The following is a 72089-nucleotide window of genomic DNA, read 5'->3' on the forward strand; positions in this document are numbered from 1 at the left end:
ATTGAACAGCTAGGAGCTAAAAAATTGTCCACCTTCCCTTATATTTACCTCCAGAGACTGGAGAAATCCAGTCCTGAGATCCATGCTGGAGCTGTACAGATTTCAAGCTGAATTCTAGAGAGAAATAGAGCTGAGAGTACTGGAGATGAAATTGGTGTAAAGTTTATCATACTACCCTAGACATAAACTGGTATAGGTTAGTCCATTTTCCCTGCTTTACATTAGTTTACTTAAATGAACATGTTTTGTAACTTGCTGTTTGAAGATCATAAAATCTCTCATGCCAGCTTTTTATTTAATACTGTGATATTTCCTCTTACTCATTTTCACAAGTAATCACATCACTTTTAATTTATTTTTGGGGGTATGAGACATTAAACTGAGGCCCCATCTGACTGAGTTGGTGGTAGCTCGGGTGGAAGGAAAGGATCCCAGAGCAGTTATAAAAAAATAGCAGGGGTCCTTTATTGACATATATTAGCATCCCTTCCTCTTCAACTTCCCTCTTTTTTAATACCCAAAAAAGTGTAGAAATTCCACATAAACAATGGGTAGAATTAGACTTAAACTTCCTTCATTAAAGCTTAAATAAAGAACTATCCTTTTAACTGTGTCTGAACTTAATCCTCGTATTAGACTGAAAATCAGTTGCAAATTTTACTTTTCTTTCCCCTAAAGAAATCATATAAATATTCACTAAATAAACTAATTTTCCTAACATCACTCAATTTACTAAGCTAACTTTTTCTAAAAGACATCCTAATTATTTTCTAAAAAGTACCTATCTTCTTCAATTGATCTAGTAACTCCTGAAATTATTTTAAGATCGCTTCTTGTCTCCCCATCTTTTCTTTTAACATTTCTCTTTTCTTTGTACGTCTATGATACTATTCTGAATTAATGTCATTATAATATTCTAGTTTCTCCTGATATTCCCCATATCATCATTTTTTCCCAAATATGGAGAACATTCTTGTTTCTTTCCTTGTAAAAATATTTCTGTTTATACAACCCCCTCCAGTTTTTGCTAATTTAAATTATACAAATCATGTTCTTTTCTGAAATAGTCTTTATAATTAAATTTAATTAATCTAACATTCTTTTATGTCATTTTTCATACTCCTGAGTTTTGGCTTTTTTCTGTCTTTCTAGACATAATCTCTGTTTATAAATATATTGCCTTTTGCTTCATCTTAAAACCTACCCTCCATTCTGACCATGACTCAAACAAATTCAACCATAATTGTCTAGTTTTCTTTTCTAAAAGAATAGTATTAATATATTTTCATTTTATGCATCTAATTATTTTCCTAACCTTACTAACTAGTTTTTTCTATTTCACTCCATTCTGCTGCATTACTGAAAAAAAATAATGATTATTCCTAAACCAATTTCTTTTGCTAATTCTGACAAAATAATACATTCCCATCCTCTTCTATTTGTCCAGTGTTCTTGACTCCATAATTTTAGCTTTCCACATTTTATTAGCTCATGTATTCTTTTAATGTCTTAAATTACAATTAAAATACTCCCACTAATTGAATCTTCATGTTAACAGTTACATATTTTTTATTTTATCAAAAAGTTGTTCCCTTCTTTAATATTAGTATAAATATCAATTGCTATCAGTCTATGTACTTCATTGTTCCATCAAATATCTATTACCACTTGTCTACTTTTTCTAACAGGCTTTTCAACATAGGCAAGAGGTGAAACTACTCGAGCGTTTGTAGCCTACAGAAAGAAAGATGAATCGGATAACTGCCAATGCTTTTCCACATAGGAAATCATTGTCAGTGTGATTTCTAATTGTACACAAGCTATAATTGACTTTTTAGGGAGATTTCTCTCTTTTTCAAACTGGTGGAAGTGTGGAGTTGGAATGTATAATTTCAGGTGATGTGAGGGGGGTTGTCCCTCACACTGGTATATGGGGGGCTTGCCCCCTACAAGAAATAAGAAAAAAGAAGTCTTTTGCACTTTTGTTTTTCAGGCATTTTTTATTCATTTGTAACATAAATTTTCAGCAGGTAAATCTTTCATAGTAGAAACTGTTCATATAATATAAACATCCAAAACCTTAATTTTAGTATAAAAATTAAACAATTCATACCTCAGGTTAAATATCACCTTGTTTCTCCATAACTTTCCCATTTGGAATCAATCTACTTCTGCAATAAACTCGGCATTCTGTAAACATATTATGTTAGTATCTAAACTAGCAGACCATTGCAAAACATCAGCCTTCTAAGTGTACTTACAAATTATGCTTTTAACTTTAGAGGATAATTTTTAAACTTTTATTGCTTGCCGTTACTGTCTGTCCTATAGACATTTTCCTACTAAAATTGTTCCCTCTTTCCTTTCATCAGACTACTCACCTTCCAATATCCTAAACATATTTTCCATTTCAACACCATCCTTTTGAATACACACCTGATTATGTGTATCGCATTTACCACTTTGACCTAGTGATTATTTTTCTTGTACACCACCTTATTTCCATCTTCCTTCCTTTTCACTTCCAGCCACTCTATTATTATAAAATAATACATCATAGTACATTTACAATAAAACAAGAAGTGGCCTAATTTCGAACAGATTCTACATTCTGACTTATATCTACTCATGATATGGCCCTTTTACCCAGAGTTGATTATATCTCATTTTGCCACAGTTATTAATCAAATGTGTTGTCTCCCCCACCAAAAAAATGCTTTTTTCTGCCCTATATAATTTATAGTACCCCTTACCTTGGTAAATGTAAAAATGCTATAATTGTGCATTTTTAGAACAGCCTCAGTTTCCTAACCCCCATTCCATAAATTTCTGTGATATTATTTTTTTTTTATAGATTCTACACTTTCACAAACTTTTAATAAACATTCTGTAATATCACATGCATCTGTTGCTGGCTTTACATATGTGCATCAGTATTTTTGAATGCAGGCTTCACACTGTAATTACAGTTTACCAAATGCATTTCTGTTGCCAACTTAGTACATGCACTATGTATGCTTTTAGGAAGAAGTCTTTTATCAATTTCATACCATATGCCAAAAACATTCAGTGATATTTGTCACTGCAGTTCTTTTGAGCCTAGTTTAACAATTATTTTGCTAACTTCTGTCTTAGAGTCCAGCTTCTGTTTGTGACTCTTTGCTTCATGAGAGGTAAATAAACCTATGACGCTGTTCAGCAGCACTTAACGAGCAAAAATGTAAAGCTTAGCTTAATGATCATGGTTCAAACAGCAAACTCCATAGCTGGTAACCATACCACTTTATGTATTTTATTTTATTTTGTTTACTGGGGTAGTTCACTGATCAAGAATGAATATTTGCAAGCACAGCCCAGGTGACCCATAGAGGATACAAAGTAGAAAAAAGTACAAAAATAAAATGGCAGACATTTAGAATGAAGTCTAACACTACAAAAATGTTTTACAATATAATGAGATGTGCAAAGGAAAGCACAATAGCAAGATATCCAAATAACTAAAAAGCAACCAGAATAGTACTAAACTGGATTAGCTATAGTATGATGAGTGTTTAAGCAATCATATGTCATTAAACCAGCAGTCATCTGGGACTTTAATGAACAGTACTTCTTTGGGAGTTTTGTCCCCCTGCCCACCCCCCTTTTCAGTACACACTCGGCATTAATTCTTGTTAGACTGGGGGTAATCTGCAACTATTTTAATCCATTCTTATTGTGTTTACTATTAGCATAAACTATATCTTGCTTACAGTCTCCCCAGATGTAATATTACTTGGAATTATTAATTCAGCAAAAACCAACATTTACTATAATTCAACATTTTACCTTAGTATTTCAAACCTTTGTAGACTATTTCCCTTAATGCTAAAACAAAAGCTCCCACTTTCAATACATAACTAAATTCCACAACAACACAGAGGCGGCAGCTGTAATATAAAATAATCAGTGCACCCTCTTGGCAGAAGTGTGCAATTAGAACTCATCTGCTTGAAGGTTGCTGGAACAGAGCTCAGTTATGAACTTTTTTTATTGGTTAATTTGTTTAAATCACTTTGCTCTTGTTTGCTACGTAAGCACAGTGTTTACACGGGTTTGTGCTTGTTTGCGCATTGTGCACTACTGAGCAGCTATAGGCACCATTGGCAGTTATAGACACAAGCACTTCTGCCTGCAAATTTTCCCTTAATACTCTGCTGGTGGTCCATTGGTGAGTTCTCATGATTGTCCCTCATTGTCAGGTGATACATTCAGTGAAGCTCCTGAGGTACAAACACCGATCCTACCATTAGCCCTTCATATTTTTTGTCCATTTCTCCTGTCTTCTACTTTATCTGGTCCTTCCTGTCTTCTTCTGTTTGACAGGTGATACATTCAGCGAAGCTCATGAGGTACAAACACAGATCCTACCATTAGCCCTTCATATTTTTTGTCCCCTTCTCCTGTCTTCTACTTTATCTAGTCCTTCCTGTCTTCTCCTGTTTTCTGACCACATCAACTTACCTAGCATTATGGACAGACAATTTCCCACAGTTTCTCCACCCAGCCTGATTGACATGGGCATCCTGAGGCATTGTAGCAATTGCCTCATGTACACTGGCAACCCACTTCTTCTAGTCCACACAAATTCATTATGTGTGAGATGCATCTATATCAAGAATCTAGAATCCAGGCTGTCTCACTCACCAGTCATTCATCTGATACTAAGCAGATTGTCAGCATGCAGACCTCACCTCCTGCATCTAACAAATCAACAATACATAAACCTACATACTGTATGTGGAGGTCATTAGCAGAAGCTTACCTAAACATCAGAAACCTCCCAAAAACAAACACAAGCACGACTCACATAATACATCCTCTGCAGAATAATATATCACACACCAGTGTCTCACCAATCAAGCCCATAAGGCATAACACAAAAACAAACATCTTAGTCACAGGCGACTCGATTGTGAGAGACACAGATGTCCACTCACAAGGTTGGATAAGGAAAAAGCCATGGTCAGCTGTCTGTCAGGTGCCAGGATCTGCCACATCAAAGATGCACTCAAGTCTCTCAACAACAGGCACTGTTATGACTCTATCATAGTCCATGTTGGTGTGAATGACTTGAGATGTACCTCAATGGACTATATGAAGAGAGACATAACTGAGCTCTCAGATTATGTGTCTCAGGCAGGTATGTCCCTTGCCTAAAGCAGCATTTTTATCTTTGTCTAGGATGATACCTCGATACAAACAAAAAATGATTGACTTTGACAATTGCCTTAGTTTCTGGTGCCATTCAAAGGGGATCCAGTATGTTTCAGCCTGGATGACATGGTTGATAGACCTTGATGCTTTGCCAGAGATGATCTTCATCTATCATCCCTGGGATTTCGCTTACTGGCTAAGGCTCTTGCCATCCTCATAGTGCTTATTTTAGGCAATGTCACAAGAACAAAATTCCTGATTAAAAATACCCTCTAAAACCAACCTCAAGGTTATGCTGATAAATGCTAAGAGTCTAAACCAGAAACTGCACTCATTGGAAGCAGTCCTTATCTTGGAAAATGCTGATATGTGTGCAGTCACTGAGAACTGGTTTAAAGCTGCTGCACCCTAGCTATACTAGGATACATTTCTTTCCACATGTTCAAACCACAAACTGAAGGCATGAGAACTAAAGGAAGAGGTGTATCAATATTCATTAAAGATAAATACATGTCTCTCTCTTCTCTTTCCATTGTTTCTGTTAGGGATCACCATAGTGTATCATCTGTTTCCATTTCTTCCTGTCCTCTGCATCTTGCTCGGTCACACCAACCACCTGCATGTCCTCTCTCACCACGTCCATAAACCTTATCTTAGGCCTTCCTCTTTTCCTCTTACCTAGCAGCTCCATCCTTAGCATCCTTTTTCCCAATATACCAGGCATCCCTGCTCAGCACAAGTCCAAACCAATGCAGTCTCGCCTCTCTGACTGTCTCCAAACTGTCCAACCTGAGCTGACTCTCTAATATACTGATTCCTAATCCTGTCCATCCTTGTCACACCCAGTGCAAATCATAACATCTTTAACTCTGCCATTTCCAGCTCTGACTCATGCCTTTTTGTCAATGCCACCGTCTCAAACCCATACAACATAGCTGATCTCACTACTGTCTTGCAGACCTTCCCTTTCACTCTTACTGGTACTTGTCTGTCACAAATCACTCCTGACACTCTTCTCCACCCATTCCACCTTGCCTGTACTCTCTTCTTCACCTCTCTTCCACACTCACAATTACTCTGAACTGTTAATCTCAAGTACTTAAACTCATCCACCTTCACCAACTTTACTCCCTGCATCCTCACCATTCCTCTATCCTCCCTCTCATTCACACACATATATTCTGTCTTAGTCCTGCTGACCTTCATTCCTCTCCTCTCATATCTCCACCTCTCTAGGGTCTCCTCAACCTGGTCCCTACTCTCACTACAGATCAGAATGTCATCTGCAAACATCATAGTCCATGGGGCCTCCTGTCTGATCTCGTCTGTCAACCTGTTCATCATCATTGCAAATAAGTAAGGGCTCAGAGCTGATCCTTGATGTAATCCCACCTCCACCTTAAACGCATCTGTCACTCAGACTGCAGACTTCACCATTATCACACTACCCTCGTACATATCCTGTACCACTCTTACATATTTCTCTGCCACTCCTGACTTCCTCATACAGTACCATGACTCCTCTCTAGGCACCCTATCATATGCTTTCTCCAAGTCCACACAGACACAATGCAACTCCTTCTGGCTTTCTCTATATTTCTCCATCAACACTCTCGGAGCAAACATCGCATCTGTAGTGCTCTTTCCCAGCATGAAACCATACTGCTGAACACTAATCATCACCTCCCTTCTTAACCTAGCCTCTACTACTCTTTCCCATAACGTCAAGCTGTGACTGATCAGTTTTATCCCTGTGTAGTTACTACAGCTCTGCACTTCACCCTTATTCTTAAAAATCAGTACCAAACCACTTTTTCTCCACTCCTCAGACATCCTCTGAATTTCCAAGATTTCATTAAACAATCTGGTTAAAAACTCCACTGCCATTTCTCCTAAGCACCTCCATGCATCCACTGGTATGTCATCTGAACCAACAGCCTTTCCATTCTTCATCCTCTTCATAGCTGTCCTTACTTCCTCCTTGCTAATCTGTGTCACTTCCTGATTCACTATCCTCACATCATCCAACCTTCTCTTTCTCTCATTCTCTTCATTCATTAGCACCTCAAAGTACTATTTCCATCTGCTCAACACAATCTCCTTGCTTGTGAGTACATTTCCCTCACTATCCTTTATCACCCTTAACTGCTGCACATCATTCCCAGCTCGGTCCCTCTGTCTAGCCAATTGGTACAGGTCCTTTTCTCCCTCTTTAGTGTCCAACCTTTCATACAACTCTCCATATGCCTTATCCTTAGCCTTCGCCACCTCTCTCTTTGCCATGCTCCTTGTCTCCTTATACACCTGTCTACTTTCTTCATCTCTCTGACAATCCCACTTCTTCTTCACCAGCCTCTTCCTCTGTATAGTCTCCTGTCCATATGTCACATCAAGCACCTTTCTAGCTGTCTCCCTTACCATCTCTGCTGTAGTTACCTAGCGATTCTGTAACTCTTCACTGCCCCCAGTGCCTGTTTTAACTCTTCCCTGAACTCCACCTCACAATCACCCTTTTTCAGCTTCCACCATTTGATCCTTGGCACTGCTCTCACACTTATCCTCCTCTTCTTGATCATCAACGTCATCCTACAGATCACCATTCTATGCTGCCTAACTACACTTTCCCCTGTCACCACTTTACAGTCTCCAATCTCCTTCAGACTGCCCCTCCTGCATAGGATATAATCCACCTGTGTGCATCTTTCTCCACTCTTGTACATCACCCTATGCTCCTCCCTCTTCTTAAAATATGTATTCACCACAGCCATGTCCATCCTTTTCACAAAATCCACTACCATTTGACCTTCTGCATTCCTCTCCTTAACACCATATCTGCCCACCATTTCCTCATCCCCTCTGTTCCTTTCACCAACATGCCCATTGAAGTCTGCTCCAATCACCAGTCTCTCACCCTTGTGTACACTCACTACCACTTCATCCTACTCACTCCAAAATTTTTCTTTCTCATCCATCACACACCCAACTTGCGGAGCATATGCACTAACAACAGTCATCATTACACCATCAATTTCCAGCTTCATAAACATCACTCTATCCGACACTCTTTTCACCTCCAAAACACTCTTGGCATACTTTTCTTTCAGGAGAACCCCTACCCCATTTCTCCTCCCATTCACACCATGATAGAACAGTTTGAACTTGCCTCCTATACACCTGGCCTTACTCCCCTTCCATCTGGTCTCTTGCACACACAATATATCAACCGTCCTTCTCTCCATCATATCAGCTAGCTCTCTCCCTATACCAGTCATACTGCCAACATTCAAAGTTCCTACCCTCACTACTAGACTCCCAACCTTCCTTTTCTCTTTCTGCTTTCAGGCATGCCTGCCCTCTATTCTTCTCCTTTGGCCAACAGTAGCCCAATTTCCTCCAGCACCCTGTTGGCTAACAGTATTGGTGGCGGTCATTGCTAACTCAGGGCTCAACCGATCTAATATGGAAATCTGTATTGTTGTCCATATATGTTATTTGGCAGAGGTTTTACACTGGATGCCCTTCCTGACATGACCCTCCCCATTTATCCAGGCTTGGGACTAGCACAAAGAAATTCACTGGCTTGTGAATCCCCAGTGGCCGGGTTAAAGATAAATACATCTCTATATTGGTTAAACAGCATGATTCCCTTGAACTACTTCAGGTGCAATTGACTGTAGGTAAGACTCTGCTTCAGGTCATTGCCAGCTATAGGACCCCCCTCCATGAATCAGGACATCCACTCGCCTACTTGGATCTACTTGAGTCAATCAAGATACAACCAAACACCCTGGTTTTGGGTGACTTTAATTACCCATCCATTGACTGGGTAAATTATATGTGTTCTAACTCACTTGCCCAAAAGTTCCTGGACTTCGTTAACTCCAATGCCCTAGACTAGTTGGCTAACCCAAAAAGGGCTCAAACATCTTGGATCTTGTGCTAATCAACACTGGGACTGCTGTACCACCCCCAGTGTGTGGCTCTCCCTGGTAAGATCTGACCACAAATCAGTCTGTCTAGAAGTAACTGTTTCACAAGATCTCCCCCTTAACTACAAATAGACTAAAAAACTTCTCAAAGACCAATTACAATCTCTTACATGACAGCATAAATAGCTTCATAGTCCCTCCCCCCACTGATGGAACAGACACCTATGCTGAGTTATACAACAATGCTTTATACGAGCACCTGTACAACTGTAGTGACTCTGCCGTACTTGATAGAACCAAAGCAAGATCTTCAAGTAAAAACAAACCTGCCTGGTGGACAACTATCATTAACAGGCTATACAATAGGAGAAAGAAATTATTGTCTAAGAGTAGGAAGAAATGGTCTCAAAACTGGAAACACTCCCTCCACAACTTACACAAGCAAATAAGACTGCTAGTGAAGTCCTCCAAAGCTAACTACAAATCCAGATTAGCTTCCCTCAGTAAGGATAACCATAAGGTGTTCTTTAATTACATCTGTAACCTCAAAGGTAAGACACAGATTTGCGCTGAACTCATAGTTAATGGTACTACATATATAGAACCTGTGGATATAGCAAAACTGCTTTCTGACAGGTTCAGTGAAAACTTGACTCCCTGTCCTTGTCACATATACTCCTAAGCATCCCTAACACCTGTCTACCACCTAGTATCTCCAAGCAGCAGGTCTTAAATGCCCTCACCAAGGCCAAAAACACAGCCTCTATGAGATCAGACAACATCCCAGGCTATGTTATACATGAGTTAAAACAGGAATTAGCATCACCATTGGCCATGCTTTTCAATCACATTCTAAGCACTGGCTTCATCCCAGCAGAATGGAAAACTGCTACCATCATCCCTTTGCACAAAGCGGGTGTATCCAAGGACCCCGGGAACTATCAGTTTGACCACCCTTATCTGTAAGGCCATGGAATGAATCATCATGGACCTTATTAATAAAGACATAGGATATCTCCAAATGCTTGACTCCCCCCCCAGCTTGGCTTTGTCAAGGGGAGATTATGCCTATTAAACTTGGTGGACTTCTTTGAGACAGTCATCAAAGCCATAGATGAGGGCAAATCTGTGTATACAGCCTACCTAGACTTAGCCAAGGTCTTTGACACAATCTCCCGGTCAGTCATCTTTGATAAACTCACCCAGCTGATTATCAACCCATGTATTGTCATGTGGGTTGCAAACTGGCTCACTGATAGAACTCATATGGTCAAAACAGGGGACTCCACCTCCTCCAGTAGATGTGTAACCAGTAGTGTTCCACAGCGATTGGTTTTGGGACCCCTACTGTTCGGAATCTACTTCTCTGAAGTACAAGCTACAACTAAACAATTGTGGCTGACAAAGTTTGCTGAAGACTGCAAACTGGTAGTGATCATTGAAACCCCTAGCGATGTCAACATTCTGCAAGAAGATCCTATGCAGACTAATGACTGGTGCCAAAGTCAGGGTCTTAAACTTAATGCAAAAAATGCATGATCATTCTCTTTGGTAAGGGTGATGTTCCTGCAGACTACCACATCAATAGCAATACCCTAAGCACACAGTCAGTGGTGAGAGATGTGGGCACACAGGTCGACAGCAACCTTAACTTCGATCACTATGTCTCCACAATGGTAAGAAGGGCATTTTATATTGCTCATCTCATAAACAAGGACATTCCCTCCAGAAAAAAAAGAGGTTATAACCACCATGTACTCATGTACTCTTCCCTCATCAGGTCAATAATAGAGCACAATGCTCCTTTTGCTATGTTCCTTTCCAAACACCTGTAGCAATTGGAAAAAACACAAAGGATCCTTACAAAGAAAATTCAGGGTCTTCAACATCTGTCTTATGCGGACAGACTCAAATTATTGTCACTTTACTCTGTGTCATACAGGCTGCTCAAAGGTGAGCTGTGCCTTGCATATAGAGCAATCTCTGACCCAGCTTAAATGGAAATGCTGTACATTTGCAAGTTAAATGGCCCACAGGTCACTTGCTCAAAGGACCTTAACCTGGTATGTGACATTAGCAGAACTTACTGGAGAGACAGATTTGTTTCACAGAGGTTGCCCTACCTTTGGAACAAGCTTCCTATTCATGATAAACAAAGTCCCTCATTGGCCCTACTTTAGCATAATTTGGATGATCGGATGGGTAACTGGAAATTCACCTTGGGGATTCCACCTGTGTCCTTCTTGGACAGGGGTAATAGGTGCTAATTTTAGTGTCTGCTTGAACCAGATACCCTTGGCAACATGGGTTGAACTTGGCTAGGCTTGTAAGGGCCCTGGGGCAATTAGCCTAGTAACCTCCTATGATCCTATGATCAGCCTTATGTATTTAGGCAGATTGTTACATCTTACACAGTCCTGTAGCTTCTCAGTAATCCTTTTAGATCTATTCTTCCGAGCAAATCAAAGTTCAACATTTCAACATATGCAGTGACCTGAGCTTAGACATAAACATATAAAACTTTGCCCTGGCAGGTGGCAATCACAGGGTACACAAGCTTGGAGCACACACACTGCAGCGGCAGTGGTCTTTGTACTCTAAGTTAGGTTTGTTGTCGACAGTAGTGCACCATTTTTCATTTTAATAAAATACACATCTTTGCAGTTTACAGAATGTGCCCATAATGCCTGTTAGCCCATGTATAAACTAACAGGGAAAAAAATCAGGTTTGTACTTTGCCAGTTATCTTAGCATGTACAGCAGCAGTTTTTGAAGGCATGAAGCATTCAAACATTTTAACAAAAACTGTTAAGCCAAGATTGCAAACAATGGCTCCACAAAAACACACATGAAGAACAGCAATGCTGTAAGCCCCCTGCACACAAATAATTTTGCATCTCTAAGTATACTAACTGTGAGATAGCTCAACTTTGGTGATAAGAAGAAACATCTTTACTCACCACAGTTGCAATATCTTGTTACTTCAATTGTCTATTCTTCAACTAAAATGGGAGTCAAAGTAATCAGCTGTCCCCATTTTGACTGGTACAGCCACACATAAGTATCCCAAGCATTTTATACCTTGCTTGAGTAAAAATAAAATCTGACTAGTGGGATTTACAACTGAGAGATACAATAAGACAGTTTAAAGTGTTCATTGGATAGATACAAGGAAGAGTAATCCATTCAATATTTTATACATTCATTCTCGGATTATCTGCTTAATTCCATACAGGCTACAGAGGAGTTGGGGCCTATCGAAGCAGTCACTGGGCACAAGGCAATGGAAATAATCATTATCAAGAAATCAGTCCATTACAGACCTGTAGATAATTTGGAGGATCACCAGTTCATCAGATGTATGTTTTCAGGAAATGGTAGGAAATCAGCATTAAGTTCCTTAGTTTGGTTTTCACTTTGGGTGCCATTTGTGCACAGACTGCATATCTCCCTTGTGTCTTTTGTGGGCTTCTGCTGAGTTCCCTTGTTTCGTCTGACATCTCAAAGATACAAAAAAGTTGAAGAAAAAAATGTTTTCCTTCCTTCCTTCCTTCTATTTTCAATCTCATTCTTTTCCACCACCATGTATTTCATTGTTAGATTTAATACATACTCTAATATGGATTAAATGCATCTGGTCTGCAGATAATTAACAGGCAGAATATTCTGATCTTATGCAGGACAGAGTACACTGTCTTGTGCTAAGCTGCTTGCACAATTACAGAGGAAACAGCATGAAAACTGTACAGAGTAAATCTACCCATGTGAAGGCTGTCAGTAGCTTAGCTGTACATACATGAATTGCTTGAATTAATCTCATTAGAGATTCAGCAGAATAATTGGTGGCAAAGAATGACAAGTGATTACGTTGTCTCAGAATCTAAGCATGCTTCTAGAGATCTAGTGGTCTCACAACTACAATGCTTCAATATGTGTGTGTGTGTGTGTGTGTGTGTGTGTGTGTGTGTGTGTGTGTGTGTGTGTGTGTATATATATATATATATATATATATATATATATATATATATATATATATATATATATATTTATATAAAGAGTTCTCCTTTATAATCGCGAAATACTGAAATCTTGAATTTCAGTATCCTGAGATCATAAAGGCAAAACTTAAAAATAGTGAAAGTGCATAAGCACGAATCCGAATATCTCGAATCTGCACTTATGTATTTACTCTACGTTACCTGAAGTATTTGGCTAGGATGGTGTCTGGAATTTAAGGTGAGTGAGTGTATGTGAGTGTTTTTCTATGTCGTACATGTGGGTTGGGGTAGGGAGGTGGAAGTTTGAGTGTGAGTGTTGGATGTTTTGGTGTTTGTGTGATATGTGTGTGTGTGTGTGTGTGTGTGTGTGTGTGTGTGTGTGTGTGTGTGTGTGTGTGTGTGTGTGTGTGTGTGTGCAGGGGACTGTAGAATGTCTGGGTGTGAGTTTTTTTTTTCAGTTTGTGCGATCTCGGAATTTAAAAGCAGAAAAACGGCTTTTGGTCTCACAATTTGAGGAGTTTGTTGCGATCTTGGAGTTTGTATATATAAGTAGGGGGAGTGAGGGGGGCACAACCCCCCACATAGCCCCCCCTGCTTACATATAGTGTAGGGTTGTATAGTTTGTGTGCTGTGGGTATAATGGTGCATGTGCATTGTGTGGTGTATGTATGTTCATGATTGTGTGATTCGTGATTTTGGGTTTCGGGATTGTGAGTTGTTCGCCTTTATAGTTTCGAGATACTGAAATTCGAGATTTCAGTATTTCGAGATTATAAAGCGGAACTCTATATATATATATATATATATATATATATATATATATATATATATATTTGTCAGTATATAAACACTGATATGTTATATACATATTCTTGAAAAAATCCCTTTCTTATGGACTTTGCTTGCATGGAAATAGTACTACCAGATCTGAGGCAGTGCATCTCACCGGGGTAAGAAAAGCTCCAGTTGCACATTCTACTGAGAAAAATCACTCTGGGTGCTTAAATTTACTTGTTCCAGCTTTGCGGAATTCTTTTGTTGTATTAAAGTAAGAGCTTGTTTTAATGCTAAAAGACGTTAGATATATAGAGCATTAAGCTTGTGGAATTTCATTGGGTTTCCAGTAATGGAAAGTTGTAATGCGAAAAGAAGTGTTAAGCAATACTAACTGTTGGTGTTTCAGACAAAGGTAACAGTACGAAGTGCCCATCTAATTGATGCAACTACACTATAATGAACTAAAATAATATAAGGCCATAATTTTACCCTTATGTATTTACTCAGCCGCAGGAACAGGTCAGGTTAAGACATTTTTAGAATATAATTTCCAAAAAATCTTCCTCATTGCAACCTTATGGCAGCTTATTTGACCTTAAAGAAACAACATTTATTATGCTTTAATAAGCACTGCATTTGTATAGATGGTTAAACATCCTTTGCTAGATGAAGAAAATATATTCAGATGTTAAGTATATGTTTAATTTTGTCTTCAGAACACACTGAACTGGAATATATTTTTAAGCACTGACATTGTTTAACAATGAATTTTATGCAAAATTTCAAGGGGAAATGAAGCCACACCAAAAGACTTGACCACATTCAATGGTAGCTCATTTTATAGGAAAGCAGTACCCCATAGAAATACAACATTCTTTCTGAAGAAATCTTTTTCATATGTTTTTGGTAGGCTTACAACTTTCGACTGCTTATCCTCTAAGAAAGAAATCATTTTCTGCTATAGAGGAGCTTCAGGTAGACACATCACAGCAAAGACTGTTATTCTAGACCACGTCTCCTTTGACTATTTTAATAGTGATCACTGAGGGTAAACATTCCACATCCCCTCAGTTTATTAACTGGTGATCATGGATGTAGGCCATTGGACTGAAGACCACTACTCAACATAAAAAGCTACTTCAACAAATATCATTACTGCCATGGGGGAATTGTCATTTCCCCAGCTTGCAGTCACTTCAGATTTATTTGAATGTTTCTACTGAGATAGCTTGGAGGGAGCCTCCAGGTACAAAATTTATTTTTCCAATTTTCTTTCTTTTTTTTTGCTGAGTCTTGTTTCAGGCATTTTTGATGTTATGCAACATTCAGTGTGGTAGTTTTCCTCTGCACATCCCACAATGGATTTGAATTTCAAAACATTCACTCATACTTGTGTTTCTGTTCTATGCCATTCTCCTGTTTGCAGCATCAAACAATTCCTGAGCTTTATAAAATACTGCCTAACACAGATAGTGTAACCACCCCTTAGTGAGAGTTTTCACTGATAATTACTTTCTTGTAAATGATAGTCCTGCAACAGCATGTAATAACTGTATGTGGTTTCATTTGGTATATTTAGCCCTGTCCATGAACCCTTGACCAACACAATAACCACACAATGTTTGTCATGTGGCCAGAATTTTATTAACCATAAAAAAATATTTTTGGTCTATTTTATTAGGTGCTATAGTATTGATATAAGTTTATTTATGATGTTGAATTAAATTAACAACATAACAAAACTCAAGTGGATAGTCTTAAAGACTGCTCAGGACAAACAGCCATTATCCAAATAGCAGCATTAGCATACTGTTCAGTGTACCAAATCACACATACCCAGCAGAAGTAGCAGTGTAGCTCACCTCTCACTCTCACAATTGCTACATGAAGGAAGGGGAGAAAAGAGAAAGTTCTGTTCTTAAGAAGGAGAAGCTACTTTTTTCCACACAACTCTCAAATAAAACTGCAGAAAATTCCCACCATAAATCAGGAGAGAGGATAGTTAAGCTTCCAACACCAGTGCCAAATAGGTTAAAGCCTTTTACATCCTCACTTAAATTCTGCCCCCCCTTTCCTACTGAAGTTCCTTCAGCTTTACATCACTACTGACCTGTCACTTCCTATTTTTGTAACAATTTTTCCCAACCTCCACACCCTTCTTTTCCTTTCTTGCCATCACCTATCACCCATAAAACACCCCTTTTTAGGCCAGCATTCAAGTATAAATACGTCTGCCTGAGTAAACCGTATTTATCCATAAATGCCTGCCCAACATAATGACCACACCATGTTTTTCATGTGACCAGAATTCTATTAACCATGCAAACAATTAATTTATATCAACATCATAAATGAACTTAGAGCAGTACTATAAACAGTTAGTAAAACATACCAAAGATAAACATAGCAACATCTAAATAACCATTATACAAATAGCACCATTAACATACCACTCACTGCACCGAATTTAGACATACCCACCAAGAACAGCATAAGTGATTCTCACCACTCCCACAATCACAACAGGAAGAAAAAGGGATAAAAGTATGACTTCTTCTTAAGAAGAACTCTCTTCTTCTGCCAACCTCCTACAAAAAACTACAGAAACTAACAACCCCCCCATAAATCAGGGAGGGATGAATGGTGAGTAAGCTCCTAACACCAGCACCAAAGAAGCATCTTACACCCTCACTAAAATACCAATACCTCTTTTTCCTTTCCTACATCACTTCCTTCAGCTTTACATTGCTACCAATCTATCATCTTCCTGTTAATCCTCCTCCCCACACTTCTTCACCTTTTTCTTCCATCACCTAATAGTAGCAATAAATATATTTCCTCCCAGGCAGACACTCAATGACAAACACATTTGTCCATGAAACAATGCCTAGCACAATAACCACACCATGTTTAATATGGGACCAGAATTTAATTAATCATGACAACAATCCACTTAATTCAAAATCATAAACTTATTTCAGTTCTATAAACAGTAAAATACATGAAAGATATACCACATAACATAACTCACATGGCAAGCATTAAAGACTGCTTACCATAAACAGTCATTGTCCAAATTGCAGTGTTAACACATTGCTTAGTGTACCCTTGCCAAACATACCTGCCAGGAGCACCATAAGTCATCACTTACTCCCACAGTCACTACAGTCAACAAAGATGGAAAAGAGGAATGTTCATCCTTAAGAATGGGAAGCCCCTTCTTCTGCCCACTAGGCTTAAATGGCAGCATGTTCCCCTTTACTTCCCAGATAGCAAATTTCAAATCTGTCCCTATTTGTCCCCCCATCATTTTAGGCTTTGTCCAGATTTTTAAATCTGGACAAAGCCTAAAATGATGGGGGGGACAAAAAGGGACAGATTTTAAATATTGCTCTTACAAACTTAGAAAGTTGATAGAATAATAGGTTTTGCATTATCATTAATTCTCTGAAGGATGTGGAGTCTTAAACTCAAATGTTTGTCATTATTTAATGACTTCAATCCTCAACTATTTGCCAGAAAAGTACAAATTTTAGGTGGAACACACCAAAAATATGAGGCAAAAATCTGGACATTCTACGAAAATCTGTACAGTTGAGTGGTGTGAGTCACATACACACACACACAGTCACTTCCTCATTCATACTTGCATTCATTCACACACACACACACACACACACACACACACACACACACACACACACACACACACACACACACACACACACACAGCCACTTCTTCATTCATTCCTGCATTCACTCACACATTGCTCTCACTTTCCCAATCTCACACATACACACACACAGCCACATCTTTATTCATTCCTGCATTCACTCACACTCGCCGCGAACTAATAAGCTTAACTGCAGAATAAACAGTGAATTGTTTGCGGTTTATTTTGCAGCTAAGATTATTAGTTCATGGTGCCCCAATGCGGAAGCCGTGCTTCTCCTGGGCGCTGCAGTGCACACTTTGGGAATCCTGAAATATGCACTTTATGTGCACCGTGGGGGGGGGGTGTGCCTTGGGAAAACCCAGATTCAGCAAGGAAACCGAGAATCAAAACAGTTTGGGGACCACTGATGTAATTCCTTATCAGTGTCAGTGTTCAGTTTTCTGCATATAACTGTGTATTGCCACATTTTATACCAACCATCATGAGCAGATAAGTGTTGCTGCACACATTGTTTAGATGGAACACTGTCCACACCACCTCTAATTTTCTGCATCATGGTCATCTGCATGGATGGACAGAAGGTATTTATCATCTGATATTAACTTAATAAGATTCAGAGGATTCCCCCTCCTTATCCGTAGTAGTTCAGGATATTGCATTCTGCCTGGCCTTGCTTCTTCCATGTCCTACCATATGATTGGCTCTTTTCTTGCACTGTGCCAGTGCTCATTTCTGCTTCCAACTGCATTGATCTTAACTACGACTTAATGCCAGGCCTTATTCTTCTTGGCTTATCTGGGAGCCCCTTTACCAAAAAGAAGTTTCCCATATGTCCTAAATGCTGCCATGAGGACACAGTTTCCCTTGTGACTGAAGTTACCCTTTCTGTGCTTTGATCCCTCATTCTCCATGAGTACTATATGTAAAAAAAGGGGGGCTACAATCAGACAGTGTGACAGTAATGTTTGGATGCAATCACCTATTAAAGTACAAACCACTGGCCAGTTATTCCTGCTACCCCTGTAACTGTTATTTAGCACAAAAATATAGGAATAACTAATAGAAATCTCAGTATATCCATGCTCAGTGCAATCTATCCAATTACATTAGTCAAAAAAAAAACTTGTTCTATGCTCTGCTGTATGTATTTGTTTCCTCCATGTCACCATCAGAACATCACAGATTCATCACAAATGCCTGTTTATGTCACCTGCATAATAATAATATCTCTCTATAGTAAATGAATGCATTTAATCACATGTATTTAAAATCTATACATAAATCTTTTGTAATGTTCATTTTCTGTAATCACTACTTAGTTCCACAGCTCATGTCATGAAATGCAACTTCAAAATGACAAAGAAATTTACTACTTAGGCAATGGTATCAGCACATGTACAATATACATCAACATGTATTGCAAGTGAACTTTACAGCAATATTAAAATAATTTGTGAAGTGCATCTTATAAAAATATAATTTTTAAATTTTCCCTACTTTAGTATGTCTGTGGTTTCCTAAAACATTTGCTGTCTATCTGCGCTACATGTGAATTAATATGGTGATACTTACCTTGTTGGTTAAAATTCAGGGCCATTTATACATGTTAAATGCAAATTAGGCTAATTTATATGCATCTCTATGAATCATAGTAGTAGGCAAATTTGTTCCAAGGTATATTGACGAAATTTGAAATTTCACCAATTGTGGATGCGATTCCATCCTTAAATAAACTTATTTCAGAATGACATGGACATGATGTGGATGTTTTTGAAATCTACAGCACTCTGCAGCTATCCCAAGCTTTCCACAGGAACATGCACACAGTCCTAGACTAGCCAAAATAAGAATGTAATTAAAAAACAAAGTGAGGTAATCTGAATGGCAGGTTTACAACAAGCTAAAGCTTAATCCCTATAATCCAATACTGAGTCATACACAAGCAACTTAAATAAATAATTGTCATAAAAGTACAAAACTACATACATACAGACATTTATCCCCTTCATAAAAACAACATTTATACTGTACTACATGATGCATACTAATGCTGGGGCACAAGACAAATGTATTTTATTAATAAGCATCATCAGTGCAGCTTATTAACCATATATTTACATTCTTATGATACATGGAAAGGAAAGATAAGTTTTTTTTTTTTTTAGAAAAATGAGTATGTGACAATGCAGTTTTGGTAATACCAAACTTGCCAATTGCATCAATGCCTGTTATAATGAGCATGCTAGGTGTGGTTAAAGTGATGTCCCATCCTACAGTTCTTGGTTCTAGCCCTGCTTAACACATCCCTCTCCCTACATCCCTCATTCTTGTTCTAGCTTTTCAGACAATAGCAATGTGATGTCACACCCCAGAGGGCATGCTTCTAACCATGCTTAATATATCCCTCACCCTACTTCTCTCATTCTTGTTCTAGTTCTTTAGAAGATGACAATACCTGTGAAGGCACAAAAGCACACTCCTAGCTGGTTTGATAAAGAGACCTCAATCTTGCTTTATATTTTGCATGATTTATACTTCAAAAAGACTGAGGCATGCATGAGACATAGCACATGGAAAAAGATCAATATCTGGCAGGAGTTGGGTGACCACCTGTCAACTCTGACAGGTATAACCTGCTCCAGTCAGCAGTGCCATCACAAGTGTGAAGACTTGCAGAGGCATAGGGCTGACCAGCTGGCTTAGTGGGTAAACCAGGTTCATACTTTTCAATCTCTTAGTCCAAGAAATCTGGACAAAGCCTGCCATAATGTGGGTACAAATGCCCAAAAATAGTGACAGATTTTAAGTATTGCTCTTACAATCTTAGAAAGTTGCTAGAATAACGGTGTATGTATTAAACTGGCTTTTTCTAAAGGATATGAAGTCTGAAACTTAAATATACAACATTTTTTACTAATGTCATTGCTCATATCATCCCAGTGATTTGCCAGAAAATTAAACATTTTTGGAGGAACAGACTGAAATTTAAAGGCAAAAATTTGGACATTCTATGAAAGTCTGTGCAGTTGACAGGTTTGACCAGGTTGTTGTGAAAAGGGTAGAGTTTTATAGTAAGTAAAATATTTTGATTTTTAACTGACTCATATACAAAAAAGGGTTAACAACATACCTCTCAACCTCTTAGCACAAGAAATCTGGACAAAGCCAACAAAATGGAGGGGGGGGCAAACGCCTTAAAAAAGGCCACATTTTAAATATTGCTTTTATAAATGTAGCAAGTTGCTAGAATAAAAGCTGTTGTGTTAGCATGCATTTTTGTAAGGATATAATATCTTAAACTCAGATGTCTGTCATTATTCCATCCTCAATGATTTGCTAAAAAACTACAAATTTTATGAGGCAAAAATCTGGACATTCTGCAAAAATATGAACAGTTGAGAGGTATAGTTAACAAGTTTGCATAAATACAATTATTTAAAAAGACAGATCTATGTACCTGAAAATATTACTTGTCCTGCTATCATGAAATACTTGGGAAAGCATGAGCATCTTTGTAATCACACATGCTTCTTGTGAATTAAGAAGAATATTACTCGTGTGAACAGATTGTGAGAATAAACAGAAATGTTAGATATTAATCTATATATTCAACTGTGTAAATCACGTACTAGTTTACATGTAGTAGTAATGATGACAGGATTTATAAAGTTATGAAATAAGAATTGTAATCACACATCTATAATTTATTGCCATTGCAGGAAAACAGTTATACCAATTACAGTATATGAAACCAGTCCTATGTAGGCCACACAAATATGACTAAAACAGTCACTTAACACAGTTGTTTGTTCAGAAATATTTCCACCTGCATGTACAAGGCTGAAGTCAGAGACACCACACCATAGTTAGAAAGGAGGTTGAGGGAGGGGGTAGCTGTGCCAAGTGAATGACTAACACAAAACTTTCTGAAAACATGCTGCTTTACTTCAATATTAGCTAAACTCTGATACATTTCTGCAGAAAATGAATGATGCATTTCTGTTATACCAGAACACAGTGTTACATGCTTTTTAAAAACAACAATCAAGACACATTTCATATTTAATATTTTACTCTTGAATGAAAGGGGATATTAGTATAGTATTATACTAATTCATACATGTATGTATATACAAGTAAAAATAAAAAAGAGCTTTTTTAGACATGAATAAAGACATATTTATATGAATGTGTAGAAAATAGGAATGGATCATCCCTACTGCATGCATAATTCGCAAAACAGGTCAGAAACGAATTTCAGATGTTAAAAATTGCTCAAATAAATTCTTTCACAAAATATGAAATGAAGCATACAGAATACTCTAAACAATATTTAAATAAACCAAAATGTCTGATATTGATAAAAATATTCAAATTACTATTGAAAATATTTGAAATGAAGTCCAAATTGCATAAAACGAATAAAATAAAAGGGAATTACTGGATTTTCACTAAGCACATATTTTTCGTATTATTAAAGATATCCAAGTTATCAGAAGTATATGGAGTGTTCACGTTTGTGCAGTATTACAGTAAAGTTATTTTTGCAAGATACAGCCATTTCAGAGCATATTTCTCAAAGTACAGTATTTCGAAGAGTTATTGTGCATTTGAATGTTATTACAAGCTTTCACAGCACAGCTCGTTTGTACATAATTACAAGGGCCATATTTTCAGTGCGCTTGTGCATACTTTGTTGGCATGGCACAGATTTCAAAAACCCAGTGCACTTCTGTTTGATAATAATATTGCAGAGAAAAAGAGAGTGTTTGAGTACGACATTTTCATACAGACTGCATTTTCTGATAAAGATGACCGTACAAAGGCATTCACTCTACTTAATTTAGCTGGGTCAGAAGCCATTGAAAGGGAACTTTCATTTGTGTATGCACCTGCTATCTTTTCAGGAAAGGGGGAAACCATCATATTGTTGTGACGGCAGAGTCAAGGGAGGACCTTGAGTGCTTAAAATATAAATTTAGAGAAATGTGTAACCCCCAGACACATTACAGTGGAAAGGCACCTATTTTACACAAGGGATCAAAAGCCTGGCGAATCTTTTGCAGCATATATAACTGATTTGAGAAACAAGGCTAAAACATGCAGATTTGGTGATTTAAGGGATGAGTTGATAAAAGAGAGACACATGTATGTGGTATTAAGGATGATGCTCTGAGAAAGATTTTGCTTTGTGGCAGTGATTTAACTTTGAATAAGGCCATAGAGATTTTTTTCCGATATATGAGCTCAAAGAAAAGCACACAAATATGCTTCAATTGGCAAATGCACGCTCCAGTAACTTCTAGAGCTCATGTTGATAGTATGCAGCACATGGTTAAAAAAAACAGTCCCAAGCACATAGCAGCAACTGTATCCCCTGCAACACTAACTGGTAAACCCCAGAGCTTTCCAGCAAGTTCCAGAGTTCGCACAGTCTCAGTGAAGCATAAGAGTGAGTCAGCAAACTCAAAGCATGGGCCTCAACCTAGTTTCATAGCCAACTGTAGTAATTGTGGTGGAAATCATGAATCTAAAAAGGAAAAATGTTTAGCTTTTGGTCAGCAATGCCACACATCCAATAAGTGGAATAATTTCAAGAGGTTTTGTACATCAAAAGGCACACATTATTTTATTAAAAGGGAACATTTCAAAAACACATTGATCAATTAGAAAGCTGTGATCCTACGTCACATACTTTTTATGTTGATGGTGTGTCAGTCCTTAATGAAGCAGTCAATGCAGTAGATTTATGGCCAAAAAATAAAGTATTTTGTACTGTTTGGACAAATGGAAAACCCACAGAGCTCAACGTTGGCACGGGTACCAAGTGCAATGTTATGTTACCAGAAACATTTTCTAGAGTATGTAATGGTGAGAGGCTTGATTTGGCAAAGTGTGCAAAGCGTGTTGCTTATGGTGATGAAGAAATTCAAACTGAAGGCTCAGTAGTGCTTTCATGTTATTCTGCTGGGAGAAATTACAACTTGTTATTGTATGTGGTCAAGAGGCATGTCCAGTCATTATTAGGTCTCAGAGATCATTTGAAAATGGGTTTGCTTTCATTTATTAAGGAAGTCCATCATATTAACTTGAAAGAACACTACTCTAATTGTACCCAACATATTTTTTCTACCTATGCTGATCTTTTCAAAGACAAACTAGGCAAGCTTCCGATTGTGTACTCCATGAAGGTAGACCCAGATATCAGTCCAATTATAAGGCCTGCCTGGAAAGTTCCAATAGTTATGCAGAACAGATTCAAAGCCAAGCTAGATAAAATGGTGCAACAAGGTTTGATTTGTCCAGTAGATGAACCGACAGTGGGTATCTTCCATAGTAGTAGGCCATTAGCAAAGCTCAGATGACATCAGACTATGTATTGATCCATGAGATTTGAACAAAGCACTAAAAATACCTCATCATCCAATGCACACAATCAAAGAAGTTGCTGCTCTTATGCCAAGTTCCACTACTTTCTGAAGAGTTCATTTTGGCAAATTTTGCTTGACAAGAAATCCTCACTGCTAACTACTTTCAGTACTCCATTTGGAAGGTACAGATTTTTGAGAATGTCATTTGTGATAAATTCTGCAAGTGAAGTTTTTTAACGTGCAATGGAGCAAATTTTTTTCTAGGTATCCTTGTGTTATTATAGTACATGACATACTAGTAGGAGGTAATGGTGAAGCTGAGCATGACAGCAACATAAGAAAAGTTCTGGAAACAGCACGTCAAGTGAATTTTAAGCTCAATTCACAGAAATGCAAATTCAGGCTTTAAGAAGTCATTTATGTTGGTCATTTATTTACCGGTTCAGGGCTATGACCAGACCCTTCCAAGCAAACAGCCATTCTTGAGATGCCAGCCCCAGACAATGTTTAAACCCTGCAATGTTTTCTTGTCATGTTAACTATGTAGGCAAGTTCATTCCAGACTTAGGTCAGATATCAGCAACACTTAGAAAGCTGACACTAAGATGTATCCTGGTCTTGGTTAGAACAGCACCAGAGAGCATTTGATGTCCTGAAACAGAGAATTGCTAGTCCACCAACTCTGAGATACTATAGGTTTATAGGTTCATAGGTAGATACTAGGCTATCTGCCCTAGGACATTTATAAGCCTAGCCAGAGTGTATTTGGATTCAGCCTCCCTATTAGATTAGTCTACTGTGCCTCTGTAAAGTAGGTCACAGAAGGTACCCTTTTAAGATTAGTTTACTGTGCCTCTGTCTAGCAGGGACACAGAAGGGATCCCAGGGGTGAATTTGCGATTTCCCATCCACACGTCCAGATTTCGCTTTAAGAGGTCAGAGAGGGGCTATTTCTAACATGAATTGGGATTCTATTCCAGAGTGAGGGGAGCCTCTGGGAAATGAATCTGTCCCTCCAGCATGTCCTATATATTTGTGTGCTGAGGTTTACGTCCCTGGAGCATGTAGCTCTAAGGCACTTGGATTTTTTGAGGTGGAGCATGTCCATTAATTCCGGGTTTGACATGGCTGTGTACGTTAGGCATAGATCACCTCTGAGTAGGCGGTAAGCAACTGAGTAGAGCTGGAGTTTCTTTATTCGAGCTGCATAGGACATCTGTTTGTAGCCCATGATCCTCTTGGTGAGGTACTTTTGGGGTGTCTCCAGTTGCTGCAGGTGTCGGGTACGGTACATCCCAAAAGGGGCATTGTATTCAATTATGGGCCTGATGAGTGATGAGTAGAGGGACACAATGACCTCTCTTGATCTAGATGCGAACCCTTTCATAATAAGGTGGGCTATATAGAAGGTCTTTCTAACCACTTTGGCAATGTGATTATCAAAGGAGAGATTACTATCTACGTTGGTCCCCAAATCTCTAATTACTTCTTCCGTACTTAATGGATTACCACCTATGTGGTCATTTGTGGGCACCTTGTTTTTCCCAAAGGGGATGACTATACACTTTTTAGCATTTAGCTTGAGGCCGTGGCTCTGGCACCAAGCATCCGTCTCTGTGAGACCCTTTTGGAGGATGTTTGTGTCAGCTGGAGATTCGATTATGGCCCCCAGTTTGCAGTCATCTGTGAACTTTGTCAGCCATAATCCCCCCGTGTTAGCCTGAACCTCAGAGAAGTATATACCGAACAAGAGAGGTCTCAGAACTGAGCCCTGTGGGATGCCACTTGTAACTGGTTTGGATTCAGACATGGCACCTGTGATTCTGACCATGTGGGTTCTATCTCTGAGCCAGTTTGCAACCCATCTTGTGATATAGGGGTTGATATTTAAGCTGGTAAGCTTATTTATGATGCCTGAGTGGGGTATTGTGTCAAAGGCTTTTGCAAGGTCCAGGTAGGCTGTGTGGACTATCTTGCCCTCATCTATGGCTTTGGTAACTGTTTCAAAGAAATCAACTAGGTTTAAGAGGCAAGATCTGCCCTTAACAAAGCTGAATTGGGTAGGGTCCAGTGTCTGGAGGCTCCCAATGTCTTTGTTTATGAGTTCCATGATAATATGCTCCATAGCTTTACAGACCAGACTAGTCAGGCTTATGGGGCGATAGTTTCCGGGGTCCGTTGTGGCACCACCTTTGTGGAGTGGGACCACTGTAGCTGTACGCCATTCTTTGGGTACATATCCTGTAGTAAGGCTAAGTTTAAACAGTGACTTAATGTGAGGGTTCAGTTCTTCTTGGAGCTCGTGTAAGACACAGCCTGGGACACCGTCCGGTCCCATAGATGCTGTGTTTTTTGCTTTGGAGAGGGCAGCTTTCACCTGTGTATCTGTGATGTCAGGGAGGTTACATTCAGTTGGGATAGGCATATGCTCCTTTGGTGGGGAAGGGGGGGAGAAGTTTGCGTTGAATCTGTCTGCCAGGATGTTGGCTATGTCTGTAGGTTCGGTATATTTTGTACCATTATGCAACAATTCAGAGCATATCTGGAAGTTTCCGCCCATGTTCCTGACATAACTAAAGAAGGCCTTGTGATTATCTTTAGTGTCAAGGGCAATTTTTCTTTCGAAACTGGCCTTTGATGATTTTATGAGGGATCGAAGTTTCTTGCTAATACTAATCAGAGATGCCTTCCCTTTTTGGGATTTTGCTCTGTCATGTAGTAGCTTCCCCCTTCTGTTGTATAGCTTAGTTATGGCCGGGTCCACCAGACCGGTCTCCTGTTTTGGAGGAGTGAGTCTTGGTTTTATTTGGGATAGCACGATCCATGCATTCCTGAAGGTGCTCATAGAATGCATTTGTAAAGGATTCTGCAGATTGGGCTGTATTATCCTCTGGCCCAGGGGCTTTGAAGGATTCCACCTCAGTCTTGAGAAGTGCAAAGTTGGCTTTTGAGAAATTCTTTACAGTGATTTCCTTGGCTGGGGGTGGGGACGGGATATGGATGTCCAGGGAAATTTGTTTATGGTCTGATCTTACCAATGAGGGGTTTACCTCTGGTGTGGAACATAGAGTCCCCATGTTGGTGATGACCAGGTCCAATATGTTGTTCCCTCTTGTGGGAGTGGTGACCAGTTGTTCCATTGGGTTAGAGTTTATAAATTCAAGGAACTATTGGGGGAGGGTGTTTGGGCTTGAGTAGTTTTCCCAGTCAATGTTTGGGTAGTTGAAGTCACCCAATAACATAGTGTTTGGAGAGACCTCCATATTCTCCAGTGTTCTCAGGAATGCCAAGTGGGGTTCCTGTAATATTGATAGTGTTCTTTAGCAGGCTACAAACTGAAAGGCAGTTTTGCCCACTGTTAGTTGCACATGGGTGGTTTCCGATGCTTCGTGCAGTGCCACTAACTTAGAGGTGTAAGTATCTTTGATGAATATAGATACTCCCCCTCCTTTTGTGCTTCGGTCCAAGTTTTGGGGCCAAAACGCATGCTATGAGTTATAACCTGGTAGTGCTGGGGTGCTCTCAGGAGCCTTGAACCTGGTTTCTGTTACTGCACAAACATCGATTTTCTCCATACTGAGGAGAGCCTCGAGTGCGTGCATCTTGAGGTTTAGACTTCTGGCATTGAGTAGCATTACCTTTAGTTTTTTTATCCTTGGGTTGTCTATGGAGGTGGGTTTGTCCTTTCAGCCTTGCCTAAAAAAGGCACTATGGGGGTGGCAAGAGCCTTGGCCAGTATACAAAAGCCTAAGGGTGACAGGTGCAAGCCGTCCCTAGTGAAGCAACGTGGCTTGTCGAGCATGTCATCCCAGGCTGACAGACATTGGATCCCCTTTGAATGACATCAATACTTTTGCCAATTGTTGAAACTGATCATTTTGTCTTTATACTGTGGCATCATTCTTGGTGAGGGCAAGATGCTACTCAAGGTCAGGGTCATACCAGCCTGGGCTACATGGTCAGAGAGCTCCTCTATGTCTCTTTTCATGTAGTCCAGGGAGATACGTCTCAGGTCATTCACACCAGCATGGACAATGACGGAGTCATACTTGTACTTGCTTTGGAGTGACTTGAGTGATTGTGTTATGTGGCGGATCTTGGCACCCGACAGGCAGCTTACAGTGACCTTCTCCTTGTTCAGTCTGGTGAGCGGGACGTCAGTGTGCCGGACAATAAAGTCCCCTATAACAAGTGTATTTGGTGTGTTGTTTGGCCTTAAGGGCTGTGACTGTGAGACACACTGATTTTGTGAGATATGTGATTCATGGATATTGTTGAGGGGTGGCTGTTGCTTGGATATCTGCTTAGGAGGTCTTTGCTGTTTAGGCAGATTTTTATTTAGAGCCTCCGAGTATGTTTTTGTGTGTTTATGTGTTGGGTATGCAGATGCAATAGGTCTGTGTGAGACTGGATTTGTGGTGTGAGTGGTTACCTTTTCCTCCTGACTGACTGTGCCAGTCTTGGGTTGAGAGAGCTCTGCCTCCAGTTTGGCTGTGTAACTGCATCTCTCACATGTAATAGAGTTTGTTGGAAGGAGGAGAGGGTTGTCTGTGTACATAAGGCAATTGTAACATTGCCTCAAAATTCCCAGATTCACCAGCTGGACTGGAGAGTAACCTTGAAACTGACCCTTGGACATACCAGATTAATATAGGGAACTGTTTTTTTACTGATCAGATTAGGGAAGGGAACTGATTTTTCACTTGATCAGGAAGGACCAATCGGGAGCCTAATACTTATGAGAAGTCAAGGAGGGTGTAGTGCTTTAGTTAGTTAGTGTTTCCTTATAAGAGCTGAGCAAGTGCAGGGCTTTAGAAAGAGAATAGAGTGATTACTTTGAGAGTTTGAATAGTTCTTATGGAAAAAGTGAAGAGTAGACTTTGTGGAGCCTGGAATAGTTTAAACCTGTTTAGGCGGTGCTGCCCGACGCTGCTCAGTGCACAAAACTGCATAAAAAGAGAGTTGTAGGGTTTTAAGAGAGAGAGATCAAGGAGTTTAGAATTGACCCAAAATGGCCAATAAAACTACAGCTTCTAGGTAGTAACCACTCCTCCAGGGAAAGGCAGGCTGTTCAGTGTTAACCACTCCCACTGGTGAACACAGAGACTTCCCTTTAGCCCAAGCAAGCAGTGGCCTTCTAGAAACTTCCAAACAGTTCAGAACAGCAAATCTGTAACTGAACTTTCTTAACTTTCAGAAAGTGGGAAAAAAGCAATATTTTTTTGTTTTTCTTTCTTTTTGTTGTAGTTTAAAGATAGCAGAGATACACAAGCAGCAAAATAATCACAACGGTGCAATAAATGATCCCACACTTGAGTGCTAGGCCAAAATCAGGTAAAATGCAGTTTTTAGAGAAAAAAACTATTTTAAATTAAGTGCAACACAGGAAATGCAGTAAATGGGCTATAGATGTGTTCCAAGTACTGTTGCTGTTACAGATATAAACTTTAGCAAGCCGGAAAATGCCAAAAAGTAGGTGGCAAAGCAGTAAAACTTAACAAAAAATCAGAAGAAAATACTTAAAATCACAAAAGTGGCTCCTTTTCTTCTCTTAGCGTTTTCTCCCCTTGGTAGGTGCTTCAGCAACAACTAGCAAGCCTGAAAAGATGCCAAAACCACGAGGCAGCCGGGATTTAAGAGAGACAGATCAAGGAGTTTAGAACTGACCCAAAATGGCCAATAAAACTACAGCTTCTAGGTAGTAACCACACCTCCAGTGACAGGCAGGCTGTTCAGTGTTAACCACTCCCACTGGTGAACACAGAGACTTCCCTTTAGCCCAAGCAAACACTGGTCACTAGATACTTCCAAACAGTTCAGAACAGCAAATCTGTAACTGAACTTTCTTAACTTTCAGAAAGTGGGAAAAAGCAAGATTTTTTTTTTCTTTTTGTTGTAGTTTAAAGGTAGCAGAGATACACAAGCATCAAAATAATCACAACAGTGCAATAAATTACCCCACACTTGAGTGCTAGGCCAAAATCAGGTAAAATGCAGTTTTTAGAGAAAAAAACAATTTTAAATTAAGTGCAATACAGGAAATGCAGTAAACAGGCTCTAGATGTGTTCCAAGTACTGTTACTGTTACAGATATAAACTTTAGCAAGCCAGAAAATGCCAAAAAGTAGGCGGCAAAGCAGTAACACTTAACAAAAAATCAGAAGAAAATACTTAAAATCACAAAAGTGGCTCCTTTTCTTCTCTCAGCATTTTCTCCCCTTGGTAGGTGCTTCAGCAACAACTAGTAAGCCTGAAAAGATGCCAAAACCATGAGGCAGCCGGGTTTTAAGAGAGACAGATCAAGGAGTTTAGAATTGACCCAAAATGGACAATAAATCTACAGCTTCAATGTAGTAACCACTCCTCCAGGGACAGGCAGGCTGTTCAGTGTTAACCACTCCCACTGGTGAGCACAGAGACTTCCCTTTAGCCCAAGCAAGCACTGGCCTTCTAGAAACTTCCAAACAGCTCAGAACAGCAAATCTGTAACTGAACTTTCTTAACTTTCAGAAAGTGGGAAAAAAGCAAGATTTCTTTTTTCTTTTTTTGTAGTTTAAAGGTAGCAGAGATACACAAGCAGCAAAATAATCACAACAGTGCAATAAATGACCCCACACTTGAGTGCTAGGCCAAAATCAGGTAAAATGCAGTTTTTAGAGAAAAAACGATTTTAAATTAAGTGCAACACAGGAAATGCAGTAAACAGGCTCTAGATGTGTTCCAAGTACTGTTACTGTTACAGATATAAACTTTAGCAAGCTGGAAAATGCCAAAAAGTAGTTGGCAAAGCAGTAAAACTTAACAAAAAATCAGAAGAAAATACTTAAAATCACAAAAGTGTCTCCTTTTCTTTTCTCAGTGTTTTCTCCCCTTCGTAGGTGCTTCAGCAACAACTAGCAAGCCTGAAAAGACCTATGATGTTCACAAGCCAGTTACTCTTTCATGTGCTGTTTTGAGATATGTTCTAAGGGCAGTCATTCTATAAGAGGGTCATCCTGTTGCCTATGCATTGAGAATTCTTACCCAAACTGAAATGCAGTATGTTCAGATTGAGAAAGAGCTTTTGGCAATTGTGTTTGCATGTTCAAAGTTCAATGATTATGTTTATGGTAGACCTATCCAGATCGAAACAGACCAGTAACCACTAGTCACTATTTTGAGAAAGCCTATGCACACAGCACCAGCCAGACTACAACATATGATGTTGAGATTGGAAAAGTATGATTTCACTCTTGTCTACAAGAAAAGGAAAGTTCTTTACTTTGCTGATACATTGTCCAGATCACCCAGAAACACATCTGATAAAGAACCTTGATTTTGAAGTCATGGAAGGGAGACATTTTTCTTCCACATATCTTGATGAGCTCAGAGATTACACAGCCACAGATCCAGTTTTACAGAGGCTTAACCACTTTATTCAACAGGAATGGCTGTCAAAGTAATCTAGTTTACCTCAATAATGCAACCTTATTTTCCATACAGAGATGAGATTTATCCGACAATGATATCATTATGAAAGGTCTGAAAGTAATTGTTCCAGAGTCCTTGGAATAAGAGTACATTACTACCTTTTGGTCACCCAGTAGCAGACTCTACCAAAAGAAGGGCGAGTGGTCTAGTACTTTGGCCTTCTATGTCACACGATATTGAGATGGTGCTATTATCTTGTTCTATGTGTAATAGTACTAAGTCACATCAACAGAAAGAACCACTTCAGCTAAACCAGATTCCTGAACTACCTTAGTTGATAGTAGCTACTGACATTTTTGAATGGAATGGTCAACATTATTTGGTGTTAGTAGACTCTTATTCAAATTGGTCTGAGATTGACCTACTTCCTAATCTAGCATCCAATACTGTCATCACTAAGATGAAGCATCATTTTGCAGTGCACGGCAGTCCACACAAAGTTATTTCTGATGATGGCACACAGTTTACAAGCCAACATTTCAAAAGATTTGCCAAGGAGTGGGACTTTACTTATGTCATGAGTAGCCCAGATTATCTGTAGTCAAATGGTTTTGGAAGAACGTGCAGTTCAAAGTTCAAAATAGTTATTAGAGAAGTCAAAATGAAATAATAGTGATGTTTTCCTGAATCTCTTGAGTCTCAGAAATATTCATCATGATAAACATCTTGGATCACCTGCCCAGAGACTTCTGTCAAGACAATCCAGAACCGCATTACCAATCAGTAGTCAATTGTTGGTTCCATGTGTCTAGAACAACAGGTCAGTTAAAACCAATCTGTTGAAGAACCATTTAACCCAGAAGTTCTACTATGATAAAACCAGCAAATCACTCAATCCATTGCGAGAAGGAGAAGTGGTAAGGATACAAACATCCAAACGTTATAATCCAATTGGAGTTATGAAGAATATTTGCTCAGAGCCAAGATCATACATTGTGGAATCAAAAGGTGGAGAGTTTAGGTGGAATCAGAAACATTTGCTGCAGGTGTCCGAGCCTATACCCCAGCACATAGCCTATGAGAAAGACTCTATTTTAGAATGAGTTGTCCAGTGTTCCAGTTCCAGAACATATTCCCATTCCTGTGATGAATCCAGAAGTTCCTGATACGAGCTGTTCACTGAAGACTGTCTCTGTACAGTTTGTTATGTTACCAGATCCTGACCATGTTATAGATACACGTCAACTTAAGACATGAACATTGTGTTTGTTTCTAATGTCTGTAGTAATACATGTATAATGACAATGTTATTTTCAACTAAGGGCAATCTTTTTAAGATGGAGGACGTAGATCAATGTGTGTGTATGTATCAAGAAGCTATCTAAGAGCTTGTGCAAGTGTATAAATACTGAGCACATGCAAGCCTGACTGCCATTTTGTAGTTAGCTGTTGAGATGTAAGTATGTATGTCTATAAGGTCTGTCTGTTAATCAGTTCATTTATATTTTATGATGCTGCTATCCATCCTGATGTGTTTCTATGCAATAAAGCATCTAAACAAACTACCCTGCCTGTTTGTCATCTATGTTAGAGCGGGATAAGTGACAGTAGTGGACAGGAAAATTCAGCCAGTTGAAGCCTTTCATCAGTGTGTAGAAGACACAATCTCCTAGTTGGTGCTGACCACAGTACCAACACAGGCCCCTATCCCCTTAATTTCGTGGTCCTCCACTGCAATGGCATCTGGCAGTGGATGTGTTTAGGCTTTGTGGACTGGGATTCCAGCTGGCACTCCTTCAGCCCTTCATCCCTAACCCTTTTACTTTTAGCCTCTTCCCTATTTCCCACACTACCCTCTCATAAAAAAATTAAAAAAATAGGGGGCATATCCCCCATCAAAATCATAGTGTCCATCCTCTCCCACCTCTTCCAGCACAAACCCTCTTGATGCTTCCCCTTTTGTATTCCCCTCTTTCTCTTGTTTCCCCCTTTTTAATCTTTCATATCACCCCCTTTCTATTCTTTAATGAAGCCATCAGGGTGTCCACAAAAAGATAACCCAGTTTAAAAAAGTGTAAACCCCTTTTCTTTTAAAAAAATCCATCTTAGCTGCTGTGCAGTCCTCAGTTTTCCTTAGATACTTTGAAAATGGCTATACTCACCTGGGCGTGCTCAGAATATGCATAAAAAAAATAACTCCAACATGTTCAGTTTTGCAAAGTACTTCAGAAGTTCATAATGCCAAACTTTATGTAACTTACTCTTTTGTGAAAAGTGGGTGTGTTTTTTAAAAAAAGACATCACTTTTCTGTATTCATTGCAAATGCCTTTCGCTTGCATGTTCATCTAGCCCCACTATTTGCAGATAACTAACTCATTTGCAAAACTCCAGACTATGAATACTAAACTAATTCTAATACAGTACCACTTTTCTTAACAGCAATAGAACCAAACTGGATTTTGACTGTTTCTTGGACAAGACCTGACGCAAAACCAGTTTGTCTGATGAAAGACAACATTTTCGTTCTTCAACTTCACTCAGATAACCATGGCCACTCAAGCTGCAACACCCTTCTAACTATAAACAAACCATTCCCTAGATGCAAAAACTGTGCATCTAGTCTAATAATGTAAGTTGCAATTCCAGAAAGTCTGTCATTACTTAATACTGGTATTATTATGCATATTGTGACAACTTTGCAAACCTACTTACATTACTAGCATTCAGATTTAAACTGGACAATTTATAAATCAAACCTGAAATACTTTTTTACAGGTTTTAGCTGTAACCTTCATAAATAGTAAAATTCCTGAAGACTTTTTAGTCTAAAATAGTACAGCCCTGGCAAACAGTTGCTTCTTTTTTTTAATCATCCCATGAGATATGCTCAGCATTTCCCATTTACAGTGTAGCCTATCTTAGAGAGCCTCCTTCCAGTCAGTCAGGCTCTAGTTCATGATTTAAAAGTCCACAAACTCATAAACGGTAAACGGACCACATAGGCTTCACAACTATTCAAAAAATAAACTCTCAAAATATAAGAAGCGACTGAAAACTCTTGTAAAAACAACGAACGTTCTTTATTCGGGTACAGTTAGTGCTTTCACCTCCTTGGCTTCATCAGACTGTATGGCAAGTCACACTCACTGACATAGTGATATAGCAGCTGTGAAAAAAATATCTATAAGCCTGTGGAAGGTCAAGATAAGACCCACCAAATCTGAATTATTTACTGAGAGTAGTAAGAGAAAATGGATATTTGAGAGATAGGATTCCGTATATGTAGCACGGAGTTAGCAGGCACCAGTATGGCTAATGATATTAGCCCGTTTACATGGTAGGAAATTACTAAGTCCCCAGTTAAAATGCAAAACAGAGGGAAAAGAGAGGAAATGTAATTGAAGGAAGAAAACCAAAAATAATAGTTTAAAAGTGTATTAGGGAAAATGTACAACTTAAAATATTGCATATCAGATTATGACCTTGTATCTTATACTCGTGAGACTGAAAAATGGGGCACTAATTTGTAAAATTATTAATGGTAGAAAAAGAAATTATGGTAGTGGGAAAATGGGTTAATACCATGTTGTTATCTAGTCTACAAATGATTAAAGTGGTGAGGGTTTTATTGAGCCACATACTATAGTATACTTGATTCACCAGGAAAGCTATTTTGAGTCTAGTGAAAGTCTTTTCAGTTTGTTTTAGGCTTAATTATGTAGGTGAATATAACTAACTAACTACATTTACCATTACTTAATTACACATGCAGTGGTGCTTTGTATTGCTCTATGTTGGTCTTTTCAGGAAATGGCCAGCAGCTTGGGTACACGTTATTGCTGGCCAGGTATGGGTCACTCTGAAGCCTGTTCACAGTAAAGGTATGATGCTGGTGTGGTTAGGGAAGACAGAGTAAAAGGAAATGGCTGCAAAGGATAAGAGGGGTCTTATTAACAGAGATGGGAGATAAGGATGAAAGAAATGTTACTGATGTTAGAAAAAACAGTCTTGATACTGTAAACAGTTTAGGAAATATCTGTACATGCCCCATCAGTTCCCTAAAATACCTTCAGTCAATTATTAACATCACAGCAGGAAAGTAAGTTCAGAGGTCTGTGGCCATGCAAAAAACATATTCATACATCTAGTGATGCAGCCAAATAGCGTATATAATTAATGATAGTAAGAAGATAGCAAAATGTTTCTGTCTAACGATGCTGGTGTGACTACAATACTCATCTGGCTCTGCTTGTTATATACTAGCTCTGATAACACATTGTAATACTGCACACTGCTGACATTATATCAGCATGAGTGCTTTGCTTCACCATCAGATAATAATCAACATTTTTACGAGAAACAGCCAAAAATATGAGGCAAAATCTGGGGCATTTATCATGGAGGGTGATTTGTATCCATTACTCCTGACAACTACTACACAACAGTCACTGATCTGTTCTGGAAGAACTAATGTCACACAATGTATTGCTTTTTATTTACTGTAATCAGTGTAAGACTAGTATAACTATGGCTTATGGTTCTGTGTGTGAGTATGTTTGTGTGTGTGTGTGTGTGTGTGTGTGTGTGTGTGTGTGTGTGTGTGTGTGTGTGTGTGTGTGTGAGGAGGATTGCAGTATGAGAGTAACAAGACTTTATAAATTCTTTAATTTTCTGTCACAGACATCATAGGCACTGCCATCATGCTTGTGTACAAGGGGGATGTGGTTGCATATTTATTAGTAATAACTTGGCCACAATTTCTTTCACCTAAAATCACAAATGAGACCTTATGCATGATTAGTGGCTATCGTTGGTGGTTTGGCAGGAAGAGGATGCGTGTGAAAGTGACTGCTCATTGCCATTGTGGCATGGTGAATACCACTGATATTTTCACATTGCTTTGCTCTGGTTGACTTCTTGTCAGTGGATTTTTCTGTGTGTAGTTTGCATGTTCACTCTGTGTGTATTTATCCATGTGCTCTGATTTCCTCTAGCACCTCAAAGACATGCACTAGGTGAATTGGCATTCCTTCAGTTTCCCTGAAGGTGAATGTGTGTAAACATATTACTGATGTTTACACACACACACACACACACACACACACACACACACACACACACACACACACACACACACACACACACACACACACACACACACACACACACACACACACACACACACACACACACACACACACACACACACACACACACACACACTAATTAATAATGCTGGGCAAATAAATCTTGTGGGTAGCAATAAAAAACGGCCTGAACATTAAGCAAATAACAATGTTCTGTAATTACACCTGCCGGTTAGTGTTACAAAGTCTGTTCCAGCTAACAGTTAAGGTCTGGATGTGTAACACCAAGCCCCAAAGATGGATCATAAAACCATAAGTATAGGCTTAACCCTCAGTCCATACATGAATTGCATTGCACCAAACCTCTTTGGTCAACCCAATCTGTCAAACCATCAAAGGGCTGCTGCTATATGGAATACAAGGGAGTGAAGCCAAAAGGCAACCACACAATGACAAGCCTACTGCAGCTATTCCCCCATAGAAAAGTCTCTAAGTCACCATACCTCTTAGTGAAATATGTGACACTTAACTAAACTTAACTAAACTAACTTATCAGACTAAAAAAATAATCATTAACAGACATGGTCAGCCATAAATTGAAGAAGTCCAGGCCCAATTCATTCAAGTGGATAACATCTGCAGCATAAAAGTCTTTGTCTGTCTTTGCTAGGTCCATGTGCTCAATAGTCTGGTATCCAATGCTTCTGGCTGCCTGAGACACTCAATGGTTAATAAACCACCTTGAGATCTCCATAGGTGATCTTCTTATGGTGCCCTTCCAATGCAACCTGTGTGAGATAGTAGATGAAAATACAATGATATATGGATGAAGAGTGTGCAGCCTGTGAAGTACAGACAACATTCTAGCTACCAAAATCTTCTTTGGAACCAAAGTTATACCATTGTCCCAAGATGGATGATCAAGGCAGTGTGCAGTTTGGATTTAACTATTAATTGATGACAAACATCCCAAAGGTGGAGACATGACAAGCCAAGGAAGCCAAGCTAGTGAATTACCCAGATGTTTTGATCCAAGAAGCTACTGTGCCTTGATGGCTGTATTGCCACTTGTCTAGCTGCTCTTAAGACAAAAGAGTGACCCAAAATCCAAAGCTCCTCTTTCCCTGCAAGAAAAATTGACAATATTATATCCTGATATAAGAAAGATGGGCAGCAGGCAACCACCTCTCTGTCTTCTTTAGGACTTTGGTTGAATGCCCCTCTTCAGCAAAGTCCATGTCCCGACATATATGGAATGAGTGTGAGGAATATCCATCTGTGGGAATACCCAGCCCTCCAAGGACCTGCTTCAGAGTTATATTCATGTCTGATAGAGTAAATGGATGGCCTAACGTAAAACAATAAATGGGGTCAGGTGGTGCAACCTATGCAGAGAAGCAGCCTAATGTACTGGACAAATGACATGGGAGCTAGCCGTGTACAGCCAAATTTACTGTGCCTTGCCTCTTGGTCTTTTTTGGAATTATTCAGTCAGATTAACACAAGGTGTTTGCTAATGATAAGCTCATCCCAACACAAGGGCTAAAACACCTCACTGGCTATAAATACACCTTAGTATAACAAGGCAAACAGGGTGGCCCATAGTACATATAGGTAAAAATCCTCAGCTGATTAACAAAGGCCCTTAATCACATGCCTTAAAAGGTGGTGGCCAACAGGCTTCCTCTCTCCTGTAGTTGTGCCTATATCCCATATCTAGATCTGACTTGTTTTAATTTTCTGTTAGCCTTTGTTTGTGTTGTACTACTTGCTTGTTTACTAATAACTCTGTAATTGTTCTACTACTTTAGTCACTTTGTTAACTACAGTACTGTTAATTGCAATTGTATTAATACCCATTATATAACTTCTTGTTTTATAATAAATTGTTAATGTACTGGAGCTTTTCTCCCTGGGTATCCACTGAAAATGGGCTACTTGTCCAGCCGGATACTACCTGGTTAATAAATGTAAATAAGTAAATAGTGTCTTGGGTGGCTCCTCTGATATTTTCCCAACCTTTCATTAATCTGCTGGTAATGGTAATCTAGTGGGTAGAAAATTCAGGTTGCCCCATGAAGTGGGCCAGCCAACCTAAGACTGCTAGGTGTTTGCGTAAAGTGTTGCATGCATCATTCAATGAACATTTATGTGCTAAAAACTATAACAGTAAAAAAAGATCTCAGCACATAAGCTGTGGTAGAAAAAAATAAAGGCATGTAAGGATGAGGATCAAGCCTTTTTGGTATGTGTAGCCTAGGAGTTTGATAAAAGTGCCATGGCTACCATTCGACAATGAGCCAAACCTCCACAGGAATGATGGGTATTCTTTTTTTTTCCAAAATGTTTTTATTCATTTTATAACAAAATAACTTAACAGTATAGTAACAAGAAAAAAAGCAAACTACATACAATGTCCATAACAACTAAAAAAGCAATATACATAGGAGAACACTTAATATTTCTCTAACAGATTAGACAATTTTGTCCAAGCAATTAAACAACGAGTTGTGTTGTTAGTCCTTGCTTTTATAGTAGCAATCTCAATCTTACAAATGTATTTCACGACATGAATAAACTCAACTTTAAAGACAGGAGTAGACTGGGATTTCCAATTTTTAGTAACAACTTTCCTTGCTATAGAGAGGATAGACCACAGTAAAAATGTTTGTTTTTTAGGAATGACTTCAGAAACAGAAACATTGAAAAGGATAAGGGAGCCAGAAATCATGCAGCTGTCATTCCAAACAGCTTTTCAATCAAATTTAAAGTCTAACCAAAATGGGAAAATTATTTTGCAAATAACAACCGTATGAATCCAGTCAGCGTCAGTGTCCACATCTCCAGCATTTAATTTCATCTTTCTTGTACGTTAGTGCTAGTCTATATGGGGTGAATAAAATCTATGTAAAAATTTCCATGTGTATACATGCAAGAACAGGGAAGATGTGGATTCCTTCACCAACTGTAAACAAAGTTTTTTATCTTTTTCTGAGATTTCTTGTCCATTAGCTTCACTTGAATAAGTCCAAAAAGAAACATCTGTTTTGCTAAAATCATTTCTGAGAATTTTATAAATAATAGATATGCATGACGTGTTCTTCGGTGATCTATTAATAACTGTTGAGATAAAATCCGAGATTCTTAAGTTATCTTACTGTATGCCTCTAATGAGGGTACAAGCTTAGTATGTATAAACTCCTTACAAGTTTGGATGTCTATCCAATTGCAATTTTGCAAACTATATCTGCTGATCAAATAGCCTGCAGAAATGATTTTATTAGCTGAGATAAATTGATTCCAATATAATAGGTCACCCTTCTTAAATTCTAACATTTTTTGAGTATCAAAAGATATCAAACATTCATTTGTGTAAGCAATAGGAAACATAATTATTAATAAATTCTTAATTAATTGATTAGAAAACATAAGCTTTTTAGACAGCAACAATATTTGGTTTATAAGAGGTGTGAGAACAAGTTTTGACCTTTCACTTTGAATATATATTGTTAAAATCCATATAAAGATGTTTGTATGTATTTGAATATATGGCTCAAGCAATGTCCTATTAACTATTAAGAAGTAAGATTTCATGTATTTATTTCCAATATGATGTATAAGAACTATTATTCCAAAGCAACACTATGTTAATAAATGCAGAGTTTAAAAAAATCAATATTTGGAAACCCTACACCTCCTTCATCCCAGCTTGTGGTGTGCCAAAGAACAGAAATTCTTGTTTTTTGGGGGATACCAAAGGAAGTTGAGTAACAAGTTATTCAATTTCTGTTTAATTTTGACAGGTGGGGGAATTATAACAGCATGGCAATGAATAAGATTTTAGGTAACAGTATAATTTTGATTAAAGTTAGTATGTCTTCAAATGCGAAGAAGAGTCTATTCCAACTGTCAGTTAGACTAGTAATTGAGTTTATAAGTTGTTGGTAATTATATGTGAGTGATTTTTTTATAATTAGATTCAATAATGATACCTAGATATTTAATATGTGTGCCCTCCCAATTTATGTCTCTTATTGATCTAAGTTTCATAGTAACATTTTTATTCGCTAGAAGTACCTGAGTTTTGTTGTGATTGAATTTTAGACCACAGATGTTTGCAAAGAAGTCTAGATTATGTAATAGCTGGTCTACTGAATTTTCAATATCAATAGAAGTTATTAGTAGGTCATCAGCAAACAATTGTATCTCAGGGGATAATTTGTCTGGCACTTTATATCCTTTAATGCTGTCATTATTTCTAACATAATTTGCATGAGACTCAATAGCCAGAGCAAAGAGTAATGGGGAGAGGGGCCACCCCTGTTTAGTACCTCTTAAAATTTTGAATGGGCTAGATAGATAAGATGATACAAAAATTACACAAATATAAAACATATATATGCGCAAGCTAATATAAAATATAAAATTTATAAAATACATACATATGACTAACATAATCTAGATCTACTCAATTTAACTAAAACTGGCTTAATACTAACCATGCTATTGAGACCTGGTCTAGAGTCACTCAAAAGTTTCAGGATCCACTCATACTCTTTAATTTCCAAGTAGTTATTCAAATCTCCACCTCTAGGATTTGGTATAACCAAGTCAATAATCCTAAATCTAAAAGAATGCTGTTGCCCACATTCAGCTATATGCTTATATAATGCATTCCTTTCGTAACACCTTCTAATCTCTGACTTGTGTTCAATAATTCTATCCTTAAGCTTACGTGTAGATTTACCTACATAAAAAGCACTGCATGCCACACACGTAGCCAGATAGACAATGTGAGTGGTGTTACAAGTCCCCGCCACTCTGAATCTAAATATCTTCCTACTTGCAGGATGCTCAAACATTTCACTTGCATCACTACAGATAATATCTATATAATAAAAAAACTTATAATCTAAGGACACCGCATATTAGATGGATTATATCTAATAACTGGGTCATTCTAATGGCTTTAGATGAATTAAAAACTATGTTAGGCCCTAAGCCCTGCTATGCATATAGAAATATGAAAACTCTCAAGAGTTCTTTATGCTATAAGGATTTTGATAGGTCTACGTATAGGTCCATATCGGATAGGTATGGTACTTTTAAGTGCTATAATTGCTCTTGTTGTGATGATATCTGTAGTGATTTCTTGACATAATTTTTATCTAAGCAGACTAATTAAGATATACTGATTAATCCTAATAATTACTTATTGTTATGAGTAAATACAGGACTGTAATGTCATTAACGCAGACAGGAAAAAAAGATGCATTTAAAACTGTCACTATCAGAAACATATTTGTACTTCTTGATTAAATATAAATGTAATTCAGGTTAAATAAATCATTATTTACAGTAAAACATGTTTATAAGACTTTTTAGATAAAAAAATAATTGGTAAATGAATAAAAAAACTGATCAAATGATCATTGCTGAATCTCATTGCTTGTTAGAGTTTAGTAAAGAGAAACAGGTTCAGAGGTCATGTATACTTCCTAGAAGACAGCACAGATTGTTTCTCATGAGTTTGTGAGCTAACTGAAATCTTTAGAAGCTGGAGCTTGTCACAAAATTTGTCAAAATTCCATCAAAAAAGTAAGTAGGCGGGAATTTTCTAGTGAATGAAGCTTTTAAGCATAACTTGTAAAATGATGAATATTTAAAATAAAGGCTCCAAATTACCAACCATACATAGCTATAATATATATTATCTAAATGAAGCACATTGCAGAAGTCCAGTTAAGTAGTAAATGTATATGTAATAATAAAATGTCACCACTTTCTTTTTAATTACTTAACAGTAAAACAGTAAGCATTTCTCTCTCCTGCAGTGATTAAATATTATGACACTAGGACTAAAACAGAAAGGGAAGGCACATACATAAAGAAATAAATATAGGATATAAAATAAATACATAAATAAATATATATCTATATATATATATATGTGTGTGTGTGTGTGTGTGTGTGTGTGTGTGTGTGTGTGTGTGTGTGTATATATATATATATATATATATATATATATATATATATATATATAAATGAGTAATTGATTTTGTACCATTTGTGATATGCCATGTATATAACAAGATAAAAGTATAAAAGAGTAGTTTGTAGTTGGATAAAATTTTGATTTACTTGAATTTTGAGTAATATATATTATTTATAAAGTTATCATTATTGTGGGAAAGATAATAGCACAGAAAAAAGTTAAATTACCTTCTGTGCATGATTCCATATTATTTAGAAGGGAGAAAATAAAAACTTGCATAAAATATGTGGGGAGTGTGGCTTGGATGGCAAGCTGAAAGCAGCAGAGTTCTTTAGCTCTGCAGTCTTCATTTTTTCCTGACAGGATTTTTTATTTAACTTCACCAACAAAGACACAAAACTACTAAAATCAGATTCTGGAAGCCGCAAGCTAGAAGTTGGTGTAATTTTTAAGCTAAAATTTTCATATTTTCCTGTCAAACTTTCAAATAGAAGGAACAATGAAACCACATTCACAAAGGAAGATGAGCAGCTCCAAATTTTCTCAGCAAGAAACTCCAATGAAGAAAGAAATACAGGCAATCCTTACTACAGTTCAAGACTTGGTGGGTAAAATAGACAAATGAAACTTAAAAGTGGACAGTATAAAAGAAAATACCACCAAACAAATAACCTTATTAAATGAAGTCCTTAAGCAACAAACTGCCCAGATTGCTGCTTTGGAAGATTCTGTAATGGATATAGACTACAGGTTAACAAAAAGAGAGAAAAGCATGGACTTTCTTCTTCAAGAAAACACCAAACTTATTGAAAAGATAGATATCAGGTTTGACAATGACTTTTCACTCCTTGTAATCTCCAAAAGAAGAGCATGTGTCCCTCTAATAAAATAATTAAAAAAAGAAGGAATCAAAGCACAACTCATATTCCCAGCAAAAATAATACTATCCCTGCCAGAAGGAAAGTAAACTTTTGACTGTCTCAAAGAAGCATCCACATTTGTCCAAAAAAGAACCTTTTAAGTCAACCTGAACCCATGGATTCTTCAATGAACATAAAAAGACAAGCTTCAAAAAAATGAGTGAACTATAAAAAAAAAAAAAAAAAAAAAAAAAAAAAAACAGAGGAATGGGTATTCTTGATGGAGACCCATCTGATGCCAGCTGGCGGAAACTGAAAACCTGAAAGTGGAAGAAGCTGTCAGCTATGTCATTGCCTTTACCTGGTACATGCCAGCCTGAGAAGCTGAAATTAATCTGTAAGCTCAGCAAGACTAGCAATCTTGTCACTGAATGAACCCACCTTGATTTAGATGACTTCTTGTTAATGGCTTGTACTATTGTTGTGTTATCGGAGTAAAAGGAGACTCTCCTGTTAGAAAAATAGTCCCAGATATACCTATAAAAATAAAAGGTCCCTTAAAAAGATGTTGTGTCACCCTAGACATGACATAGGTGAATTTACACAACCACCTGTAGGTACATATCCCTGTAATACTTGTAACTTTTGTCATTTGATTGACAGTGGGGGAAGCTTTGGACATCCGGATATGGGGGAAAATATGTGTTTCAAAGCTAGTGCTAATTGCAACACTATGAACCTTGTTTATTTAGCCTATTGTACTCTGTGCCATTCCTTCTATATTGGGATGACCACCCGCAGGCTGCGAGATATGATGAGAGAGCATACCTATGATATATCTAGACAAGCTGATACCAATGCCTTAGCCAAACATGTTACCATGTTAGGTAGTTCACATACTTTCAAATTCATGGTCATAGAAGTGGTAAAAATGGGCCACAGAGGGAGTTCCAATAAGAATAAGGTGGAAAATAGAGAACTTGAGTGGATTATAAGGATGAGAGCAAATATAGGGAAGGGCCTAAATGACAAGATTTCTATTAAACCCATTTTGATCAATAGACCCTTTGCTAGATAGCCTATCTATTTATCTGTTACTTTTCTGCGCACTTATTTGCTTTCAAAATACATTTTTAATGACATTTATTGAGATGCTTTATGTCTTTAATGGCTGCTGTTTTTAATTATTTTTATTTTTAATTGATTTTGATGTATGATTGGCTGCTACTTATTTAAAAGCACTACAGCTTTACATCATGTTTGTCTGATGAAGTGGCTTTGGCTGCGAAAGCACTCACCTATCTGCTTTTTGGAATAAATACTATTGGTTTTTAGAGCTGTGCTCCATTGCCTCCATTACTTTTGTTTTTTGTATTCTTGTTTTATTGGAGGAACAGTTTGCCTACACCATTACATTTGTTTTCTACTGCTTTCTAAATCATTGTGGCCACCAAATTGGAACATTTCCAAAAAGGTAATGTCCTTCTTCCTTTCCTCAAGCTATGTTACAGATCACTTCATTGTGAATCACCTTTGCTTGAAATATCCACCCATACCAATGCCTGCTGCTGCATCAGTAAAAAGTTGCAACTCAAATCTAAGGGCTTTACCAGAATGTGACTCCATTGTATTTCAGCAAGAAGGTGTTCCAAATTGAACCTACCTGAAAATTCTTACTTAGTAGTTGTTTAAGTTTACCACCCTTCAGCATGTTGTTTAAGGATCTGAGAAAGTTCATGCCAGGGGCAATAGCTCTGCAGGCAAACTTTAATAAATTACCTCCCCAACCAGACACTTATATTCTTCTAAAAACTTGAGAAAAGAAGACCTGAATTGCAGCTGTTTGCCAGAAGGAAGTCTAAAGGAAAAAGCTGGAACATCAGTAAGTAAGCCCAAAATGTAAGGCTTGAGGAGGGGACCTTCATGTTTTTCTTTAGCTAAGGGAATTCACAACTCACTGCAAAGATTTATGAAGACTGTCATGCCTTCCAGAGACCCCACCCTGCCTTCGCCTGTTATCAGGACGTCATCCAAGTAATGGATGACAACGTGCTTTAGAGCACTTCTTTGCCAAAAATAATGCAGCACAGAGCTAAATGTGTTGAAACTTGGGCAAGCCAGGGAACATCTCAAAGGCATAGCTGTGTCAGAAAAGAACTTCCCATCAAAACCGATTCCCAATGGAGGTCAGTCTTCCTTAGTGATAGGAGAAGAGTAAAGCTGACTGGATATCCAATTTGCAGAATCATGGGCCTGAAGAATGCTTTAGTGGCTTGTGCAGCCTGGTCCACTGAAACACAATGGATCCTGGAGTTCTTATTGTCAATAAAATCATTGATGGAGTTCCTAGCTGGATACAAGAGATGATGGATTAAATGAGATTCCCCTTCATTTTTATTTGGGACTAAGCCCTATGGGTGATATTTTATACTCAGGCCATAGAGAGTGAAAGAAGTGGCCAAGAATCCAACCCTTTAAAACTTTTTTCTCAATTAATTTACAAGCCGCATGCTCATTGCCTTTAAAAGAGAACAGGCTCTTAACAACTTTGAAATTCAGAGGCATAGAAGGCCCAATGGAAAAACCCTATGAAAACCCCTTGACAAGAAAGAAGCCTGCTTCCTTGTCTGGATAATCTAGAAGTAGGGAGGTGAGTTTATTTACTCTGAGCATGAAATGCGATAGCTTAATGTGATGACAAAGCTGTCCCCATGAAAAGTGAACTCTTTGGTCAGGAAAATGGTGCCCTCTGGCTAGGTTATCTTGCCTTGGGGTGAGTCTTTTATAGACTGAAGTGTGTCTGGGTGACTTGACCTGATTTCAACCAGCATCTAACTACTGGACTTCCTTCTTTCAGAAGGAGCATAAGTGAGAAAACCTGCAAGTAGGCACAAACATTTCCCATTGCTGAAGGCCCAACAAAATTTCACCTTTGATTGCTTTCAGATGAAGGATCATGATTCAAGGAATTAGGCTTATCCAGCATGATGATGAGCCATATACTCAGGTGCCACTGATCCTTACCTCACAACTGCTAAGGGGTTTGCAGACTGTCCAGATTGATATTTGCTTCATATTTTTGGTTTGTTTCTTTTCTCAGACAAGCTTGGGTACATAGTTCTGCATTAAATAAATACTAAATATATTTTATACATTTCTGTTTAGGAAAGAAATGTCAGTGCAGTACAGAAGATTAATACCTATGCTCTGTATTCTTGTGTTTGATTTCTACAGTCTCTGCTTACCTACTATGTGCCAAAGTAAGTAATTTACCACAGCAGTACTCCCTGATCTCCACTGAAAACATGCCTTATCTGAGTTAACCAACTATAGAAAAAAATAAAGCTTGAACAAATCCACAGATATGATAAAAACAGAAATCAAAATTCAGGAAACACAGAGGGACGCATACATAGATAGCTAAACATATTCGCAACATTTTATTCCAATATGTAAAACATTATGGCCGTATAAAACTGATGACAAAAAACTCTGAGGCACTTCACAGATAACTAGGCTGCTGATTTGTTTCATTGTTCTAAATAATTAAGTTTGTCATTTTAACTATTTTAACTATTATTTGAATGGGTTCGTTACATATTAACGTGTGACATATTTTCATGCTTGGTTGCCGCATTAAAAGTAATCCAATTGTAAGGTCTCCAAAAAGCATTTCTCCTCAAAATGATCCAGATATCCATATGCAAACCTGTAGTCTTATTGCATTATTAAAGTTGTAAGGTCATCATGATTAAGTACAATATGTACAGGACTTAAACTGCATAAGCAAAACACTTCAACATGACAGCAAAGGATTTTATTGAAAAAAATCTAGCATGGTGTTGGCTTTGAACACAAGGTAATATATTCATTTATACTGTCTTCAGCTGTGATGCAAGTTCGTCTGACAATTCATTTAACAATGATTTCTATAGGCTTTTAAATTACAAGTGTTGTGAGTGAGACTGCTGTCTTTCAAGATGCTTGCATATTATTATTCTGACCTGTATTATAGCTACAGTATTGAAATGATAAGGAACAAAAGCCTTGCAGGCTGTGCCAGTCATATCCCTCAATAGAAATGTGTTAGGCCATTTACTGTGGAAATGAAATCCTTTTTTTGCCTAGCAGTTTCACAGAACACAATAAAAACAGTTTTTCTTAAAAAGCCAATGTCACCTTTTACAAAAGGTATATTTATTCAGTGCAGTGAATTATCTCTCCTTGCCCCCACAGTAAATTACTGCAGTTATAACTATCTATTCCAAATGTGCATTAATCTAAACTGTTTGCTGTTTTAGATTTTGAGTACTTTAATATGAAACAATATAGACATGCATTAAATCATTATGAACTAGTTGCAGAAATTAATTTAAAGGATGGCCAGAGTCTGCTAACCAAGAGCTACAGGAAGCAAAATTGGCTATAGTGCAGTGTCCTGTCAAAAAGGAATTTATATGGCACTAGCCACCTGAATGTCTTTTTGAAGGTCAAATCCCTTTAGATGGATTTAGGGCTCAGTAATATAATTCCTTTCTGTCTTATTTGCCTAACTATTTTTATACATAACTAGCTGAGTCCCAGCAGCCCATATTGCTATAAAGCCAGTTCCATATCCAAACTTAACTGATATTTTAATGAAAATATACACTCTATGCCAATATTGTTGATAGTATGTAAATAGAAAACGTTTTATTTAAATTTAACAGTAGATGTAATAGGAATAAGAACTCTGCTATTCTTTTTGTGTAGCAACCTCATTTATTTCCCTGTTTTTATCAGATTGCTGGTGAGGACAAAGAATATAGATTGGCATATTCACAACAGGAATTACTGTATGCACTACAGGAATCTACAGATGATTTGAATGGGTAACTGTCCAGAACTGTATTCTCAGCTCGTAGTCATTATGATAAATCATACAGCCTCAGCTGTTTTCAGTATTTTATTTTGACTATAAAACACTGTCTGAAGTGGTTCAATGTTTGTTATTCCTGGTATTAATACAGAAGGATAGGTGCACAGGATATTTTAAATTAAGTGTGACATGTTCTGCCATCATCTTGTTTTGGTTAAAAATTCATGCACACTGATGTATGCATCAGCAGCTGTAACAGTAACGGAATTGAATTATGCATACAGAACTGACAGCTTTGGTTGTAGTAAGTAAGGGAGGGTAGTAATAAACTATCACATCTAGAATTTATGAATGTTATGTTCTAAGCAAAATAATGCAGTTTATTTGCAAAAGAATGTTTGATGAATCATAAACCTCTACCTATGCACTGCTGTGTGAATACTGCAATGTCTTCATATTTTAGTATTAGACATCTGAATTCATATCTCAATAACATGTTGTTAATGCACAGAACATAATGCATATTGTTTACTCTCCATGTAATTTATCATGTTGTATTTAACATGTTTAACATGTTTTGTCAAGTTTTATTCTGTTGTATATTGAAAGGTAATTTTCTAATATAAGGAGTTCTGCTCCAAGGTACCGTTTTAGTCAAGTATGTTTTGTTTGATTTGTAGGGCATCTCATATCAAGACTGATATCTGGGCTAGTGCACTTTCTGGTTTTATGGAGCTGTTTCGGCCAGACTTGGTTTTGTGTTGTAGTGAAGATATATTATTATTCACACCAAATGGCTGTTTGTGCAAGATTGCTGTGCACTTTAATGGGGAGTTTCTCCTTTCCCCATTCTGTGTAACTGCAACATTATTTATACAAGTAAGGCAGGGAAGTTCCCCAGATGGAGAGAACAGTATATCTTACCCCCTGAAAATATGCTTAATTTAATGTAGATGGTGAATGTTTGAGGAGATGACTTGTCAATTAAGTGTAACTGATTAAACATTTCCTTCATGTATTGCGCATTGATAAATCATAGGGGAAATATGCATGTGTGTTGTATTACCTCCATCTGTAAAACTACATTCTTTTTAATAAAGCTGCTTAAACTAAGGTGTTCCTTTTAGTGTTTTACTAAATAGGCAGTATTTGGTGCTTCAGAGCTGCATACGTGTTGGCTAAAGTCTGAACAAACTGTACTAGGTACTAAGTACTGGTTTAGATCCACCTAGTGGAAAATAGGATTAGTGCACGTATACACTGGAAAGTGCACATCACCAGTGTAAAGCACAGGTTTAAGACTTAACACCATAACACAGACACACTGAAACATATACATATTGTTTGTCACATATATGCTCCTTCATTTTACTACTGGATAAACTACAGACACTAATTAGCCTAGAATCTAGCCCTTGCTGATACCTATGAAACAAACCCAAATTATTGAATAGTATATATTGCATTATTGAATTCCTTTACCGTTTCGTCCTGCCAAACACATGAAAACCAATTCTTATACCCATTAACATTGTCATGCAAAATGTTACCTTATATTTCTTTAAAACATATGAAAAAAAAAACAGGAGCAAAGCACCCAACAAGCACCACGAACCACAAAAACAAAGTTAGGGCTCTACGGACCACAGATGCAGCAGGTGGATAAACTCACAAATTTATATAAACTTTGTGGGCTTATCCTCCAGGTGCATCTGTGGTCTGTAGTGCCCTAATTATATTTCTTCTAAACATCCAAATTGTGTCCTACTAGCTTGCACAATCTTGTACTTCTGTAGTGCTTCTTCTGAAATATGCTGCCTTTTCTGAATGTCTTTGGGTACATTAATACTTCATATAAACAGAGAGTGACAGTGCAGGCTGGTTGTGGAGCTGAAGTCAGTACTAAGCAGTGTATAAAGAGATAGTCAGAGCTAGTCACCTCAAAATGTGAACATTAGCATTAGATGATGGTCAGCGTCGATGTGACACCCCAACCCCATGTACCAAGTGCAAAAAGCTTGATGCCAATATTAACTCTGAATAAAAATAGAAACTTTGTATTTGTTACACCATGAAAATATATACTTTTCAAACCTACCACTTCTACTGACATTATTACTAAAATACATGCATTGCTAACATCATCGATTTTTGCATGGAAACGCATTGGATAATGGATATTCTTTCAGACAACCCCCTTCCCCCTTAAAATCTACATTTTTAGGAAAGTGTTGAGTGTTGCTTAAGTCATATAACTTTGATACTAGCTTCAGGAGGCTAGTAAATATTGATATTAAAACCTGGAGACCACTCCTCCCAGTGCTGAAAGAACTGTTATTTAATGCCTATACAATTTAAGCAGGTGCAGATATGTTGAAATGTGGAGTGGTAATCATAATCCCAACTTTTGCACTCATGTAGTGTTTTTTCACCTATACACAAATAACTAAGCACATGCTAATTGCACTATGTAAATGTGAAGCCATTTTAAGAATAGTGTATGTAGACCAAACCAACACCAATGACTAAAGGTCTAACTGTGCCAAATAAAAATATAAAGAAAACAACAAAGTACAGTACAACCACCACGGCAAGCAGCATAAAAATTCAAGGAGACAAAATAAGACTGTATTTAATAAAAATCAGGATAAGCGCTTTCACACAAAAATGCTTCATCAGATCCTCAGTATACACAAACCAACAAGTACATTTAAAAAACACATTCAAAACTAAATTACCCTGTCAAACAGCTAGGTCAATTAGTGATATAATGGCCTCGATTTCAATGCTGGCTTTAAAGGAACATTGTAATTTAAGCCTGGTGTTCTATGTGCCTGTAATGTGGCAATCCATCTCATCTCCACACATTCTGTTATATTGACTATGTCCCCACCTCTGGCAGACTCTGGTATTACCTCTATCACAGTGAACATAAAAGAATGTCCACTGTGATCTTTAACATGTTTAAAAAGGGTACTTAAACAACTCATTCGCCTTATGTCCCCTATGTGCTGCAGAACATGATCCTTCAATTTCTGATTAGTTTTACCCACATAGTATGACTCACAGTCATTACAAGTTGCAAGGTACACTAAATTAGCTGTCCTGCAGTCAGCATGTACCCTAAAAACATAGTCTTTACCAGTTATAGGATGTGTAAATGTATTAGTTTGGGACATATATTTACAGGCTTTGCAGGATCTACATGGAAATGTCCCAAACCTCATGGGTAGACTATAAGATTTCCTAAATGGTCTATAACATAGTTCCCTTTTCAGAGTCAGATTATTTTTGTAAACAAATCTAGAGGCATCACCTACCACCTTGGAGATGGTGTCATCAGTACGCAGTATAGCCAAATTCTGTTTGACAATATCACTAAGTTAATATTACTACTGTATTTCAAACAAAAAATAGATGTAGCTCTATTATTCACCTTAGGATGCGATGACTTCACGTCCCTATTCAAAAAGGGGGTACCCACTGTATCCTTTAGACTATCCACCTCCTCTACTCTCTGCGCTATTTCTCCTTTATGATATCCCCTATCTGATAGTTCATTTGCCAGTCTATCCCTGGCCAGTACATAATCATGCTCCTGTATATGCAACCTGAATGTATGCAAGAATTGCCCATTCATAACATTTCCAAAAACCTTCTTGGGGTGCATACTTGTCCTATCAAACAAGTTATTCTACCTGCATTCCTTCCTATACATTAAAGAATCAACCCTTCTGGTGACATTAATGGAAATGGTTGTATCAAGAAAATCTATGTTAGATTTAGAAGTATGCATAGAAAATCTAAAGCATGTACTACTACTCTCTAAATAGTTAACAAAATCCTCTAACAAAACATCTGCACCCCCCACAAAATAAAAATATAATCTACAAAGTGCTTATATAAAATCAAATGTGATCTATAAAAATGTTCAGAAAAAATCACATTGGACTCCCAATCCGCTAGTACAAAATCTGTATAACTATTGGCACAGGGTGTGCCCATGGCAACACCCTGTGCCTGCAAATAAAAAGTACCATCAAATATAAACATGTTGTATTTCAATATTAGATCAAGTAAAGCACAAATAAGCTCAATCCGCTGATGTATTAAAGCAGTAACTCTATTTAAAAGACTTCTAATTGAGTCAACTCCAAACAAATTTGGTATAATTGTAAACAGTGTATTAATATCTAATGTTACTAGTATATAAGTCCCTTCATTCAAATCCAGTCCACGAGTACATTCACCAAAGCATACTAGAAAATCTTCTGTGTCTCTCAAGACAACCAGCGCCTTTGTCAAATAAGGTTTTAATTCATGTTCAACAAACATTGAAAGGGGCTCAGTGGCCCAACCTTTGCCAGCCACAATTGGCCTCATGGGTGGTTTAGATCTGGCCTTATGTATTTTGGTAAGCCATTGAATGTTGGAATCAATGGATGCTCAACCATCATGAAGTCATACATTTCTCCTTAGTTACTGTATCTGATATCAAAAGCTCATGTAACTGAACATGTTTATTGCACTTTATTCATTTGCTTTTACTGTATTTGTGTTTCCTTCTACTTTATTTTGCTTTTCTTAAAAGTACTCAATTTTATTTATTCTGCTGTATTTATTACTGCTTTGGCCGTAGCCTGATTAAATTGTAATTGTTATTCTAAGTCTTTTGGTTTAAGCACTTGGGCTTCATACAGGCTGTTTTACATTAAGAAGGTTTGTGGTCTGCACTGTTGTAGCAGAACAGGTAGCTTACATCCTTCTAAGCTGGGGATTGCTGATTGAAGGCCCACTGTCTGCTATTCTAAAAGTGTATTAGTTCTGGCTATAGCACTTGGGCTTCAGGCCAGTTATTCTACATTAAGAAGGTTTGTGTCTGCAATCTTGTGGGAGGAGAGGCTGGATTTTGCCCTTCTTAGCTGGGAATTTCTGGTCACAGGCTTATTGTGACTGTTATCTGAACTGTTCCTTTCTAAAATCAGTGTGGCTTGTTGCTGTAGGATAGACCAGATTCAGGCCTGCTGAATCTAGCTTTGTTTGTATAACTTGAGCACTGATCCAGGCCATCTTTTTTTGGAAAAGGTTCCCCTGCACCCTAGTAAGGTGTGCAGTTAGAACTTGTCTGATTGAAGACTGTTGGAACAGGGTTCAGTTTTGAGCTTTTTTTCTGGTTAACTGGGTAACTTGTTTAATGTTTAAATCAGTTTGTTCGTTTTCTATTGTTTTATATATATATATATATATATATATATATATATATATATATATATATATAAGAAATTGCACTTTATTCATCTACTTTAACTGTATTTGTGTTTCTTCCTACTTTATTACTAGGGGCATTGACTACAACTCTGATCTGCGATATATAACAATAAGTGTCCCTTTCTGTGCTTTTAAACTGTTTTTTTTGAGAGTATCTGCTTTATTTTCTGAAAAGAAAATTAAAAAAAAAAAAATATATATATATATATATATATATATATATATATATATATATACTTGTTTCCCACCTTTCTAAGCTAGTATAGTCCAGTTTTCAAGTTAGTGCTGAATTCAGGGATGTGTTACAAATCTCTGTGTTTGCCCATACCTTACTTGGATAGAAGGAAGTTTCTCTGTTCACCTGTGAGAGAGGGGAGCTTTGAGCAGCCTATCTGTCCCTGGGGGAGTGGTTTCAGCCCAGAAATTAGTAGTTTATTGGCCCTTTTGGGCTAATTTCTATCTCTTTCATTTCCCTGCTATAAATACCATATTTGCCTGGTTTTGCACACCGGGCAGTGCCAGTTAGCTAGGGTAAAACTATTCCCAGCTCCACAACGTCTCCTCTTCAATTTTTCCCTTGGAACTAGACAAACTTTCAACTTAAGCACTCAAGCAATTCATTTCTCAGCCCGACACTTGCTCAAAACTTATAGCAAGCACTAATAAACCCTAGCACTAGACCCTCCTGTACTGTGCAGTAGGACAAGGCTCTCTATTCGACCTTACCAGCCATCCAGTAAAACAGTTCACTGTACCTATCCAGGCATGTCCAAAGGGCAGTTTCAGGTGTACTCTTCAGTCCAACTGGTGAATCTGGGCATTTTGAGGCAATGTTACAACTGCCTCATGTACACAGACAACCCCCTCCTCCTACCACCAAACACTAATACAAGCGAGAGATGCAGCTATACAGCCAAACTGGAGGCTAAGCTCTCTCAACCCAAGACTGGATCAGACAGTCAAGAGGAGAAGGGAAATACTTGCATCACACCACCAGTCTTACATAGACCCATCAAACCAGCACTGGCAAAAAACACACATAAATACATGGAAACATACTCAGAGGCTCTAAATAAAAATCTGCAAAACCAACAGAGACCTCCAAAGCAAACATCCAAGCAACCTCCACCCCCAACACAAACCATGAAACACATGCTTCACAAAACCAGTGTGCCATGCAGTCACAGCCCCTAAGGCAAAATAACATACCCAACACACTAGTAATAGGTGACTCTATAGTCAGGCATATTGCCGTCCCACTCACTAGGCTGAATAAGGAGAAGGTTACTGTTAGCTGCCTGTCAGGTGTCAGGATCCGCCACATAACACAGCACTCAGGTCACTCCAGAACAAGTACAAATATTTATTTATTTTATTTATTTTACATTTGTTGACCGGGCTAGTCTAGCTGGATACATATCCTTTTTCAGTAGAGGCCCGGGGAGAAAAGCTCCCAATCATAAGAACAGTTTAGCATTACAATTTGATAGAAATCTTACATTGTAAAGAATAATAAAACAGTAAAATAAACATTATATACATGCTTGTAAAGAGAAATCATAGGTTGAATAGGTCAGAAAAGGTAGATAAGGAGGAAGTAAACTGGTTGATAGTTAGTGAGAGAGTAAAGAGTAGGATAATGTGAAAGCTGTGGGTATTAATCTGGGGTTGGACATGGGCATAGCCAGTGGGACTTGAAATATTCTCTAAGATTGTTTTTAAATGGCGTGAGTGATGTCATGAGTCTAAGGTTATTGGGAAGGGATTGTTGAGCATGTCTTCCCACTCACTAGGCTGAATAAGGAGAAGGTTACTGTTAGCTGCCTGTCAGGTGTCAGGATCCGCCACATAACACAGCACTCAGGTCACTCCAAAACAAGTACTGAAGTTTGAATGACACCAGAAACTTAGCCAATTGTTGATTGTCATTGTCCATGTTTTTTGTGAATGACCTGAGTCATACCTCCCTGGACTACATGAAAAGAGACATGGAAGAGCTCTCTGATCACATAGCCCAGGCTGGTATGACCCTGATCCTGAGTAGAATCCTGCCCTCACCAAGAATGATACCAGGGTATGAAGAAAAAATTCTCGATTTCAACAACTGGCTAAGTTTCTGGTGTCATTCAAAGGGGATCCATTGTCTGTCTGCCTGGGAAGACATGCTCAACAAGCCATGCTGCTTTGCTAGAGATGGCTTGCACCTGTCACACTTAGGCTTTTGAATACTTGCCAAGGCTCTTGCCACCTCCATAGTGCCTTTTTTAGGCAAGGCTCAAAAGACAAACCCACCGCCATAAATAGCACAAGTAACAAAAAACTGAGGGTAATGCTACTCAATGCCAGAAGTCTAAACCTCAAAATGCATGCACTCAAGGCACTCCTCAGTATGGAGAAAATCGATATATATGCAGTAACAGAAACCTGGTTTAAGGCTCCAGAGAGTACCCCAGCACTAACAGGCTACAACTCATACCATACATTTCGGCCACAGAACCCAAACTGAAATACAAAAGGCAGGGGTCTATCCATATTCATCAAGGATACCCACACCTCCAAGTTAGTGGCACAGCACGATGCTTCAGAGATCATCCACGTGCAACTAACAATGGATAAAACTACAATTCAAATTGTAGCTTGCTATGGATCACCCACCATGACCCAGGACCCCCATTCCGCATTTCTGAAAACACTGGGAAACATAAAGGTCCTACCAAACACCCTAATATTGGGTGATTTCAATTACCCAAACATTAACTGGGAGAACTACTCAAGTACTAACTCCCTTGCCCAACTTTTCCTAGAATTTATAAACTCAAATTCCCTGGTTCAACTGGTCAACACTCCCACCAGAGGTGACAACATATTGGACCTGGTCATCACCAATATGAGCGACCAGTGTTCCACACCAGAGGTCAACCCCTCGCTGGTTAGATCTGACCATAAACAAATCACTTTGAATATCCATATTCCGCTCCCACACCCAGACAAGAACATCACCGTGAAAAACTTTTCAAAAGCAAACTTCAAGTTACTTAAGACCGAGCTGGAAAGTTTCAAAGCCCTCATGCTGAAGGATAACACTGTCCAAGCTGCAAAATCCTTTACTAATGCATTCTATGAGCAGCTACAAGAATGCATGGATCGTGCCATCCCAAGAAAAAACAAGACTCATTCCTCCAAGAAAAGGAAACCAGTCTGGTGGGCTCCTGCCATAAAGAAGCTATACAATAGGAGGAAACTAGTACAGAAAAGAGTAAAATCCCAAGAAGGGAAGACAACCCTGATCAGTATCAGCAAGAAACTACGATTCCTCATAAAATCATCCAAGGTGAGCTTTGAAAGAAAATTGCCAAGGACTCCAAAGATAACCACAAGGCATTCTTTATCTATGTCAAGAATCTAAGTGGCAATGTTTGGATCTGCTCGGAGTTAGTGCAGAATGGCACAAAATACACTGAACCGACCAATATCGCCAACATCCTGGAAGATAGGTTCAGCACAAACTTCACCCCCCTCTCACCCCCAAAAGTCCCATAACCATACTAGAAGAATGTAGAGTCCCTGAAATCACAGGCACTCAGGTTAAAACAGCCCTCTCCAAAGCCAAAAACACAGCATCAGTGAGACCGATCGGTGTCCCAGGCTGCGTCCTACATGAGCTCAAAGACGAACTAACCCTTCACCTAAACACATTGTTCAAACTCAGCCTCTCCACAGGCTACATACCCATAGAGTGGTGCACAGCAACGGTTATTCCACTCCACAAAGGTGGGGCCACAACAGACCCTGGGAACTATTGCCCTAAAAGCCTGACTAGCTTGGTCTGCAAGGCTATGGAGCGCATCATCATGGAACTCATTAACAGAGACATTGGGAACCTCCAAACACTGGACCCTACCCAGTTTGGCTTGTTAAGGGCATATCATGCCTCCAAAACCTGGTGGACTTCATTGAGACAGTTACCATGGCTATAGATGAGGGAAAGGTGGTACACACAGCCTACCTAGACCTCGCTAAGGCCTTCAACACCATTCCCCATTCTGGTATTATAGATAAGTTCACCAGCCTGAACATAAACCCCTATGTCACAAGATGGGTTGCCAACTGGCTCACGGACAGAACCCACATGGTGAGAGTTGTGGGACCTAGGTCCGACTCTAAACCGGTTACAAGTGGCATTCCCCAGGACTCAGTCCTAGGACCCCTCCTGTTTGGCATATACTTCTCATAGGTACAGGCAAGCACAGGAGGACTATGGCTGACAAAGTTCACAGATGACTGCAAACTAGGGACTATAAATGACTCTCCGGCTGACACAGACATCCTCCAAAAGGGTCTCACTGAGATGGATACCTGGTGTCAAAATCATGGCCTCAAGTTAAATACAAAAAGTGCATAGTCATCCCCTTTGGAAAAAACAAAGTACCCACAAACTACCACATAGGTGGTAGTCCCCTAAATACAGAAGATGTAATAAGGGATCTGGGGACCCAAGTAGATAGTAATCTCACCTTTGATAAGCACATTGCCAAAGTGGTTAGAAAATCCTTCTACATGGCCCACCTAATCACAAAAGGGTTTGCATCCAGATCAAAAGAGGTCATTGTGCCCCTCTACTTATCAGACCCATCTTAGAGTACAACACCCCATTTGGGATGTACCTTACAAGACACCTGCAACAGCTGAAAAGACCACAGAAGTACCTCACCAAGAGGATCAATGGCCTCAAACAGATGCCGTATGCAGCTCGACTGAAGAAACTCCAGTTGTACTCGGTTGCATACCACCTACTCAGAGGTGATCTCTGCCTGACATACAAGGCCATGTCCAACCCAGAATTGATGGACATGCTCCACCTAAAGAAAACCTTATCCCCTTGAGCCACATGCTCCAGGGATCTAAACCTCACTGCAACAATAAATAGGACGTGCTGGAGGGATAGATTCCTGTCCCAAAGACTTCCCATGCTTTGGAACAAGATCCCAATCTACATTAGGCAGAGCTCCTCGCTAACACTCTTCAATAGAAATCTTGATGAGTGGATGGGAAACTGAAAGTTTACGTCGGGGATCACTTCAGTGGCTCTGCTGGACAGAGGCACAGGGAACTAATTTAAGGGGGGCGGCAAAAGCCAACACATTCTGGCTAGGCTTATAAATGCCTTTGGGCAGATAGCCTAGTACCCACCTATGAACCTATGATAAAGCCATTAATCTCATATCTAGTAATAGGTAAAAAGGTATCCCATTGACTCAAAAGTTCCTTCATACTAGATAGATATTCAGTAGTATCCATTACTACAATCACCCCGCCATTGTCGGCGGGACGTATACAAATATCCAGATTCAATTTAAGATGTTTTAAAGCCATATAGTCTCCTTCAGTGAAATTATAAAACTTTCTGCCACCTGGACATGTCAAAGCACCATAAATATCTTTCTCACAGACCTTGACAAAGGTCTCAAGTACAGGTGGAAGCTGAGGATTAAAAGAGCTGGGCTTCCTCAAACTCTCATCAAGGGGCTGAGAATTCCCATGAAATATAGGTTTTAAGTGCAACATCCCTGGCAAATTTGCATAAGGCTATTAGCACATCACTAACCTGTGCTAATCTTGCTGGTACAAATGAGAGTCCTCGTTCACGTACATGTTGTTGAGTCTCTGTCAAAATAAACAAAGAAATATTCATTATCAGCATTTTCGTTGTTTCTGCCAAACTTCTAAGAATAATGTCCAGTTATGCCAAAAACATAAAGTACCTGAAGTTAATCATTATGTATATGCGGAGGACTACACAAAAGCCTTGGGCTTTGTATGATTTAGTATCTACTTAAATATTTGGGATGAGCACTGCTATGCACAGTCATGCTTAAAAGATATAAGGCAAGCTGCAGACAGTGCAACTTTTATTATTAATATTTAAAAAAATGAAAAAAATAAAGATGTTTAAAATGCTTATATAGGGTATCCTTATTTGGTCACCTTGATGGTTTTCTAAAAAGAATGGAAAGGAGAGATAGGAAATATTGAAAAAGGGATGACAAACAAAACTGGAACACATAAGGAAAACATCAAGAGGGTAGTTTTGGAGGAGGTGGGGAAGGAAAAGAGAGGCGCTATAGCTTTAGTGGGGGATAGAGTCTCCTATTTTTCCAAATTTTATTATGCGAGAGGGTAGTGCTGGAGGTAAGCAAGTTGGTATAGGAGAGAGGATAAGGGAAGAAAGGGGGTGAAGAGGAGTCCAGCCCAACAAATGCCCCTCAAAGCCTCAAATGTTTCCACTGCCTGATGGAGCTGTAGTGGAAGAACCTGATCTTGAGGGGGCAGGAGCCTGTGGATTCACAGTGGTCAAAGCCAACCAAGGCAGTGAGTCTTCTACCTCCTGAAGAGAATCCTAATTTGGCAGAAGGCATCTGCCCATGACCTGTTCTAACATGTCCTCAACCATGTCCCAAAGCCCACATTCATTAAGGTTTGCCAGACTGCAAGTGCTAGGGTTCCTACAGGACTAGTTCCACCATCCTGACACTGTGAGGATGAACCTGGATGGACATAAGGTGAATGCCCCCTATCCTGGGAGGTGAATAGTTGGGCTGCTCCTAGGGATTCTGGACCTGTACAAAAATGAGCAGAAATGGGAGAGAAAGAAAATAAAGAGGAACAAAGGCATGCATAATTAAAACAAAAAGAGAGATGAGGGAGACAAAGAAAATATACACAGAATAAATTCACACATAACATTACACATTATTCCAATCTTTACTATAAGTGAATATTTTACGAAATGATTACATTTTTATTTTTATTAAATCTTATGCACAAATGGGAACAATCAGTGTACTGCTATTGTTAGTAGTTTTTACATATGCAGTGTACTGATACTAATGAGATATGCTGCTCTAAAATTAGAAAGTACAATTCTGTAAAATTTTACTATAAAAGTAGATGTCCTTCTCTTGACTGTTACAATACTCTACATAGAAGGGATGTCCTGCCCAGCGCAGCCTGATGTTGGCCAGTTTGAGAAAACCTAAAAAATGATTTTGGATATGCCATACTTCACATTTATACTCCCCACAAAGAACGTAGGGCATAAAAGGGACGTACGGACACAAATACCCAGAATTAAATTGCCTCAGAGGAGAAAAGTTTCCACATCATTGCACATCCAGAAGAAAAAAATGCAGAACAAACAAGAAGAGGTAGGATGGAGGGAGTGAATACTGCAACAATGAAGAGAAGGACATCTACTGTTATGGTTAGATTTTACACAATTGTACTATGTCCTTCTATATCACTGTTTCAGTATTCGTCATAGAAGAGAGAGTAAAAAAGTTCAAGAAAAAGAATGGGAGCTGGAAGGCTGAGAAGACGCCTCAAGAAACCCACATAAAATGATTTAAGTAAAATTTTCTCTTCCAGATAGAATGTCACAAAGAACCAGAATCTGCAGGCTCAAAAGAAGCCTGCGTCAATTTATCAAAAACAAAATTAAGGTCTCAAGGAAGAGGAATAGGTTTTGTTGGAGGCCTAATATGCAGGATGCCATTAAGAAATTGTTTGGCCTCAAAATGAGAAGTCAAAGGAAGATTCAAGGGCAGACAAGCAGAAATGGTAGACAAAGGGCCTTCTCAGATGAATAGGCCAAGCCAGACTGCAGAAACTCACACAAGTAAGAGAGGATCAGAGGGACCCCAGTGAAAAATGGCCCTGGTTACAAGCATGACATCAGACTGAAAATCTTTTTCATTTGAGTATATCAGATTTTCTGGCTGCAGGTTTCCTTGCCTCCTGTAAATCCCTGAGCATATCCTCAGAAAAGAGGTGCCTGACAAAGGGGTCAGAACCTACAATGTTAGTTGCAGAGTGAGCAAGGGGGACGGATGAGAGACCCCCTTATCCTGTGTGAGGAGATCCAACCAGTGAGGTAACTTGTGATGATTGCTCCTGGCCAGATGCATTAAGAGGGGGAAACAGGGCTGTCTCAGCCAAAAGGGAGTCCTAACAAGATTTTTGTGGAGTCCAGCTGAATCTTCTGCAGGACTTTTAGAAGTAAAGGAAGAGGAGGGGAAAGCATTGAGGAACATCCCCTTCCAAGGAAATGAAAGGTGTCCATCTTCCATGCCAGATGGCATGGCACTCTGGAACAGAAGAGAGGAAGCTGTCTGTTTAGAGGAGAAGCAAAAAGATCTACCTGAGGAATACCCCACTGATGGACCGTGTCCAGAAACACATCTTTGTTAAGCATCCATTCATGAGCCTGTGTTTTAGACCTGCTTAGAGAGTCTTCCATAAGATTGTGCTTTGAAGGAATGTATACTGTCTGAAAATTTAACTGATAACTGAGAGCCACTTCTGAAGATTGAAGCATCATCCTGCAGAAGTGGTATGATTTCATGCCCTCCCTGCTTGTTGACATACCACATCACTCTAGTGTTGTCTGTGTGCACCTTCAAGGGGCCTGGAAAGAACATGAGGTGAAAAGCCTGATGAGTCAAAATCAGAGCTCTCATCTCTTTGATGTTGATATGGTCTGACTTCTGATAGGGAGGCCAAAGATCCTGAACTTTCAGGTGACCAAGAGAACCCCCCACCCCCACCCCACCCCATGTCTGATGCATAGGTGAACAGCTTTTAAGAAGGAGCTGGAGGCTGAAAGGGCCAGCCTGAGTATAGAGTGAACTGTTGAATCCACTGCTCAAATTCCTTCTTGAGACAGGGAAGAAGTACACTAAAATCCAGAGGGTGATGATGCTGTAGTTAAACTGACTTGACTTACCACTGAAGCTTCTGCATATACAGTCTGGCAAGAGGAAGCAGTGGAATAAAAGAGGCCATGAGACCCAGGACCTGAAGAAAATCCCTGTCTGGAATGGCAGTCAGAGGAAGAAGAGACTGAAAGAAGCCTGTCGATGACAATACCTTTAGAGGCAGAAGAGAGGCCAACACTGGCACCATGTGAATCCTACATCCCAGATACACATGATTCTGAGTCAGGACTGACTTTTGGAAGTTGATAGTGAACCTCGGACTTTGAAGAAAAGAGATGGTGAACTGCAGATCCTGTAACAATCGACTGGTAGAAGACACCTGAAGCAACAGAATGTCTAGATAAGAAAAAATCTGAATGCCTTGGAGCCTACAGAAGGCAATCACAGGAGCTAGGCATTTTTTGAATACCCTTGGGGCAATACAGAGGCCAAGGAGTAAAGTAGAGAACTGAAAATGAGAGGAAGACACAGCAAAACATAAAAACTTCCAGAAAAGAGGATGAATAGGAATATGAAAGTATCTTTCAAAAACAAGGACACCAGAAAAGCCTGGGGTAATAAAAGAGGAAACAGAGTTTGAAGCGTAAGCATCCGAAGGGAACTCAAGAAAGGTGTTGAGCCAGGAGAGATCTAAAATATGTCTCCAAGTGCCCTTCTTTCAAGAAACCAGGAACATCCTCAAATAAAGCCCTCTTCCCACATGGGCAGGGGAGAAAGTTTGAATGGTTCCTTGGTTCAACAGGGATACTAGATCCTTTGGGAAATGAGGAAGTTGCTCTAGTAGAAGTTCAGGAATTGCTGAAAAAGGAGGGAGAGATTTCCATGTCATGAAATAACCCTGACAGATGATAGAAAGAACCCAAGAGTATAAAGTGATGAGACACCAGTTTGGAAGACAATGGGAGAGCTGAAGGGACAAAGGAACCTGGTCTAAAAAGGGGGAGGGGTGAATTGTCAAAGAGAAACAGGCTTATAAGATAATGAAGGCTTCTAGGCCACAGAAATCTGAGAAGCCTTATCAAGAGGGACCTGCCTTTCACCCTTCCTGCCCTTAGAGGCCTGGCGGGGTTGCCTGTGACCAAAAGCAGACCTAAAAGGATAATTCCTCTGGAACTTAGGGATAGGAGAGACACAAATATATTTAAGGTCTTGTAAGGCTTTACCTTTCTCTCGAAGAGACTTAAAGATGTCAGCAGCAGCAGTCCTAAAAAGATGTGTATTATACAAAGGAGCATCCAACATATCCATAGCCCCATACTATATTATACTAATACCATCCACTCCTCACTCTCCTACCTCGCCATCTCCTCCCAACTCTACAATCACACACCTATTGCATACTTCCACTTCAGACATATAGTTGACAGCAATGCCACTAACCACTTCAGCAAACACCTTCATATACTTTCCAAACTGTCACACAAACATGCATGTATATTTTCACAGATCCTCCATAGTGATGATATACACTCCAATCCTAGGCCACATACCACACAACATACCATCATTCCTACCATTGCATCCCTTCCTCACATTAAAACTTCCAACCTTCTCATTCTTAATATTAATTCTAATATAATAATATTCTTAATATTCTTCATATTCTTAATATGAACCTTAGAAGCCTAGTTAACAAAATCATAGAATTTCATGTAGTCATTGCACAATACTCACCAGACATTCTTATAGCAGGAGAAGCTTGGCTAAAACCTCATATAAGAGACCCCCTCATATTCCCACAAGGTTATTGCATATACAGATTAGACAAAATCAGGAACTGGGGAGATGGGATTGCAATCTTCTACAAAAATAACCTAAGCATAGACTACCTACCCATCAAATACCCTTATGATAACAACTTTGAAGTCTTAGTAAAACAGCTCAGAATCAACCCAAAGAAAAATATTACCATAATAGCCACTCAGATACCTCCCAACAATACTCCATCTGCCATTGAGGAACTCATAGCCTGGACAGCCTCAACCTATGCCTATGGAAACATTACCACAGGTGACTTCAACTTAGACTGGCTCACTTGCACTGGTGATAACCCCTCCACCTTTATAAATCTACATGACTTCTCCCAAACTATCCAGTTTCCCACTTGAATAGATAAACACAGCAAAAGGGAATCTATCTTGGACTTTTCACTTATTAACAATACTAGCCACAACTATCTCTCTGGATGCCTTCTAAATAATTTAAGTGACCATAGACATACCTATTTAATCTGTCATCAGCTCAACCCACCCAGAACCATAATTTACAAAGTTGTACAAAATACCAAAAACTTCTTCTCCAACGAAGCATTCTTAGACATGCTCAATAAATGTAACTGGACACCACTCCATCATCTCCAACTCGACCAAGATAACATACTTCAATAACACATTTCTAGCTATTCAAATAGCTTAGCACCAACTCATGCATCTCTTATTAAAAATAAGAGATTGCCCTGGATATCAAAAGAAAGCATTACACTTCAAAAACTAAGGGACAAATCATAGTTTCAATACAAGAAAACAAAAGACAATAAAACTCTGTCAGTATACCAGCAGCTCCACAATCAAACAAAAAAACAACTCAAACAAGACAAAAAACATATTATACATATAGGCAAAACAAATATGAAAACAATCCCAAAAAGTTCTGGCAGGCAATTAACTCACTCTTCCACCCAGGTAAAGCCACAACCCCAGAACCAACAACCAATAACCAAAGTGTGACTATTTCCTCACAAATCAGCACCTACTTTATAAACATCATCCTCTCCTTCATTACAGGGAACAATTCCACCCCACCTTCTCTTCCACCTAATGTGGAAACTAACAGCAACTCTTTTGACCTTAAACCTGTCCCGACTAACACCATAAGAATGATGCTGAACAAACTGAAACCTTCTTACTTAGCAGCTGACCAACTCCCCAATGAGTACCTCAAACTTTTAGCTGATGCTATAACTTTGCCTATCTCCATTCTGGTAAATAGGTCTATAGCAGAAGAATATATCCCAAAATTATGGAAAATGTTCTATATTATCCCTCTACATAAAGGAGGAATATCAACAGAATTAAACAATTACAGACCCATAGCCATCCTTTCCTCATGTCAAAATTCCAGGAAAATGTATACATGCTCAATTACTACAATACTTGCTATCTCACAACCTTATCTCTCCCTCCCAACATGGTTTCAGTCTTGGGCTTAAAGTATTCTGCCATGGTACCCTGGGCTAACTGTTTATGCTGCTGGTTGTTAAGATAAATGGCCCGGGAAGACAAAAGGCTTCTTAGACACAAATACCTTTCAGAAACTACAAAAGATATGGTCATGGGAAGCACCAAAACAAAAATTACCTGGTCATGGGAAGCACCCAAACAAAAATGCCCTATTTATGAAGATTCTTATGGGGAATCTGCCACCCACACTGACATTTTCCCTTCTTGGATGGCATATAGTAAAATAAAATACAAGACCAAGAAAAGTTAAAAAAAAAAAAAAAACAGCCACAACAGGACACATATATGGTGTTGCTAAATATTCAGTACAGCAACAAGGCATTCAGACTAACTGGCAAACATGGTGTTCGAGCTGGCAGCAAAGTAGTTCTGGGTAGTTGTGTTTGTAAGTCCCTTTTAAGCCTGATGTTCTGTTAGAGGAGTATAAATATTATGTATAGCATACACAAGATCTTTTTTTTAGGCTTTTGCATACTGGCCAGGTGTCTGGCTGCCCTGGGCGGGACATCCATTCTATGTAGAATACTGCAACAGTGATATAGAAGGAAGTATGGTAATGCATTTGTAATTTCTGACTGATATAGATTTGGTTACAGTGCTGTACTGAAAGCACTTTTGTCTTTCCATTATATTTGTGTATAAATACACTTCCAGTTATATATAATAACAAAAACAGTTAAAGACAGGAAACAATATTTATTACTTGACATTTCTTTTTAAAAATGTTAAGGTTTTCATTTATTCCTACCAGCACCCTTAGTCAACCTGGCCAGTCTCCTATGTTCCTATGGTCTCACCTTTGGTTACAGACAGAACACCTAATGGCATTGTTCTTTTCCTGTCTCTGACTTTGTTTCCTTAATATTTCTGTCATGACTACTACTGCTACTCTGCAAGGCATTGCAGTTACTGCTGCACTTTATTTGCATATGTGCTTATTTCTTTAAACATTATTTATTCATATCTGAAATATAAAACACAAACTGTCATACTGTGCTAATAGCTCTGTGATGTCCCACCACTGGACCAGTAATCAAGGAGACTCAATCCTTACAACTGGCACCTGTGGGGAACGTTCACCAGGTGCATAACAGGTACACACACAGTATTTCGAGATGCGGCTTTTTGCATTAGGTGCAATTTCCCTAATAGCACACAGAGATCACAGTCAGTCCAGGGCTGGTTTCTCCCTTTCAACCAGATACCCAATAAAACTCACCACTGGTGCAGCTATATAGTTGAGATCTCAGCTGAGTGACCAAGCCAAGATCGCCAGCACACTCTCTGTCCAAGCAGTGCTTTGTGTCCCTGCCCAAGTAGCCGACACACGCTCTCTTTGAAGTTTGATTTACATGCACACACCTGGGAAAGGCTGGCACAGGTTTACTAGCGCTGCCCCCTTTTGCCCAGATGATAGGTAGTTACCACTGCCACCAGTCACTCCTTATCAGCTACTTCAGGGCCCTTAATAAACGGTGTCCAATTTTACTGTGTAATATTAATACTAATACAAATGGTAGTTTGACCAAGAGCACAGCTATTAGGAGTTGCCCAAACAGTGTCACCAAATAAATATGTAAGTACTCTCAAAACGTAGATATCTATTCAGAGACCAGCCACAATGAAAGGTTTAAATACATTTAATAATAAATAATAAAAGAACAAGACAATACTAAATATATATTCACAGTAACAACAGAGTTCAAAACAAAAGAAATATTTAAAATAACATTGCAGTACAGGCTCACACAAAAAAAAAAAAAAAAAAAAAATCGAAACTAAGCTTCATTATATTCCTGACTGAATATAAGACAGTTGCTATACCCTAGCAGCTTACTTAGAGCAAGGCAGATGTGGTGAATGGTTCTTCTTGTTGTCAGGTCTGAGACAGAATGCACAAAGCCCTGCCTCTCTCAGAGACTTCTCAAAATAATATCTAAAATATTACTGCTGGGATAGTTTGCAGAATGACATAATTTCTGGTCATCTGGCTTCTAGCTCCCATGCAGAACAACTATTGATGGCAGCTGGCTGCATTTAGCATATACCTGTAAAAATACATTGACAAGGGCTTTTGCTCAGATCTTTGGCAGGTGCTAGAAGTCATAAAACAATTACATTCCTTCATGCTTCCAAAGTAGCAATCAGTTCACCCCAAAGACAATACAGAACGCTTCATAGTACAGACTTTGTGTCTCTGGCTGCACTGAAGCATCTTTATGGCCTAGTCTATAAAGTAATTTAATTTCAGATTTTTTTCTAAAGTTTGCTGGACTGAGGTTAACCCTCTGGTTTCCTCTGTTAACATATACATTTAAACAGCTACAATAGTGCATGTACATTTCTGTTCTCTTCCAGTAGGGCACACTGTGGATACATTTTAAGCACAAGCACTTTACAGATACCTTTTCAACACAAACATCTGTACAAAGCAGTTTGATATACACATGACACAAAGTTATAATACATTTGTAACACAAGCATTTTATATGACATACAGTTCTAATACATTTGAACACCAGCATTTAGCATAAATTAGTTTTATATTCATAAATGACATATAATTAATTATTTACAAAATTCTAGCTAGCTGTGCTGGCAGTGCCTCCTTTTAGCACAAGCTCCTTTAATGCAAGTTGAAATTGTAGGACTGCATCTTTTCTTTCAAACTGTCACACTTTTAGATATGTGGACTATTTGTTTGGGGAGTGGGTGTTCTCTGATGTCTTACCATACACTTTGTGTAGAATCTACTTTCAGCTATTATGGTATGCATACTTAAGTTGCAGTTTTAAGTAACACACTGTGAATTTTCTTCAGGCAGAAGCAGAAGCTGTACACATACCTAAGAATGTAACAACTTAAAAGGAAGTTGTCACTTCCTCTCAATTCAACTATCATTAAAAACAAACATATTTACTGTTACAGATGGATGTGGTCCATAGACTTCATGAAAATATAGTGTGCTGTGATAATTTTCCTCTTAATAATTGTAAGCATATAAAGGTAATGTATAGAAATGTATACAGAAGAAATACAACTGGTCATCTCTCACTAAACTATGTGCTGGTCATTCACATGACAATGCAATTCCTCCTCCACCCCAACCTCCATTCTGGCTGGGTTGTGGTGCCTGAGTTCAGACATCTTATACATGCAGGTCATACCGTGTAAGAAATTGCTGTCTTCTACAATGATCATACTAATAAATATTTTCTAACCTAAACAAACAGAATCTTTTCTTTAGAAAAATTGCATGTATTTCAAATACTAAGATAATGCCTACTGTACACGAAATTGTGTCAAATGTAATTTTTTTATTTATAAACACATTTATATGTGTATATATATATATATATATATATATATATATATATATATATATATATATATATATATATATATATATATATATATATATATATATATATATATATATATATATATATATATATATACATACATATATATATATATATATATATATATATTTCTTTATTCATAAATACACCTTTGTACTTATACACAAAAGTATATCATAACATAAATATTCCATATTTGTATACAGATGCAATTCTGCATACAGATATGTTTGTGCTTTTATTATGCATTATAATTACATACAGATACATATTTGCAGTTACATGTATTTGTTGTAGCATCTACCTTCAACTATTATTATTTATTTTTTAAACTGTTTGATAGGATTAAAAATTAAAAAAAAGAAAGTAAAATGCTTATTATAGAACTCTAGCCTTCTCACCAACACCTGGTCTACACACTCAGCCAGCTGGTCAGACCTAAGTAGGTCATCATACCCATGTCAGTACTGGGGGACAGAGCAGGTGATCCCTGTCAGAGGATGACAGGTACTCACTCAGCTCCTGCTAAATGTCTACTTTCTTCTTCAAACCTCTTATGCAAGATTCAGTCTTATCCAAGTACAAATCCCAAAGAAGGCAGAGCATTATCTTGGTCTCTTTGTCAGACCATGTCAGAGTATGGCCTTGTGACTTCACAGGTGTTGCCACCATTAGAATTGCCAGTGCTGGTATGAAAAAAGTTTGAGAAGGGCTGTGATTCACAGGTTTAGAATCACTCCCTCAGGACACATTTGACTTTGACCTACCATGATTCAAGTGTGACATTTCAGTTATTTACAATTTGACCTTCCCATACACACATGTCAATGTTTAACATGAAAGGGAATACGTTATTAAATAAGGTAAAAAAATAAATACAAAAAGGAGGTAGGGTGGGAACTAGGACACTTTTCAAATGAATGCATTTCATTCCTATAATGATACTGCTTAAAACTTCATGGAACTGTGGCAAGAAAGCTGTATGTCATAGCATAATGTTTCAGAGATTAACACCATTAATTCTCTCTACGCATAGCTCTCAATTGTCCAGATTTTAGCCTCATATTTTTGGTCTGTTCCTCATAAAACTTGTGGTTTTCTGGCAAGTCACTGATGATTGAAGCCACTAAATAATGGAATACACTTGAATTTCAGATGTCATATCTTTCAGAAAATACATGCTAACAAAAACTGTGTAATTGTTGAAACTTTCTAAGTTTATAATAGCAATATTTAAAATATGTTCTTATTTTTTGGCCTTTGTCCCCCATTATTTTAGGCTTTGTCCAGATTTCTTACACTAAGAGGTTGTGAGGTTTGTCTCTATGCATTAGTATTGCTACAGCTGGCAATTACCTACAACTTGCACAAGTATTCAGGGAAACATTAAAAAGAAAATTAAAGATGAAAATGAAAATGGGTATCCAGCCATGTAAATAAAGACTGCTGCCACTTCACCCTGACAACCACTGCACAAGTATAATGTTTTTTGTCTCTCATTCCGCAGACTAATATGTATGACAAAAATAAATAATCTGATGCTCAGTGTCTTAACAAACAACATAGTTCAAACTGATGAAACGTTGCATAATAGAAAAACAATATGCTTAGCTTTCATTCATTTGCAAGGTATGAAGTTATGATAAATACTGAAGTAACACTTTTTTACTAATTTTACCACTTCAAGATATTCAGTGCATGCATAATTAGGTACACCACCTCACTAGAATGTATTGTGCAAACAATTAAAAATGCGATTATTCCTTATGTGATGCCTTATAACATCACTGAACAGGAATCAGTAGCACTCAGGATTGATTTTTACAAACAATAATATGAGTACCTGTTGTCAGATAAAAAAAAAAATATTATTTAAAGATGAGAAGGAATGTCTGATAAATAGTGACAGCAGGCCATGTACCACACAGCATAATTGACAGATATCACTGCATACATCAGTTATACTCTATGTGTTTTTACAAGAAAGGAAATACTAACCTGAATGTCATGGTCCATAGTTCTAGACTAAACACTGCCTCTTTACCTTTGCAGCTGTATGTCATGCACAAGCCTGTCACATGGATCCCATACTACTGCTGTCAGCTGGTCCCCATTAGTCATAGTAGGACTGGAACTAGTTGCTGTAGTGGCACCATGGGTCACTTCAACACAAGACAAGCGCATGATCATATTGTACAGAATGCAATGTGCAGTAAACATCCTGCATGCAGTAACTGGGTTATATTACAGAGCACCCCCAAACTCACTGAGGTACCTAAAATGACCTTCAAGAGACCAAAGACCCTATCAATGACAACACAGGTCTGTGACGGGACTTTGTAGCAGTTCTGTTCAGCAGCTCCACTTGGATCTCTCAGCTTTGTCATTAGCTATGACTGCAGTGGATATCCAGTATCATCTCAAAGAAAAAAAAAGAGAGAAAAGAAGGGGGCTAAAAACAAAGAAGAATTGATTAAATATTCCACAATACATTTTATCATGAATAACTACTTAAATAAAATAGAAAAAAAAGATCTATATTTCCACTTATTAACAATAGGACCACTGGTCATCCTACCATACAGGAAGTGGCAGTACAGCGAGCTAGTGTGCCAGATGTGGGAATCACGTGCACTGGCGAGATCCCTGGCAGAGACATTGGTGATATGATTCATGCATCACACACTACCTGACAACTGATGGAATGATAGCACTTCCTATTGCATTACTGCTCCCTCTGTGGACCAGAAGGGGCCCTAATTGCAACATGGGTGCAATCTGTCACACCTTGTGTCTCAGAGAAATGTGCCACACCATAAAAGGCATGCATAGTCTTGGCTTGGTACTGAGGTGACACCAGGAACTAGATGCACTGATCCACACATGCCAAGACTACATCCAGGAACTGAAGTATTTAAAGGCAGAAGCCTGTAAGCTATCCCTATGGCAGGTTTAGTGAGGGCTATAAATAACTTTGTCTTCACAGGGATAGGAAGGCCAACCATCCCCTCAGTGCCCCTGTGGGGGCCATACATACTTACTTTAAGATCCTTACAATATTCCTGTCCACCCTTACCATATCACCCTATTAAGTATCTCCTGATTTTCAAAATTATACTGAGTTTTCTCTGCCTATATCTCTTCCTTCTTAGCAAGGGAGCACCACTGAGCACAAGTGGTTTTGGCTCAGCCAGGACAAGCATGTCAAAACATAGCTAGGCTAGCAGCTAGTGAGAGCATCATCAGAGATTGCAAAGTAGGCACAGGCATGACCTTTTATAACAACCTAC

The sequence above is a fragment of the Protopterus annectens genome, chromosome 15.part0, assembly GCF_019279795.1.
Source record: "Protopterus annectens isolate FY-2018-M chromosome 15.part0, PAN1.0, whole genome shotgun sequence".
Lineage (NCBI taxonomy): Eukaryota > Metazoa > Chordata > Ceratodontiformes > Protopteridae > Protopterus > Protopterus annectens.